Source organism: Ammospiza nelsoni, chromosome 6, assembly GCF_027579445.1.
Source record: "Ammospiza nelsoni isolate bAmmNel1 chromosome 6, bAmmNel1.pri, whole genome shotgun sequence".
Classification (NCBI taxonomy): Eukaryota; Metazoa; Chordata; class Aves; order Passeriformes; family Passerellidae; genus Ammospiza; species Ammospiza nelsoni.
This window is the reverse complement of record NC_080638.1, coordinates 42343561-42415649: the sequence shown is the minus strand read 5'-3', so window position 1 is coordinate 42415649 and position 72089 is coordinate 42343561. Positions and strand designations below refer to the sequence as shown.

Below are 72089 nucleotides of genomic sequence, written 5' to 3'. Positions count from 1 at the left end.
AACTCAGAGGCCTGCAGACACAGTGTTCCGGTGAGGCCTAGAAGAGTTTTGATAAGGTTTAGTAGGAAATACCTGTTTCACTCATTCCTGTCATTATTTTATCACCTTTGTGCTTATCTTAAAGGACTTGCCATGTGCTGCTAATTCCCCACTTCATGTCTGAAAACTTCATGACTGTGCCAAATCAGGCACTTCACTATTGAGCTCACTCTGTCTGGCTCTGTAGACATGGGAGCTCCACAGTGAAGGTGGCCCTTTCATCTCCTGCCACACCGTATTAATTTTGTAAATGTGACAAGCTCAGCTTTGCAAAAATAATGTATTGCCCATGTCTTGTTCTATTTAATATTGTTTTCAAACGGTGCAAGTGCTCAGCAATGTGGGCTGGGGGAATGGCTCTGCAGACTGTTTTGTCACTTGAGTGGCAGCTGGCTTCCAGGAGTAATTATAGCTGTTCTGTGCTGTACATCAAACCTCTTGGGGGTTAGTGAGGCATCAGGTACATAGTGACTGAGAGGCAAGAATAGAGATGGTCCAGTTCCCAAGCCATAAAGGTCATAATCTTTAGAAATCCTGATGTCCACTTAGACTTTGGACTACAGTGAAAAGGAAGCATTGCAGTGACCTTGCAGAGAGCATTCTAATTTTCCATAAGTCCAAACAGAGAAATTTAGACCTTAGGGGTTTGAAAGTGAATTGCATTGCCATCATGTGGATGCACGGAAGCTAACGTCTAGTCAGAAAAATTCTAGAACCCTCATTTAGTAGTTAGAAATAAAACCAAAGTCATGATAGTTATGAAAGTTCTTAAGTCAGAATGCTTATCAAAATGTGGAGTGAGATTATAATAACAATTTAACTATGGTACTGTCCAAATAAACACTGAAGTTAGTTTGACCCAAGTAATATGGGTTATTAGTATGAATTAGAGTCCAACATGTTCATTAATGTCACTACTTAGTGACATTTGAGGCTTACAGAATTAGGTGTTAGAAATATTAAGTAATTAGAAAATGAATATGCAAAATAGCTAAAGTGGTATGGGATCAACATGATTCTTTTATGTGTTTTTCAAGATGGTATTTCCAGACACAGGACTGCATGAAGAGGTGTTAGGGAAAATCCTATCTGCTCTGCTTGAACAATTACAGCTGTTAAAAGTGGTAGATCCTTTCACTTCTACTTAAGTAAATGTGATTTTATGTAGCAATTGCAGCACGAGAAGCAAACCTGCAAAATTAATGAGTGTTTATTAGGCTCTATATAAGCTTAAATTAATCTAAGTCAACAATGGCTACTCAAAATAGGGTAGGTTTGTAAATACTCATGGTGCAAAGATCTAAACAGAAAATGAAAAACTGTAATAGTGTCTGTCTGTGCTCTTTCAGGGCATGTCCACTGCAGGCTGGGTGCCTGCGTGCCTCCAGCTTAGATTTTTGCAGGACACATACCTGTGCTCTTGAGTTTTCTGATTAGGATCTTCTACTACTCTGCCTCTAGCCTCTGATGTTTCCCCACGGGTAAGAACCTAGCATATTGCCTGGCTGTTCCAGAAGAAACCCTTGCTGGTTTCTGTCTTCTGCTTCAAGCTGCCCTGTTCCCAGCTCCTCAAGCGGAGCATGCTCTGTATCTGTCACATGCTTTGCTCCTGACTCGTCACCTCCTGGCTGTGCCCTCAACAACCTGGCCATTGCTTGGCCAGCATCTTTCATAGGTCACTGCTACCTCCCACGACTTGTTCAGAAAGAAGTGTTGTGCTGCAATACAAAAGCAAATCCTGAGTCAGGCACAGAACTGAGACACCTGCTGGATCATTCTCTTCAGTGTATCTTACTAAGGAAACTGAAGACGTGATCTGGCCTTTCATTTCATCTTAAGACTTCATCTGGATCAGGAATCATATAAAGGGTTTGTGTAGAAAACTCTTTGCTAGAATGTTCTTACAGGTGGTTGCATGGTCTTAACATGGTAAAACACAGTTTGCAGTGGTTTAAGCAATTGTCCTCCTTGTCTGTTAAGATTGGGACAAGTGAGAGACTGATCACTGGGACATCAGGTAGGATTTCTGCTATTGCCACTTTTTTCTGTAGTACCTACAATGGCAATAGAGTTATGACATGAATAAAAAGAAATATTTCCTTTTGCAGTTTTCCCCTGGACAGAATTGGGTAGAAAGAAGGAAGAAGAAGAGCCTTTTATTTCTGCAGGACATAGCCAAATGCACAAAAGGTAAAGAGGAATAACCTAAGCAGGAGAATTCAGAAGAATCAACAGGATTTTTAAAGTAGTGAGAAACAGTGGAAAGAGGGCAAGGACACTGGAGCAAAACTAAATTAATTCTTTGTGATAGTCCTTCCCTGTGATTCTAATTTTACTTGATAATACAACCAATTTACCTGATTCAGAGTAAAGTTCAGTGGTCTGTGACTTGTCAGATCATCCCAAATGCCTTTTTTAGAACAACTTACAGCATTTGCTACCCTTCATTACTCCAGTATAACAGATGACTTTAATGAGAGAATTCATGTCTTCAGCAGCTCAACCACTTCCATTCAAAACTCCTACAGATCTCTTGGATGTACATGATGCACTGTGCTGGTGATTTATCTGTTATTTAGCAGCTTGTTCCAACATCTTATCTCCTGACACTTTTGACTCAGAAGGTGTCTCATCTTCATTACTTGGAAAGGGTAATTCTAGGAGAGATGTCTCTCCAGTGGGTCTCTCTTTCTGGTGCAGTCTGGCACAGAGGAGCACCATCTTTTGATGTCTGGGCAAGTACTTGTCTTTAAGGCCTGCTTCTCTTTCTTGTGTGCTGAAGAGACTCAGCCAATTCTTCTCCACAAAAAAAGAGCACTAGGAACCACATGAATGTGGGATCAGGAGACACCCTGTGTCTCACACAAACGTGTATGAGTTGAGCTGCATTTCAGCAGCTGCAATTTTTGCTGCTGGGAAGCAGTCCCAGAATTTCTAACACTCCTCACTCCCTCTTTTTTGGATTCCTTGCTATCAAAACACAGATTTGGGGTAATAGGTTAAATTCTGCTTTTTAGACAAAGAGATGATTAGATATTTGGAAGATTAGATATTAAGAAGAAATTCTTTACTGTGAGGGTGATGAAACATTGGACCAGGTTACTCAGAGAAGCTGTGGCTGCCACATCCCTGGAAGTGTTTATGACCAGGCTAGATGGGACTTTAAAGCAATCTGGTCTGGTAGAAGATGTCCCTGCACATAGCAGAGGGGTTTGAACTAGGTGATCTTCACAGTCCCCTTCCAACTCAAACCATTCTTTGATTCTTTGATCCAACAGAAAATAATATTGTGCCCATGTCTCCCTACTCCCATTAAGAAGTGGAGGCTGGGGACTGTGAAAGGGAGAAGTAACAGAAGAGGGATTGATTATTTATTTATTTAACCTGCTTAGCAGCAGTAGCTGTGAAGCATAAAGTTATCTGCAAAGGATGATTGATTCCTCAGCAAAGTCTGAAGCACAGGGAGGCTGTGGTACTGCCTAATGTTCCCTTTGTGTTATAATTATATATTTTTCTCTCCTGTTGGTTTCAGAGGTACTATGTGTTCCTGACTTGCTGGGTAGCTGGTTACCTGATGAGTGCTCATGGAAGAGATGATTATTTCATTTCTCCATCATGGGTAGGAGGTCATGCAGATTCTTTTGTGGAGGACATCTAGCCAGGTTTGCTCACCTTGTGAAGCATTGTCCCAGTGCAGATTAGTTGCTGTCCCTTAGCATCTACAAGGTGAATTGCAACTATTCATAGACATAGCCCAGACAGTTTCTGTTGAAGTTTCTGTTCTTTGACTTTTCCTAGTCTGACAGATGACCAATTTGTGCCATTGAGGGTGCAGAGCCAGATTCAGTGAAAAGGGCATTTGCTGTGATGACCTGTGTGAGAATTAATGTAACCAGCAGAATATGGGACCTGCTACCAAGGAGGTGACAGCATCAGCACTTAGCATGATGTCACTGACAACTTGGGGGTAGGTTATTTATTCCTTGTATTGGAACAAATAACACATAGCAGGCAGCTGTAGGTAGCATGCTTGTGGAGATACCTTTGCTTGTGAAAATGTCCAGAGGATTGCCAGGAGCAGCTTAGAAACATGCTCTAGGACACACAGCAATCACTAGCTCCAGAATGAGTCATTGTTGCAGACTTTTGTGAATGTGCTCCACGTGAAAGCAATACCCAAAGACAATTGTCAAGCCCAAGTCCAAGCTAATTCAGCCAACACAGTGATTAGGTTTCCCAGAATTTGAGAGGTCCCAGGCATCTTCTATATTAGGTTTTCAGTCACTTTTTACTTATTTACAAGCCCCATTCCCTGGGGAAGAAGAGGTGAGCCAGGGGCCTGCTGTGTGTGTAGAGAGCAGCCATGGAAGGAAAAGGACCCTGCCCAAAATGCTTGCGGTAGGCAATGGATGGCAGAAGGCAGTGCTGAGCTATAATGGCTCAGTGTGCTGGGCAGAGGTCTTAGCCAGCTACAATCTCTCCTACAGAGTTCAGAATACACTCAGGGTATATTCCTCTCACACACTTTTACTCTGCTTGCAGCACAGGCTGGTGGGCTCAGAGGGGATCTGCAAAGTACTGTCACATTTGCTTATCTATCAAATAAAATTCTACATAGTATTTTTATAGTTATAATAACGACATTATAATTCTGGTAAACTCAAAACATTTTATTTGTCTGTCCTTGGAGGTTTTGTTTATCCCTTACTCATTTACAGATGCCAGTACCCAGTCCTAAGGTTGTCCAGGCATTTCCTTTTTCTTTTATAAAGGTGGAGTGGTCTCTTGATTCTAGCAAATTGAGAAACAGAGCCTAATGTATGTCCAGGCAGGCTTTGTTCTTTTTCACTGGTTGTTTCTCTCATGCTTACATTTCTAGGCACATTTAGAAGGTGTCTAGGATTTATTTATGAAAGGTTTTTATTTTCTGTGATCATTTAGTGTGAATTTAATAGTGTTTCTATAATTGTTATAGCTCAGTTTGGATTAATAACTATTTGCAAAGGCAACACAGCATCATGGGAATGCAACTGCTCTAGTTAAAACATGTGGCTGTGTGCTGCTGCATGGCCTCACTGGCTTATACTGGCAGGATTTTGAGGTTCTCGAGTTGTGCAGTGGAGCCTAAGGTGAATGTGGTATTTCTCTGATTTGGCATCGTTTGTCCAATTAACTAGAGCTGCTGCAGCAGCTGCTGTGATCTAATCTGGCTGTGGACATAAGTTTGAGAATGATAGGAAAGGATAACATGACCTAAAGGGCATCAAAGGTGTAATTTTACAAATATCCTCCTGTAGCTCTTCCTTTGGTTTGGAGAATGACGTTTGGGTGACATTACATTTCTTGCAGCTCTGGAAAACCAGGACATCTGAGGAAAACTTCAGCAATGGGGAACAATAAACACTGGGGTGTTAGCTGGGGTGACTCTCTTTCCAAGTGGAGGGTGTCCAGGGCAGTGATGTGGCTGCCAGACACAGTGACTGTGTTTCTGAGGAAGCTGAAACAGTCTGGAGGTCTGAACACCAGAGGTCTGGAGTTCAGTGTGACTGGCTGCCACAGGGGATGCCACTCATGGCCTCCTCATCCACATGTTTCTGGCAGTGTTCCAAAAACAGGACAGGAGGAGAGAGCCAAGAGAAAAAGAGACTGTCTAGTAGTGTAAAAACAAACAAAAAAAATCCAAGCTAGCCAGGGAAACAGGCTGGATCAGAGCAGGGACCTTGTGATGAGAAATCTTAGAGCTGTGATGAAAAGAAGAAATGTGCAAAGGAGTGATTTTGGGTTTTCTGCAGCTAGATAAAGAGAGTCTGAGCTAGAAGAGCTCAAGACAGCAGAAGAGCTGGGTGTAGCACCCCTCAAAGCTGATGTCTGTGCCAATGCTGGAAGCATCATTCCCTTAGGACACTGCTGAATTTTTGTGGTGTAATGACAAAACCAATGGGGGACATAAGTGATTACCGGAGTCTTGGTTACAAGGGTTCATTAGGTCAAAAAATATCTAATGAAACCATAGTTCCTAAGACTGACCCAGAGGACCATTGATTTGTAGTAGCATTAACTACTGACAAAAAACCCCCAAGGGTTTGGTTGATGTGTTTGTTTGAGTTTAATAATGTAAATAGTAATAGAAAATTATTTGCAGCATTGACTGCTTTCAGTGCTGCAATAGAAAAGAATTTGCAATGCTGGAAATGCAGTTATTGAAGGTGATTATAATTTTGGCTTCAGCTAAAGAATTTTCATTCCAAGTACAACACTCTCCACTCCAATGAGATTATTTATAACTTAGGTATTGCATTTGAATTAATTGGCAGATGGTGCAAATTAACCCCTCTCAAAAACATGATTTATGTGCTTTGTTCTAACTGATCTGTTAAATGCAGCTTTGTTTTATGTTGATTCTTGCCAATTTAGACAAAGTGATTTGAGTTTACACTGTCCTGGCTTCTCTTTATCTGATCACTGCCCTGCTTTTTGTAATTTAACAATTGCAGTTATGTCAGGGATATATGATAAGCCTTATTGAAAATATAATGCCAGTTTCTTAAAATCAGAAAAAATGTGTAATAATTTCATTCATCAAAATAATGAACTTGTTTCTGAGCCTTTTTATGGAATGGTAAATGCGCTGATTTTAAGTACTAAAAGAAGTAAGAGGTTGATATTTCTGAATTAAGCAAGCTGGGACTTCTAAACAGAAATCAACTTCTCACTGTGCAATAGGAAGAAATACATTAAAAAATTATTTTGTTCAATATGTCAAGGAATGCCTTAAAATATGCAGGGTTTAAAACAGTAATTTGTATTATAATAAAAGGATTACATCAGAAAGGGTGCCTTATTTTCTCTGTTTTTCAGGTAGATTAAAAAGATTGAGGAAAAGACTGCATCCATATAAAGGAAGGAGGATTCCAACCTGTTATTGTTGTTATTATTAGGAAAATGTGATTTAAATAGGCTAATCTTATTTCTAAGTTACTTTGAAGGCAATTGTGAGCTCCAGTAGTGCTGTGAATGAGAACATAACTAAATAATGCAACAGGTGTATACATTTGTGTGTAGCCAGCTACAGCAAGAGAGGTCTCTGTATGTCTGTGGATCTCAGATAGGGATTAGATTTTTGTACTTGTCTATAAAACATCAAGTGATGGAAGGCAGCCATTTGCCTTTCTCATTGTCACATTTTCTTAACTTAATTGGTGCTGAGTGTACCCAGGGAAGGTATAAGGCTGGCAGCCCATACTTCCTCCCTGAGAAGAAATGACTGTGGGCGAAAACAAGACACCTAGAAGATTGTGAATGGTAAGGAAAATTGAGCAGGATCTTTGATCCTTAAATTGCTGGGAGACTTAATTATACCTCTTTGCCATGTTTTTACATTCTTCTCTGGTCATGTGCTGCTGGCCATGTTAGCAGAGAGGGATGGTGGGATAAATGGGTCTGTGGTCTGAACCAAGCCAGGTGTTCCTGCGTGTGCTGTGTGTGCTGCCAAGAGATGGTTGCAGTGGGCATGTGACTCATTATATTTATGAAGGACTCTGTGAAGCACTGAAGTCTTTAGCAAATTTGTGATATGTCACTGGTTGCTGTTTTCTTTCTTCTGTTTTTCTTGCACAAGATGCTTTGAGCCTCCTGCCAGTTCTGATCTTTCCTGTGACTTCACTTCTACTTATAATTATTTGTATGCTGCTGCTCTCAGCACACTGCTAGGTTAGTCCTCCTGCTCCCCAGGCACAGGTGTTCTGCTTTTCCCATGGTGTCATTTCAAAAATGCTGCAATGGGAGAAAATGTCTTTCTAAAGAGAGCCAGGCACACAGTGTAAGCTGTCCAGCTTTCCATTACCGGCAGTTGAACATTGAAGTTTTCTGTACCTCAACCAAAGCTTGCTTTGATTTCCTGTGTAATACCTTGGCCTGAAAGAGAAAAGTCATCATAGAATGATAGAATGGCCTGTGTTGGAAGGGACAGTTCTCTTGCTAGTTTTCCTTTTGTGTGTAGGCAGCCACAAAAAACTACTGCATTCATGTTTTAACATTTGAAATTTAAGCACATATCCCAGGAGTTAAGCATGCTCTAAATTTTGGTGGGAGAAATGTGTTTAGAGAACTCAACATTGATTAGTAAAGAAACCTGTTTCCCTCTCCAGCTAATCAGAGAAATTAGAGTATTTTCCTGGTATTTCCTGTGAAGCTCATCTGTAAGAGGGTTGGCCTCAGTTTCTCTCAATGCTACATGGGCTTACTATGAAGACAATCCCCTTCTCTTTCTTTCTTTAATTCCAGTGTGAGTGAACACTAGTAAGCAAAACAAGGAAAGCCTCAAACAAACCTGGACAAAGAAGGATGCCCAGGAAGTGCCAGTAAGGCAGCCACAACTTTAAAGTAAGGGACTGAGGAATGCAAACTGCTCTTAAATGGTGTTTGAAGAGTGGTGCTCAAGCTCTTTGTAGTCTGCCAGCTATCCTTACCAATCTCTTGACACCATCTGCTCCAGTGCCAAGGAACTTTTCAGAACCCCAAAAGCCACACATTTACCTCCCTTTGCTATATTTAATCTGAAGTAGGATCCATTTTAAAGTCCTACTGAGGTGGCCAAATCCAAACCTTCTGCGAATGGCTACAACATTGAGAGGACTTATGCACAGAATGTAGGAGGGCTGTGTGTGACTCTGAGCTGCTATGTGAACTTGGAAGGGGATTGTGTTGGTTCCAAGACTGCATCTGTCTCAGCCAGGGTGCTGCTGATGTGGGGCTGGGGGTAGCTGTTTCCAATGTAGAAAAAGCTTCTCACACTTCATGTCCCACTGCAGCTCTGTGCTCATCTTGTTTTTTCATTCAGGCTCATTTTTAGCCCGTGGCCTTTCCCACTGGCCACCACTAATTCAGCCACCACCTCCTCTTCAGAGGGCAGGCTGAGCAGCCTCTTGATTGCCTGGTTTGATGCATCATTAAGACATTAGCAGTGTTGGCTGAGGTGTGTTGGAGGTGCTTAAACAGGATGGGATGGTGTCTGGTACCTGATAGAATCAGAGGTAGAACAAAAACCTGGGGTCCTTGTTTCTCACATCTCTGCCTCAATTAGCAGAGTGCATTTCCTTCTGCTTTCTCAAGCAGCTATGAGCCTTCCCTCTTGTGCTGCCTGACCAGCAGATCAATGTCAATGCCACAACTTTAGCACTTGCATCCACTTCATAAGCACTGGACAGCTGCTGTAATGCTTGCAACACTCATGATGTCACTGCTGGGTTTAAGCCAGTGGTCTATTTTATGATTAGAGGTTTTTCTTCACTGGAACAACTTCAAGATTTTTTCATCTCTAGCTCCTGTTTATCCCTTGCACCACTGAAGTGTAGGACATGGAAAGAAAAGGAGTGAGGGGGAGAAATAAACTGGTCTGTGGCAGAGACTGGCAACAGTGCCTTTCTTACAAGTTCTCAGCCAAGCTCATCTCACAAAAACTCAGAAGCTTGCTGAGAACTTTTTTTATATATGGGAAGACATGAAATGAGCATTTCTAAGTGAGAGGGCTGGGGGTTTCCTGCTCTTCCACAGCAAATACAGACAGATCACACTTTCCCCCCACTGGCCTTTTCTGTGGAGCCATGTGCCTCCTGAGGGACAGAACAGAGCAGCTCCTAACACAATAAACATTACTCTGTCTGCATTAGTTTTTACATTTCTTTGTTTTATTTCTTGTTCTGTTTGAAATGACCTGTACCACAGGAATACAATTTATTTAACAGGTTGTTATTTTTTTAGGAGCAGATAATAGTTAAGTAGATACTGTTTATTTCACTGACTGTCTATGACTACCTGCATTCATTCTCACAGCCTCTGTTTCTCTCTGGCTTCTCCATGTAACCCAGCCACAAGAACAACAGAGCAGCCTTTGGCCATATGATTGATTATAGCTCCAATTGGTAATAAAAGCTCAACATGTTACATTCTAGAGTCTTTCTCAATTACTTGCCCCTCTAATAGCTGCTTACATGTTTCTGGTGAAGCATGTTTTATTTTATATATTTATAATAGTTTAAAAAAAAAAGATGACATAGCTTACAAAGAGAAAAATAATGCCCCCTTAGCATGAGCAATACTGCAAGGTTCTGATTGTTGTGGGGATGTTTCTTGTAGCTTCACAGTTTTGCTGCGAGGTGTAATGCCCAAGTTTCCCTAGAAACCTAAATTCAGAGTGGTAATTTACCTTTTAATTGATCCCCATGAAATTTGTTTTGCATTACAGGTCAGACACTGCTGTTCCCAGAGAAGAATGTGCCCAAAACAGAAGAGCTGGTCACTTGGGAAGAACTGCCTTTTCTAGTAGCTGGCAGGTACATGGTTTCTGTTATCCACACATGCAAATCAGGGGCTGGAGCTGCTTTTACCATAGTTGCTGGTGTGGGTTTATTCACTGTCACTGCTATACTTACCTCTACTGCTTCTCTTTTCTTTAAGTCACAGAGCCCATCTGTGTCCCAAGGCTCAAGCTCCATCATCTTTTGCCCCATGAAGAAGGACAGCTGTATGACACTGACTCTGTGAATCCTATATTACAAATAAGCAGCATAAAGACTACTGACCAAAAACCCATCTCCTAGTTCATGTCTCACCTTCCACATCCCCAGACCTTTTTGTGAGAGACTGTGAGCATTCAAAGACCTAAGCAGCTGCTGAAGCTTCATTTCCTACTTCAAAGTGCGTTGGGGGGACTACACTGTTACCCTCCTCTGCAATCCCAGCCCATTGTGTAGCTGGAAGTGCTCCTCAGCTGTGTCAGTGTGATAGTACTAGTGATGTACAGCAGATCAGAGTAACTGGAAAGAGATTATTGTGATTCCTGCACTTGTTTGAAGGGCTCAAGAGACCTGATCTGCTTCCCAATTTAGGATGGTACAAGCCTTTTAAGGGTTAAATCTAGACAGGTGTTTGTGTCCCATTTCCTGGGAAAGAGTTTGCATTCCTTGGTTAGAGAGTTTAATATATCCTAAGTACTGTCTGCTTCACTTCCCATCCTATTTCAGAAGAAATGCAAACATTTCCCTGCATATTATCTTCAAGCAATGGAGAGTATTTGGATGGGCTCCAACATTATGCAGCTTTAATGGAGAAAGAAGTTCCTGGAAAAAATATATTTGGTATCTTCATATTGCTATGCCAAGGCAGGAGTTGCCTCCATCCCATAGCCCTAATCTAAATAGCCAGCAGTCTCTGTGAGCTAGAAGCTAACTCAGCAGCTCTCCATAATCATGTTTTGTAGATAGTTTCCTGTTATGGAGAGCAGGCCTGAGTGCAAATACAACAAAGCTAGAAGAGCCTTTTGGGGTTGTTTTTGGGTAGTTTTGGGGTTTTTTTGAGGGGGGAGATTGGGTGGGTGTGTTGGCATGTGAGTAGTGACCTTTCTGGCAGGGCCCAACAGAGTAAGAATTGCTTCTTAGGATCTTTTCAGCCCATTTTGGGCCAGCTACCTTTGCACAGCAGGCTGGGACACAATGTGCTGCAGCTCAGTTGGGTGGCACTTGGCAGCATTGCAGCAGTGCTCGAGTCAAACTTACAGGTGATAATGCAACCCAGCACATCTGTGAAAGCAATTCTACCACAGCCAGAAAGAGCTGCCAGAGGGCAGCACATGGCAAGCTGGCTCTGTAATGGTGGCATGCATTTCACTTTGGTCCCTCAGTCACAGATGGGTACAGGGATCATGAGTGCAACCAAAAGCCTCTCATTTTCTCCCCAGCTGCCTTTGGGAGGGAGTGGGAAAGAGAAGCACAGGTATCCTCTTGAAGCACAAGGATACTGTGTAATTGCTACTGCTGTGAGCAAAGAAGGAGTCCCAATTCTAATGTGCCTTCTGCCCCTAAGATCTCTGGTGGTTTACTAATATGCCTGAAGTAAGACAATTCCTTTATCAAGTGAGTACAAAATGAGTCACTGTGTAACATAGGAAGAAGTCAAAAGGAGATGAAAAGGAACTAACTTAAGTTCAAGGTGTGGGCTGGCTATGAGAGCTGAGAGGTCACATGCCAGCCCCTCTGTGTCTGAGCCTGCCAGGGCAGGGGTCTGCAGTATTGACAGCCCTGCTGGGACACATTCTGCTCCAGCAGAAAACAAGCACCCAGTGTTTCTGATCACACACCTCAACCCTGGTTTGGAAGACTTCCTCCTGGAGGGCAATTTACTCCTCTTACACACCACCTTTCTCCTGGGGAAGCTAGGAAGGGGTGGAAGCTTGAGGAGAACAGACACAGTAGAGTTAGTGGTGTCTCAAATGTAGATCAGAGGTTTTTTCTCACCACAAGTGCCATGCTGTTGACCACAAAAAAAGAGAATACACTCAGGTTTTGTCAGCTCAGGATGGCTTAAAACTAAGTGACCTAGAAAATAAAGTTTCAGAGAACAACAACAGTCAGTTTTGTCAGTCACCTACATTCCCCTCTGGCTTCTGGGAATGCAGCAGTTATGGCTTAGGCAGCAGATCTAAACCAGGTCTTGGAGACAGTAGGAACTTGGTTATATAAGAGTAAATAAACACTCCCCCTGTTCTTCTCCCACCACCCCAAGGTCAGGTATTTGCTTTCTGATCAGCAAGAGAACCTCCTACCATCCCCAGGTATAATCTATGCTAGCTCTTTTCCGGCTGTTGAGGATAATGGGATGAGGCAGGGGAAGACAGTAGTTGGAGTATCAGGGGTTTCATGCCATCCTCTAATTTATTTCCCTAGCCTGCCACAATAAAGCAATCTCTCAGGCTCTAGAGCTGCCTCCTCTGAAAAGCAGTGCCCTTGATTCCTAACTAGAATTTGGCAATAAGCCTAGTCTCTGTGGAGCCAAAGAGCTCTAATGAAGTCTAGGAAAGATCTGGTTTGGGGTGTATTTTTACTTGGGCAGTAACCATGCAGACAAAGCCTTGTGTTCTCTGCCACAAGGAACAGGTGGGGAATGGCACTCAGCTGAGCTGAAGAGGCAGGTGTGATACACTATGAGGTGAAAAGTGTGGAAGAATTGTAGTTAGCACCACATAGGACAGGATGCAGAGATTATCAAGTCAACCCAGCCCTGAAGTATAACATCAGGCTCTTCTCTCTTGCCATTTGGGAAAGACTTGCATTTTCTCAGGGATATACATCCTACCTCTTCAGGGGCCTGCGGGGATTGTACACGGGAGGGACTAGCCAGGCGTAATGACACACTGTACAAGGTCGCAGAATATCTTACACAGTTAGGAGCAGCTTTCCCAGTAAGAAGTGGGGGCTGTATGTACAAGTGTTAGAGGAGTCTGGGAGGCAGCCTTTTTGTTCAGGAGAGGTCCAGCAGCATTGTTCTCCAAAGGAGCATCTACTCTATGGTAAGAGGAAGAAAGGTGACAGAAAGAAGGACTGTGGCTGCTTCCCTTTCTAACTGACCCCTCATAACACCAGCAGATAAAGTTTATATTGACTCTATTCTTCCTCTCTTCCTGCTTCTGTCCCCACTCCCCTCCAGAACTGGCAGAGGGTGCTGGGGAGCAGGCAGCCTGGACAGCGCTGAGAGCATCACTGATCAGAGGGGCTGAGCCCCCACGATGCCTCAACAAGTGCAAGAGCATAATCTGGTATTTCCCACAGAGAAAACAACGAAAAAAGAGAAACAGGTGACTGATTAAAAGTTTCCCCCCTCCTGTACACAAGAATCTGCAGTCACGCCGACAGATAGACATTAAATAATTCTTCCATAATAAATGATTGGAGATAAAAGCCGGCGGTGGCTGCTGCCGCTGTTTGGATTGCTCCGTTGTCTGCGTCTTTGTTTCTAGTTTGTTCCCCGGCCACTGTCGGCTGGTGCTGGGGCTGTCAGACCTTTGCCTCTAGCATTTCTAGGAAGAGTTTATGCATGGGAACCTTGCCCTGCAGTTTGATGCTGTAGAAGTGCTGCACAGCTTTAGCAGCCGTCTGCCGCAGGAGGGGCAAGGTCAGGAGCAGCTTGCCTGCTCGCCGGGGCTCCTCGTTGCGCTGACTCAGCTCGTAGTCCTGCAGGGCTTCGTGGAGAAGGTCCTGGAGCTTCTGCACTGCATCCATGTCCTCTATGTGCATGGAGTCTGGGGAGAGGGAGAAAAGACAGCAAACAGACAAGTCAGATGTGAGAAAGGAAATCCTTTATGGTTCTGAAGCTAATGATGTTTTCTTTCCTTCTTATCTGTTCTTGTGGGGATTTTTTAAGTTGTTTCTGTTGCTCCCCCCCAACCTGCCCAGGCAGGGGGTGAGGGGTGTTGTTTGGTTTTTTCTTAAGCAGAAAAAAACAGCTAGCTGGCAGGTGTGGTGCTGCTGCATGAAGTTTGGCAGCAGCCCAGTGTGTTGGCCCTAGCAGTGCAGGGACAGTAGGGTTGCCAGGGGTAGGTGGGTGACACACGTGCCCTGTGTGCTGCCCATTTTGCCAGCCACCCCAACGCAATGCAGGGGTCAGGCAGGGGCCTTGTGATTTGCACTTTCACTTGCCCTCCATGCTCCTTATGGGGAGAGTCACCCTGCAAGGGGCAGCAGCTGCTGTGCTGCCACTTGGGAGCAATCTCATTAAGAATAATTAACGCTGCTACAGCGCTTCATCTGTCTAAACTGCCTAATTGCTGTGCAGCTGCTAAGGGTATCAGCAAGACAGAAAAGCCCCACAGGTCACAACCAGTGTGCCCAGGGGTGTTGCCAGACCCACCTTTGTGCATATGCCCCTGCTTTCAGAGACTGCCAGCAGCTGCTCTGGGAGCTTCCTGCTGAAATAAAGGAATCCCATGCCTCCTGCAAAGCCTCTTCCCTCAGGCTGCCAGTCAGATTTCTATGAGCTGTTGGAGGGGCTACAGGGTTTGCAAGGCTCCTTGGTGTGTCTGTGAAGTGAAGGTAGCTAGCTGGTAAGAACTTAGTCCAGGGCTGAGATAGAGAACCAGGCTGAACACAGACTGCTAAACTTGTGGGTAATTCATGGTGTGAGAGGGCAGCACTGAAGACCAGAGAGGCACAGCATTACCAGAGGTTTTCTCCCTTTGCATCTTGCTGATACGTGCTTCTTACAACCGTGACAGAGCTGGAGACACTGACGCCTCATCTTCATTGTTCAGAGACTTTTAATCAATACTGAACCTATTGATAAAGGTTCCTGCCACAAGGGAACAAATCCAGAAGCAATGGCAAAGAGACAGTGTGGCAAGCACAAATGCACACATGTAATTGCAATGCCTACCATCACTGCCTGGGCTTTGCTTTGTGGCAAAGGAGTCTCAGTGTAGTCTCAGCCTACACACAAACACAAATGTGAGGACATGGGTTCCCCAGAGTGACAGCAGTGAAGAGAAGGAAAGCTGACTGAAGTGCCAAAATCTCTCTAGAAACATGTGTCATCTTTATGGAGAGCACAACGCAAATTAGAGACTGTGAATTTTGTATAATACATTTATGGTAAAGATGCTATTTATGATGCATGATTTATAAAGTATTACAACAGTTGGGAGAATATTATGTCTAGCAAGAAAGCTGTTTAAGAAGCTGTTCAGAAGGAATGCACTAAGTAAGAATATTAAAGGGAAGTATTCCCAAGAAGCCTACTGAAGAACAACTCTTGATACATTTACACTTTTTATCCAAAAGACCAGGCAAAGAAGCTCAGAAGAGGGCTGCTAGGTCATCACAGTGACCTGAGCTAGACACAGAGGTTGATTCTGAAAAGCAGGGAGGAAGAAGCATGTTGCCAAGTCAGTCTGGCAACTTCTCCCAGCCAGGTAGCATCTCTGAAAAATTTCCATACACAATCCAAGAGAAGTGAGTGTGATCTGTTTCCTGCCAAGTCACAGAGGTCATTTTGAAGACTGGAAGTATCAAAAGCTGGAATGTCTTCTATCCTTTCTGTTTAATGTCCTTCTGGCTAGGGGCACAAAGGAGAGAAGTAATCACAGCCTGTCAGAGTTTGCAGTTCCCAGCGGGTGCTAGAATTACCATGCAATGAGTCATGTTTCAGGGTAAAGTGGGTGCTCTGCTTTTGGGTACTGATGCTGCTGTACATTTGACAGAATCCCAAAACTGCCTTTCTGCCATCTGGCTTCTGTAAGGTGACAAGACTTAACAGCAGTAAATAAGTGTATACAGTGAGAGAAACTGGGGAAATAAAGCTCAAAGCCTGCCCCACCACCACCACACTGCTGAAGAAAGCTCAAAATTGGCAGGTGACTGCAAAAAATAAAACAACATTGCAGGATTAATTTCCTTGCAATCCATCAGTGAACTGGTGTCAATGGCATTGATAAACTGTTAATTACGAAATCAATAGCTATGAATTTTTACAGCTATCAGAGCACTGAGGTGGGGGCAGGCTGCCTGACCATGTCCCTGAGGGTCAGCTGGCCTAGAAGCTGGGCCTCATAACAGGAGCCCTTCTCCAGCACTGCTGGCATGGGATGCAGGGCAGGTGTGAGAATGGACGAGGCCCACTGCTTCCTCACCTCTGTTCTTGCAGCTTCTGACAGGAACAGGACCCATTAGTACAGAATTTGCTATGCATCTCTTTGCCAGGTCCAAATATTGCTCACTCCATTTTAGCATTAAAATGCATTGCAGAAAAAAAAAGGGGGGAAGTAAATTTTGGCCGCTCTGGGATGTCCTAAAATGAATGTGTGCTGTATGCTAACCTAGAGGGCTCCTCAGTACATAGGTTGATCTTTTTTTTTTTTTTTCCTAAGGAAAGAGGACCTAGGAATGCTTAAAAATGGACTGCTGACTCTGAAGGGTAACAAATTAGGTCTACATCACCTCTACTCTGTCAAAAAATGGGTGATCATATTGTCTGGGACGTGCCTGCTGCTCTGGGAATTAAGAATTCATCCCTCAGCTCTCTAGAATGCACTTACCAAACAGAGATCCCTTGAATTATCTTTGCCAATCCCAGCAGGTGTGTTGTTGCTGTGTCACACCAAGGACTCAGAGATCAGCCTACTGTCAGCTTCTTCTCTAGTAAAGAGTGAGTGAGCTCCCACTTCTATTTTCATTTGTTTTAATTCCTAGAACCAAAAGGTCAAGTGTACACAGGGCTGCCTAAGTCCCTAGAACTTGGATTGCATGAGCAATTACACCCAGAATTTATCTGTGTGGGAAGGAAGGCAGAAAGTAATTTTAGGCAGCACAGGTGCTAATCTTAAAGATGAATCTGGTGTTCATCTTAAAGCCCTATCTCTGATCCAAGGGAGCTGAAGCCTGGCCCAAACTGCTCTCCTCCCATTTTAGGAATTGGCAGTTTGCATGCAAGCACACACATGCAGGCTCTGTAAGTTTATCCCTGTCAAAAATACACTAAGAAAAATAACTGGCATTAAAAGAATGTGAAGGTTCAATGTTAAGTTACAACAGAAAAATACACTTGCCCTTTTCCAGCTTCCTTACCTGTGTGTCACAAGAAGCTTTAATTACATGAAAAACAAAATCCCATGCTTCACTTTCCCATATTTCAATACAAATAACAAAACAGGACTTTTTTGGATTATGCTTTTACATAGCTACACTTCTAGCTGTACCAGTGAAGTCAGAGTCATTTTTCCATCCAGCTGAGAACATGCTTTGGCCTGTGCCTCCTGACCCTGATCTTGGTTTCTTTACTCCACAGCACTGGAAATGGAACCCCAAAGCATCTGATGAGTGTTGGTTGTTCTGCTTTGTCTTTGCTCATTGTTACTCCACTCCTGTGGAGACTGTCTCATAAGGTTTACTCTGGGCTTAGTCCTGAAAGCACAGTGAGCAGCAGCAGCACAGAGTGCTTCTGTTGCATTGTGAAGAACTTGACAGCAGTGTCCAGAGCACAGGCCAGGTAAATGTCTCAGTGTGGCACTTTTCCTGTCACAACTGCTACCTCAGCACTTGAGCCTCTCTGAGGAGCCCTTCTCCCTGTTTTGTCCTGTGACCCTCCTGGTAGACAGGTTCTTTAACAAGTTGATTATATCACCCATAGCCACCATTGCACAGAGGAGAGAGGCTGGCCTTGGCCATCTGCCCATCCTGGTTCACTGGCAAAGTGAAGGCAGCAATTAAAACTAAAAAAGCACTATATGAAAAATTGAAAAAGGGAACAAAGTTATGAAGTGCAGAAAAACCATAAGGGAAATGAAGGACATAAGAGGAAAAGCAATGTCTAGAAGGGCTAAGGAAAAGCAATGTCTAGAAGGGCTAAGGACAGTAAAGAAGTTTTATAAATATTTAAGAAATAGAAGAAAAATTATCATTTGTAGGGGGACTCTTTTCAACTGGAGATTATTAACCTATTAATAGCAGTGCAGAGTAGATAGAAGTCCTCTGTGAATATTTCTGTCTTATTTGGAAAAGAGAAGCATTATATACCTGTGTTATATGAAGGTAATGAAGACTTCATAATCTGTTGTTTATGCAAGAAGATATTAGAACTATTAGGATAAACTTCACAGGAATCAGCAGAGCTGGATAACTTGGCTTTAAGAGTTTTAAAATTGCTGGCTGGGGGTCATCCAGGGCAGATGATTAGCAAGTCTTGGTATTTTTACAAAATTCAAGATGTCTGGAAGTGTTCTAATGATGCACACATTTTCCTAGGTCTTACCTGATAATTTCTATGCTAGCTTGATGTGAGCCAGGGCAAAAGAAAGGAAAAAAATAAAGGTGACATTCAATTAAGACTAATAAGATGGCATTTATAAGACACATAAATGTGGCACTTAAGGACATAGTTTTGTGTTGGATTTGGCAGTGCTGGGTTAACAGTTGGAAGTGGTGGTCTTAAAGGTTTTTTCCATCATAAATGATTCTGTGATTTTACTGCCAGTCAACATGATACTTGAGAAGAGAGGTCTTGTCAAACAAACTTGATTTCATTCTCTGATGAGATTACAAGTTTGGTTGATAAAGTTAACTGCACAGATATAATAGACTTAGGTTTTTATAAAGCACTTGGCTTAGGACCACAGGACATTCTCATTAAAAAATTAGCACTATGCAATATCAATAAAGAACACTTTCAATTGATTAGTAACTGGATAGATGACAGATCTCACAGTAGCTATCAGTGATGAATCATCCCTGAAGAAGGAGTTTTCTCATAGAAATCCCCAGAGATCAGTAGAAAAATCAGCTGCTGCTCAACATTTTTATCAATGAGCTGTAAGGAAATTTTTTTATTTTATATTGCTATTGCTAAGGAGTGGATGGATGGCAAACAGGGACAGAATGGTGTAAAATGGTGAGGCAGCCTCACAGAATCCTGGACCACATCCTTACACTGGAAATAATATATCTATAGCCAAGAAACATGACTATGAAACAGGAAGTTTATCATGTCAAGCTGTCAGATATAAAAAGACCCAGAGTCATAGGATCCAACTCAACAAAGATCATTCTTTCAAGGCTGAGCTCAAGCAAACAAACATTAGACATGATGCCTTTTGGGTTTTTTTTTTTTTTTAACTGAGAGAATGAGTAATTATTAGAGTCAGCTGCCAAGCAAGATGAAGATTTCCCCTCTTTTAATCCTTCCAGTTTCACACTGGGTGTTTTTCTGTAAAGTGGCTTTAGCCAAACACTGATACTGGTTTCAGGGCTGGCTGCAATGGTGAATTCTGTGACATGCATGATGCAAATTTGGCAAAGGGATCTGATGTGAAACAATGAGACTCAGGGGATGTAGAGGGAGCCCTTGTTACGCAGCAGCTTTAGCAGTTTCCCGTTCAGATGGGACTCCTGAGCAAATCTGTGTCTGGCTGCCTTTGATACTATGCAGCCTTGCTGGATTGAGAGCTGCAATCTACATCCACACTGTCTCCCAGTTAAAGGGGGATTCAGTGTCTCTGGTACCTCAACATCTCCAGGACAGGGTCAGGCAGCCCCAGCCCCACAGCTTTTTGAAATTGGGATGAGAGTTTCCCCGTTTGCTGTATCTCACCAACACTATGGAGGTGGATGCAAGTGTGGCTCCGTTTTCTGAGCCCATGGCACTGGAGTTAGCTTGCTAGTGGAAAAGCCTCCACAGACCCTTTTACTGCCTGAAACCAGCAACCAGTCCATCCCTGTCTGTTCCACTCCCTACTACAGGGTCAGAGCACAGCTGGGGCTCTAGCAGCAGTAAGCCTCATTTCTCCCTGCTTTCCAGCTTAGAGTGGAGCTTTAGGAATATTGCATGACACAGGCAGAAATTCTTAGGTAGTAGGCTCTGGTTTCCTCCCAGGTAAAATAACAGCATGAGCCTGGACTGGCTGGGTGCAAGACTGGCTGGGCCAGGGCTGTACCTGAGTTGGCGAGGGCCAGAGCTTTGAGTGTGACAAACTCCTCCTTTTCCACCTTGAGCTTCTTATAGCGGCGCACCAGCTGCAGGATGGCCAGGTAGAGCTCCAGCAGCCCTGTCAGACGAGAGTGCTCTTCATCCATTATGTAGTCCTCAGCATAGACCAGCTTGTCCTCGTATGGCAGGGAGCGGTACACTATGCCCAGGATGAGAATTTCCATCCAGGCACTCTGCAGAAGGCTCATCTGGTCTCCAAGGGAGAGGTTGGAGAACCCTAACAGGGCAAAAGACAAGCAGGGTCAGATGGGTGTGCAGCAGAGCCTCTAGGAGACTAGGGTCCTCAGTTTCCCTGAGACCCAAACCATGCAGTCTTCCCTACTGACCTGCTGCTTTAAAAATACCCCAAACAACTCACTAAAGTGACTCTGTAGCAATCAGCACACAGGGACCTTACCCTTCTCTTTGCTCCTATGCCCACCCACAGCCTCAAACAGGAATTCTGATGCTCTGATTGCATTTATGGGAGTCCAAGGTTGGGTGACAACCTCTTTTCAATGACCACTGCTTCTTTCATAGCAGCAACTCTTTTGTATCACATTGCCTTTCCTCTCTTCCTCAGTAGGTCTGTATTGCAGTCCATTTAGTCTGTCCCAGCTGAAAAATGAGCAGAGAAGAGCTCCAGATGACAGAAAAGAGGGCTTCTGATGGGATAGGAGGGAATGACACAGGCCTGAATTAGAAGTATACTACAGTCTCATATTTTGGCAAAGATGAGAAAAAGTCCTGCCACAACAAAGCACCAAAATGTGTTCAAAAATTAATATCTTTGTGAACAGAATTCTCCTCTATTCGTCATCCCACTCTGATTTCCATACCAGCAGCTCTGCCTACAACCCTACCCAGAGATAAAAATACCTTTGGGGACACTGAAGTACCTAAATCATAGCCAAACCTGGTAGCAATGCAACAAGCCCCTGTGAACCAAATATTCTTGCCAAATAGAGCCTGACAGCCTGAGCCTGACAGCCCCAGAATCCACTTGAGAGAGTGGAGAGGACAAAAAACAGAGGCAATGTCCACCTCAAGATGGGGGAAAAAAGTGCATGGGAAGGAAACCTGTCTGTTATGCCTTCCATACCTGGTACCCTTGAAGGCCAGACCATGAGAGATCCTGGGAGATGGGCACTCTAACAGTCATTACCAACAGGAATGCCAAGCACAGTGTGCTGGTCCTCTCTAGGCAGCTTTTGCCCACCATGGACAGACAGAAATTGCACTTTTTTTGGCAGCCCCTTGCTTCCAATGGTTCCTAGGGCTGTGAAAGAATGGGACACCCAGGCATGCCTCAGCTGGAAGGGTGAAGCCTCTCCAGGCAGTTTTTCTCCCAGATGCATATGAAGCCTTGGGGATCACCAAGAGACCTGTGAACTCATGAGCCTCTATGCAGAAGCCTCCAGCTCTGCTGGCTGCATGCAAGGCTCAGCTGGACTTCTTCATCCCACACCCCACCCTGCTCACAGCTCTTGGCCCCACATCGGGGCTTATGTAGACAGCCACCATGATGATCATTTGATTTCTCTTGTTATCAAGTTGGCAATTAACAAAAGAGCTGATGATTGCTATATTGACTGACTGTGGGATCTCTTTTTCTATCTGCACTATCTCAGCTGGGGAAGGGAAGGCAGAAGGGTGGGTTAGTGGTATTTTATTTATCTCTACGCCATGTTTTGTGTTTGTGTTGCCAGGGGAAGCAAAGGGTGATAATGGCCTGGCAGCCCTTGGACATCCAATTTCCCTTATCAGGCCACTGAATAGAAAAGAGGCCCCAGGCCACATTAATTAACAGATACCAATCAGCTGTCACGTGCTGTGTGTGCAAGGTCTGAGGGGAGCAGTGGGTGGGAGGGAAGAATCAATAAACCATTGGGGAGGAGTGCCAGAGGGAACAGCTAAAGAGGAGTCCAGGCTACTGGGGAGAAGAGCTGCAAACCCAGCTCCATGACTGTGAGAGTGATTCCTGTACAGCACAGCCTGTGCTCCACATATCTCTGATGAATCCCACCTCTTGCTTGGGCTGGGAGGTGGGTGCCTTGTCCTTTCCCTCACCCTTCTGCCCCTCGTGCCCTGCACTCAGAACTGTGCTGCTCTGGAATGCAGCCCTCCTGACTCAGTCCAAGCCAGGCTGCTGCAGCTCAGGTGCTGGGGATCCTGTCTCCACAGCTCTGTCTGATGCACAGGGGACTGATGAGATTAGCCCTGAGATTAGAGGAAAGTTGCACAGCCACTGTTCCACTCTTTAGAACCTGAGATCTCTCCTTTGGTCATCCCTCTCCTAGCTCTGACCATGGAGATAAGTCCAGCATTTAGGCTGCTGCCTTAAGTCCATTTTCTGGATCAGTCACAAGGCCTTTCTGCATCTTCATCCCCACCTGGATTACAAAGGGCACTAGGCCATTGCCTCACTTCAGTCTGCCAACAACAGTTCTTTAAGATTGAGAAACAGTCACATGGCAGAGTGAGAGGATCCAGGACAGGCATGGCTTGTACTTTTCTGCTACAGAATAAAGTAGAAAAATTGATTTAACTCTAGCAGTAGCCTGTACACACAGCATCTCTACTAATTGCCCTTTCCCAGAGGCTGTTGTGGCAGGTAAGAACAGGAGATACCATCTTTTACCCTTTGCCAAGAAGAACAGAAGAGCCAGCTGGAATTGCCCCACCCACCTGGGAAAGCCCCTGGCCAGAAGCACTCCCAGGTAGCCAACAACTCCAGCTCCAGCAGGCGAGCGGGAAGAGGGAGTGCTGTGGTGTTAAGCCTGGACTTGAAATGTCTGACAGAACTGGGACCCTTTTCCTCCAGTGTTCACACATGTGGAGTGCAAGGGCTAAAGAACTGGCCCTGAATCACTGAAGAAAAGGGGAAATCATATAACTCTCTTCATGCTGTAAGAGTTGAGATCAGGGAAAGTAAATGTTAATTTCACCTGGCCAAAATCACAGGCTTGCTACTTATTATAGAATTATACCACTGGGAAACCTCTAGTTGTGAAATTATCTGTCATCTTACAGCTCCTAGGAATTGCTAAAACACAACTGCTTTGCATTCTTGAGCTGTTGATGGCTCAGCATCCACAAAATGCCCTTCGTGATCCGTTTCATGCTGCTTTTCTCAAGTCTGACCCTGAAAGGTGCCTAATCCACCACTGCCCCAAAAGAGAGCCCCTGGCTCTAGCACAGAGCTGCATGCATGTTTCCCTCCTTCCCAGGTGCCCCTTAAGAAAAGCTGCTTTATTTGCAACAGCTGATGTGACATTCAGGTTGGGGATTCTTTTTAATTTCAATTTTTTTAATTATTATTTCAGTGGTTTGGCAGTGGGAGCTCCCAGAATTTAAAAAAAAAAAAAATCACATAATTTGTGGCAAGTGGAGTTCATAATCTGTTAATTTATTATCATTTCTGTCATCCTGGAGGGCCATTAGCAGAGGTAATAAAAGGAGATGTAATTATAGGAGCTGAGGCCACTCCAGACACAGCTGCTGTCACTCCACTAGCCATATTTCATTCTGTGCTAGTACTAATGTCTTCCTGGTGAGAACAGCACAACAGCTACCCTGGGAGAGCCTTCATCGTTACCCCTCAAGAGAAGTCCTGTCACCCTGCACAAAGCAAGAAGAAAAGGAGGATGTTGTTCCAAGACAATTTCCATGGGGAGAGAGTGAGTAGTGGGGAGGGGGCCTCATACAGAAGGGAACAACCTCACATTGGCTAAGTGTGGCTTTTGAGCTCATAGCTAATAAGGCTATTGACCTAATAACATTTAAACACGATTAAACATGTTCTATTGTTATCATAGGAAAGCGTGTTTAAGTTTTACTGCTTTTATTTGCTAATACTGTGGGATAGAAGTTTGTGTTGACACCTGGGATCCTTCAGGGCTGGTATGACTTTAATGTCACATCTTTCTTTACTAATTCCAGTGTGAATACAACGCAGGAAAGTGTGACTTTTTCTCCTTTCTCCATCCTTCTCTGACGAATAGTTTATGCACAAAGGAAGCAATGTCATGTTTTACTCAAAATTTTTGGAAGGCAGAAATACAGGGCATAGATAATTTAGACACCTGGCAGACTCCTGGCCCTGCCCTGCTCTGCCCCCTTGCTGCATAACTCAGTGTGCTTCATACTTGTTGCAGAACAACAGAGTTTTTGTTCCATTATTATGAACTGTCTTTTATTATCTTTTTTTCTCAGTACTGTTCTCTTACGTAACAATTCTTGAGCTCTCGCCTGTGCACAGTCCTGTTATAAAATACTCCTGCTGGTCTGAACTGTGCCAGGCTGATTATTGTGGCTGTTACTGTGTTGTAGGGCCTTTGATAGGAGAGAAAAATACACAGAGAAATTTGGGATGATGGCTGGTATGTCCTGATTTCAGAAAGGAGAGGAAGAGCCCCTTTCACAGTGCAGGAGCAATCTCTACTATACTCCAGTTCTGGGACAGTATTGCCAGGATGGAAAACTCTAGGAATTTAGCTCTTCCCACAGCCACAAGGTAGGGAACTACAGTAGGGCACACTGTGTGAACAGATATAGCCAAGGTTAGAGGGATGTACAACAGCACCTCACTGGACAGCCACAGCACCTAATTGCATTGCATTAAAACCATTCCCATAACACACCAGGTATTGGGTTAGTAGAGCAATCCAGGCTGAGTTCTCTAATCACCACTGTAACCCCACTTGTGATGAGTCAGCCCCAGATGGATTCCAGCACTAGTATGGTTATAATCCCTTCAGATATGGCAGATCTCATGTAAGAAGGGCATCACCAAGATTAACCTCTTATCAGAAATACTGTCCTGAAAATGTTTCTTCAGACTTCAGAGTCCCATCTCATAACAATCCATATTCCATATAGCCCATAAAACCATTAACTTTTGGGTCCCAGGAGAAACACATTAGAGAAAAACAGAAGCAGCTGCCAAAAAGCCAAATGAGAAGCAACAGAAAGAAACAAAATATATGGGAAAACTAAACTGTCTGATCACATATATTAAGATGCTTCATCAAAAAAAAAAAAAAAAAGAAGAAAGCCAAGAAGTGAAACAAAACAACACAGACCCATGCAGTGGAAGACATAGTCAGCATGCAGTAAATCCTGTGATCCTGTATCAGAGCCTCATATATTCTCCTGACAAAAGGAAGGGGAACAGAAGGCAGGAGATAACTGAAGTGAGCTGTTTATAAACAGCTTTAGTGAGCTGTTCATAGTGAATTTCTGAAGCAATCTTTGGAAAGTGGCCTTGTAAATCCCAAGGATATCCTCTAAGTTCCCTGGCTAGCCTTCTCCACACACAAATCCAACCTGTTTCTGGTGAGGCTGGAGAGAGACTAGAGAGAGGGGAGCATTTTCCCTTCCCAATCCAAATCTGGGAAGAGCCCACAACTCAACACTGAGGACCATATCTGCTCCTTCAGCCTTGGTCCACCCTACCTGCAGGTGTGGGACACTTACTAGGTCACTCAGTCACACAGACACACACTGCATATAGTCAGTGAGCCTTCCAAGGCCAGTCACACTGCCAATAAGTTGTCCTCATTATTTGTCAACAAAGAAGCTTTGAGATTCACTGGCAACAGCACATCGTCCATCGCAATGGGATTTGTTCTGTCATAAATCCATTAGGACAAGATTTCCTGAGACTGGACAAGAATGCCCACTGCTGAGAAGGCGTGTATCTGCCTTGTTATTAGCAGTCACTGCCATAGTATTTATTCAGCTATGAACACAGCAGAGCTAGGTCATGTTGATGTGCAAAACTACTCAAGTCCACCATGCCATCCCTAAGGCTGTCTCCCATGTGCTTCCACTGGGCCACTCAATATGACAGAGAACTTCATTGTATCATTTCAAAGCCTTCTGTGTACACACATGTACAGTGATCAATTTATGCACCTCCATCATAGGCTGCACTGGAGTTTGTTACCAATGAAAGCCCATCACTATAGGAAAAAGTCTTTGTTGAGACCAAAATGGATAGGCACATAGATAAATAATATCTCCCTTTGCTGTTCATGCTTACACCCTTGTAATTCCCCATTTACCTGGGATGTGCTTTGCCCAGCCAATGATCACCACCAATTCCCTGTCTGCCAGGTCACAGAGGGTTGTCAGGGCTTTGATGTCGCTCTCCGGCATGGTTGGATCAGGCATGGCATAAATCTTCTCTGGCTCAGCCACCAGCAAGTGGGAGACGATTTTGGTCACTGCACATTTCAAAGGAGAAGTTGTTGTATCTCTTGTGACATAAGGTGAACCACCTGGGACAAGACGTGACTATAGAGCCCCTAGGACCTCAGTAATGGTTTTGGTCACAACAGAAAACCACACTGCAGCTACGCAAGCTGTAGTGGTCTGCCTATGACAAACCAGCTCTGCACAGGGATGACAAAAGCAGGAAGCTGCTGTAATGTTGTCATTGTCTCAGGCAGGTCCACTGAGGGAAGAAGGAGGTATAAACAAAAAGTCAGTAGGATCTGGAGAAGTTTAAAGAGCTATGGGTAGTATTGAAGAGAGTAATCAGCATGGCACTGGTTTTGTTAACATGGCATGGGTAAAGGAAAAGATCAGAATATCACTAAATGGATTTACATAATCTCCTAGGAAAGGTCTGGTATTTAACCTTAGGTACAATGAATTTAGTACCTGAGCTGTTCCTAAGCCTCTCTAGTTACCTCTACAATACAATCGTAAGAAAAAATTCCCGTACTGTTGACTGATAGAGGAATTGGAAGTGACAATTGCTATACTGTTTTTTTGGGAGACCCGTGAGAAGAAATATATTGGCAGCTCAGAGGACCACAATTCAAGACCAATACATACATGGCTTTTTAGCTGGGGGAGGGATCTGTAAGCTCAGGTAAGTGCTGCTCTCAGAATCCAGTCGCCTTTTGTATTTCTGACGGCCTCCACGGACTCGATCCAGACGAACACCTGCAGGTAAAACCAAAAAGTCCTCATGATTCCTTAGTGCCTTACAGAACCTTGGCATGCAAATACTAGAATTTGCTAAGTAAGATGTTCCCCACACTCCAGGGAGCTTCTCTCTCCCTTGAGGGAAGATCTCAGAGATCTCACTTGAGATCTCAGCTGAACCCATAAATCTCAATACCAGCTAGACTGCCTCCAGCTCTAAGCATGCTGCTCTGAGCTTTACTTTTATTCAAAACATTAATGAACACAGAAATTAACCCATTCAAACTCTTGAATCACTATAAATCTGATGGGAAAATGAAAAGCTTCAGAACTCAACGCCCTCTACATGATCCTGCTTTTAAAAAGAAAGACTTTAAATGTCAATCAAGCCAGCAGTTATAAAAATAAGCTTTTAGATTGTTCTTAAAAATGAGAAGTTAAATGTTCTGTGACCTCTCACTGTTTATATTTGAAAAAAGTGACCTATAGCAAACAGATAATGAACTATGAATTCAACAAAGATGTTTCAGCCTTGATCGAGTAAGGCAACTGTAATAAAAGTAGAATCCAAATAAATAGAAACAACCTTGACTACAATAAAGCAATGATAAAGACGAAGTAAGGAGACACTGAAGAATTTGTTGCAGGTCTTTCAGAGTACAGTGAAAAAACTCCCAGTAACTGGGAAGTACCAGTGATTGTCACCAGGTAAAAAAACCATAGCATCATCAATAGACCAGGAACAACAAGTTGTCACATTAGTACAAAATATGATGCTAAAAACAAACTGTGAAAAAAACCCTACAGATATTGATGCAGTTGTCTGTTTTTTTCTGAGCAGCCATATGGAGTCTGATATTCAGTCTGTGAAATTGGGGTAACTCAGTCTTGCTGGGAGAAACAGCTTTGGAAAAAAAATCTTTCAAGGTAAATGTAGGAACATTTTATTAGAATAAAATTTTGAATTTACACTATACAAGTACTTCCTTAGAAACACACAGGAGTTTACCTAGTCTGATCATGGGAACCAATTATGTGATATACTTACTAATCACATTAAGTCATTAATATTTTGCAATCATACCACTACATAAACATAAACAACTAAAAGCAAACACGCCACATCAGTTTTGAAGTGACACTTTTTGAACAACCAATACACCTGAAAAAATCTGCATTCGGCTGGCAAATATTCTACCCTAGAAGGAGGCATGTCTGTCACACTGCCTTTCAATGCCATGTTTGCTTACTCTGTCAGGGAAAAGATAAAGCTTTTACTGTGGTGCTCACACCAGCCACACCTGCACCACCTGAAACCGCTACTTGCAACAATGTCTAGATCCCGATACTCTTCCTGGCTAAAGCACCAAAACAATTTGACTACCAATTGCCCCCTAAGCAACAAGAATACCAGGCCAACAACACTCAGTCTGGAGCAGGATCTCACACTGAGCAGGAGAAGCAGGAATGAGCAGGTGTGGAGCTCTGCACAGCAAGCGAGCTGCTGCTGTGGGTGGCTGCTATGGGAGGACAGCAGGTGTTGGAGAAGATGGAGAGAAAGGTATGAAGCTGATGTAGGTGAACTCAGGTCACACTGAGTAATTTCTTTCCCCTGTCCCATTTTCTATTTCTTACTCCGTATAGAGAATTTACGGACATCCCCAAGTACCACCTTTCTCTTCCATTACATGGTATTGTTTCTGAAAATTATGCCTATTGCTTCTTTTACTTCCATTTCCTGTGGCAGATAGCCTGTGGGCAGGACTCCTTCCTGGGAGCCCAAAACCACTTCAGAGAGCAATTTCAAAAAGGACAGCCAGGGAATCCCAAACCTGAGGTTATCTAGGTAGATCCCTAAGGAACAGCAGTAATAAAATGCTGAACGAAGCAGGAAATTTTCACTTCCATCCATGATTTCTTTCCCTCTATAAACGTGCCCTGGTTTCTTAAGAAATAAGATTCTATTCCATGCTTTTCTGAATGAATGACAGCTACCTATAAGCCCAGAGACAAGGGAGGGACACAAATTTCTGCAACTGCCAGTAAACCAAACAACCAGGTATGGAAAAGAAAAGAATCAGGAATATACTGTTGGAAGATTATAGAGGAACAGGCTGCCAAGATTCAGGACTGAATCACATCTTCCCAGGACCCTTCCAGGTCAGGATCATAGCTGGGTGCATTCCCTCACACCAGTGGTCAGGGGGAGGGAAAGAGGGAGATGCCATTCTCGGCTGACAGAAACCAACACACAGCTCTCCAGGATGCTTCTGCTGTGCAGTTTGCTAAGCAGCGGGAGGGGGAACGAGGAGAAGCAGGGAGGAAATGGGGTAAGGAGCCTGTTTCCTCCTCCCAAGGAGAATGCCATCCTCCAGTGCTTGGCAGAGGGATGGCTGCACAGGTTGCAGCAGTATTAGGGACCCTCAATCAGATTATAAGGACACAAGGGACTTAAGTGCATTAAAAAAAGATAAGAAAGACGCAGAGAGATTTACCCTCCATCCCTCCTTCCCCCACTGAGCAGATAGAGGTCTGTTTGCCCAAGGACTTCAGCTTGTTAATTTTGAACAACTGTTTGTCCTCCTCTTGTTCCCCTTCCCTTGTGACACTCCTTGAGGCAAACATTTTCAATCAGCACTTGCAGAGCCACAATTCTAGCCTGTCATCATTGCTCCAACCACAGAACTGGTGAACAGGCTGAGCCCCACACAACACAAGCCAGGTCCAGCTGCTGAGTGAAGTGACTACAGGTTCTGTAGTTTACAGTGACAGGTACTACAGTAAACAAAAGCATTTCAACCCTCCAAGTCCCTGACTGTGACACTCCAGACATAAGCATCATGGTAAAATCCTTTATCTAAAGATCTGACAGCCTGATGGGTCATATCTAGATGGAAGGAAAGGGCATGGCCAAAAATCAGTACCTGTGGTATCTAGGTACTCAGGTTAATGCCTGCTGCTCTGCTTGATTTCCTCTGTGGCTGATTTTAACACAGGCAGGCTGGTTACAGTGCAGCTCTGAGAGGGACACTAAAGGACAGACATTAAAATGGAGTGGGGAGGTGTGGTGGGTGAGCTCAGAGAAGCACCATGAAGGAAAACACTAAGCAGAGAAGAAATGGAGGGGAATGTAAGCTGGGATATGAATGGAAGTGAGAGAATGTAAGGAAAAGGAAGATGAAAGAGAGGGCTGGAGCAAAGCTGAGGGGCATGTCCACTGTAATCACAAGGGCAGGTTAAACACCACATGTGCAGCCACCTGAGCCTTAACTGCAAGGTGCAGCAGCCACACATGAAATGCAGCTGTCCATACTGAAGACTTACACAGGATTTGGTACTGCAGCCTCACAACAAGACAGCAGCAAAATAAAGCTCGTGCACAAACCCTATGCTCACATCTATCACAACTGGCCAGTTCAAAGGAGAAAAGGCACATCCTGCAAAAATGTCACTGCCACAGGCACTCCTAGACCCCCCTCTGTGTCAGCAAGGAGTTGAGATCAACAGTATAGGACAAAGTTTGGAAAGCACCACCCTTTGATAACTTACCTTGATGGCAGTTCCTTCAAATTAAGGCTATCTATTCTGGAAACATGCCCTATCCTCCCATTCCCCTGTATGGCAATAAACTGCTGCTGTTCATTCCATTTTGTTACCTTTTGAGAGATGCTGCATAAAAGTTCTCCTCATCTGACCTAGCTATGGAGCTGACCCTGGTGTATGCCCCAGGAGTTGAGTTCCAGCTCCCCCACAGCTTGTTCTCTGCTCCCCTGCCTGCCCAAGCCCCTCTGACCTTGCAGGGAGGAGGGCAGAGCCAGGACTTGTGCAGGACTTCTCAGCTCAGCATCCTGCCAGGGCAGGGATGTCAGTTTTCTAAGTGTCCTGTGGGTGCCACTCGTGTTCCAAGCACTCTGGCAGGGAGGTCTGTGCCAGCACCAAGCCTCTGCAGTGGGAGAGCTGATCTGCTGATCGTTCAGCTCCCTGCACTTCTCTGACATGCCCCTTGGAGAGACGTCTGCCCGACAACTTTGGGATCAGATGTCCCCTTACCGACTTGATAACATCGGGCCTTGGGGTTTTTTTCTTAATGGAAGTAAAATAATTCCATCTTTTTTTAAAAGCTGGACCCAGGCCGAGACTGTCGGAAGTAAAAATAGCCGAGTAGGCAGAGGCGACAGCACACAGAGTCAGGTTTAGTTTCTCTTTTATTTTCTGGGGACTAAAAATACCCCTAAAAGCTCTGTGAAGCTAAGCCCTGGCCAGTGGGAAATGCAGTCAAGGCCCAATATCAGCTGTCGTGTCAAATTACCAGCCTCACCTCACTTTCCATTGAGTCCTATCACATGGCCATGGATTGATAGGAACAGAAAGATCTATCTTGCCAAAAGAGCTAACAGAGGAGTCAAGCTACAGGGTTTGCATGGTACAATATGTGTCTAGACCAAGAAGGACACAACCAAAGGGAACACAGGGCAAGTGCTGGCCAGGAAGCAAAAGGGCACGCTCAGATTTTGCTGAGCTTCCCTGATACACTAGCCAGGTTCTGTGTCCACTGCCCACCTAATCCCTGAGCTGCAGTTTCCACACTGCTCTCCCAGGGTCTGAGCTGGGGTGGTGCTCTGTAGCTAGCAGAGCACTTGTGTCTCCAGGAGCTGCAGTACATTTATAGTACTGGCCAAGGAAGCCATCCTCCAGTGCCTTATAAGCCATTCTTGTGTCCTTATAAGCCAGTATCAGCTAAAAGCAGAGAAGAAAGGAAGGGAGAAGGGTTGTATCCAAAGTGTCTCCTACAAAGTTTCCCACTCCTTTCTGCTCAGAACTTCAGGAGAAACAATAGCAAGTGGTAATGGGATGAGTGAGCCAGGAGGAAGCCTATCAAGGAAACAGAAACCAGAGATGACCATTAAGAGTCAGGTCTGCCAAGATGGAGAAAGAAATAGACTACAGTGAAAAGCATCTCTGCCTAACAGGAATGGAGAGGCTGCAAACTGACTAGGCTCTCTTCTGTTACTCAGACTCCAGCTCGGGAATGAGAAAAGATCCCTTTATACTATTAGGCTCTAACATTGCAGCAAAAAGAGGCCAGCCCCTAGAGAGTCTTTTGGTAGGTGACTGATGTGATTACCCAACTCATCTGAAATACAGAAAAGCACCTTGAGGGTCACAAATCAGCACCACCAGAAGGACCTAGTGACTAGCCTGGTGCAGGTGACCAAACCTGGAAATTACACTTTGAAAGAGAGGGGGAAGAACTATCCTGGGGATGAGGGGAAGTGGAGATGAAAATCCATCTCCTGTGTTTCAAGAGCCTACAGAGAAATTAGATCAGTTCAAGTAGGATGCTGCAGTCTCTTCCACCTTTGATGGTTTCAGAGTTATCTTAGTCAGCTAGGAAAGCTTCTTCACTGTCAGGCTGACTGAAGAGTCCCTGGATGCAGAGAAACAGGTTAGCCCTGTAATACCTGATGATACCTGGTGCCAGAGGCTCCCAGATGCCTTGGAGCAGTGACACAAGGTGTCAGCTCCTCACACACAGGAACACAAGCAGCACGTCCCAAATGGTTGGTCCAAAGCATACAGAGCCAGGTGGAACCCACACAGCTTCAGACCAGTCCTTCTCCTCTGCCAGTGGCAGCTGCATGGCTGCCAGCTCTGCAGGGCTGTCTGCAGCACCAGCCACTGCTGTCTCTCAAATGTACATCTTCCTTCCCCTGCTGAGCCCCTCTCACTTTATTCCCCCCACTTTGCTCCCTCTAGAAACTCAGGAATTAACAAGGGCTTCAAGGGCAAATTTCAGTGGAGCAGATTTTGGAACAGGTACAGGAGCATAAATATGGATCAAGAACAACAATTTTTATAAGTGACAAAATGGAGAAGCCCCCACCACTACATGAAAAGAGGTCTACTTGTGATGGAGATCCACAGAGGACAGGAGTTAGACCCACCTACACAGCATGCTCTGCTTTGTCCGGCCTCTAACAGCAGCTCTGCTTGAGCCTTGAAGCATCTCCTCAAGTCCTCACCTCAGCAGTGGCTTTTCTAATGCTAAGAACTACTGTCCGTTTCTTATTGAATTCTTAAATTGGCACAGTTGTGCCAGGAAGTTCTGAATAAAGTTCCTCTCAGGATACCCTGCAGGTCAAGAGCTGGCACAGCCTTCAAAGGTGAGTCAGGGAAAGGGATTGAGAATCTCAGCAGAGCTGAATCACTGGTGCACACAGGTTATCAGAGGCACATGCCCAAAGTTACTGTAGAACAGTGGGGGCATACATTCAGTCCCATCCCATTCTTGCTTACACTGAAGAATCTTACCTGCTGTGTTGTCAAAACTGCCTAAAAGCTTCTAGGACAATGGCTGGGTTCTAAAAATTCCAGGATGGTTGTTGCAGTTTGTATCTGCTTCCTCTTTTCTGTTCATATTATAAGAGCACTAAGCACAGTTTTGGTGACAGAATACACAAAGTATTTATTATAAACCTATGTAGGGGTGATGCCTCTCTGAACCCACCTAGATGTGTATTGATGGAATCTGGACTTCAATGTTTAAAAGAATGGAGATCTAGTTAGGTGTGGTAAGAACCACAACATTCAAGATTAATGAGAGGAAAGAAATTGAACAGATTCATAATCCATTAGATAAGAGAGAAGGTGTAAGGATGCTCCTGGATGTGCCATTTTTATGTCCAGAAAACAGACACCAAGTGCATTCAGTCCAATGTACAATTTGTGAACAGTCCATCTGCTGGAAGCCTCCTCTTTGGAGAATTACCATCAACCTGCCAAAGGCAGCACATGCTCTCTGTCACAACTCAGCTCCAGCCACATTGCAAATGCTCAATTTATGCCTTGGAAAATAGTTGGGTGTGGAAGATAGAGTCATCAAGATGCCACTCACTGCTCCCAGAGATCCCATTTCAAAGGACAGGGGGTTGCCTGTCTGTTTATAAGCACAAAGATATTTTAGAGAAAGAAAAATAATTTTTTCATTCTCGTTTTTCATTTGGGTACCTCCAATAGTGATATATCTGGCAGTGGCTGGAGGCAGAATACTCTATAAATACAAAGCCACTACATTGCACACAGCAGCAACCTGATCGGGGCTACCTTTTAATTTCCTGACATGAGCTGGCCACTAACCCAATTACCCAGGGTCCCTGGAGGAGCCCCTATCCTTCCCAAGAAGCACAAAGCAGGAGCCCAAGCATATTGCAGGGATGTCAGCTGAGCTTTCACTGAAATCAAATATCTTTTTGAGAACACATGGTCTGAAAGCGGGAATGGGGGCAGGAGGGAGAGGCTGCTGGAAGCACTTTGCTCCATTGAGAGATTCTTTCACTTGAAAACAGAAATTAAACACCCTCCGTTTGGTTACATTGCCGAAAAGGAGTGCTGCTGTTGATTCAGTTATCTGGAGTTTCGTAGAAGATGAAGGCAAAGTTGTAAGTGGAAGCGGTTTGAAGTCGCCAGTGCTTGGAACCCCTTGCTCAGATACGACATGACCGCATCAAATTTACAACATCACACAGCCATGTCTGTCCAGGATGACAGATTTGATTCCTTGTGAAAAAATTATGACATCAGCAGCTGGTAAGGGAAACTGAAGAGTTAGGAATAAATACCAGGGCAATTCCACTGAGTACAGGGTTTCCTAATCAGCCAGAGTCTTGAAGAGGAAATGCATTTAAGAGATAGCTGCTTCTGAAATTTGGAGATTACAGTCTCACCGTCTTGCAAGTGGGGATCACCTCCAGCATTCACAGAGATGCAGCACTAGATAACACAAGGGTTACCAGGTTATTGCAAGTTTCTGGGAGCAGGGTATTCCCAAAGACACCAGGGAGAGGAAGGAAAAGGGAACAGAAAGATGAGCTGAATGAACTTTATGACTCTTTTCTGTACACTTCTCTTGCCCGTTTCACTGCCTGGTGCTGCAGTGTCAGTATCCACACATTCCAGCAAACTTTACATCAGAAATTATATTAGACAGATAGGAGTCCTATCCAAGAGCTTGGGAGATTTGTAGCAAAGCATTTGGGTTCCTTGTTGAATTCAATTTTTGAATGTTCTCTAGCACTTCTTATTGAAATGCATTGGGAGCAAAGGAACAAAACCGGGGCAAGGAATGGTTGTATCTGAGCTTACTACAGCATAACAGTTTTGGGAGGAAAGAGAGCCATGCAGATGAGATAAATCACATGTCTTTACTGGATAATTGCCTAACTTCTCCCTTGCTGTTAAAAAGCCTCCCTTTTGTGCATCCAGATCAAGATTACATATCCTCTATCTTCCTTCCTTTTATTTGTAGACTTCACCCTCACCACACAAGGGTGATTCTTGAGAGCCAGGAGGCAAGGCCTGAGGACAACTTACCTTCAAAGACATTCAGAGTGGGGTAAAACACCTCATACAGGGCAGGTTTCCTATCTGAGGAACCCCACTCCTGCTTTTAGCACGTGCAGTGCATGTACTCCTGCAAACTCCTATCTTCTACTTTCTGAAATAAGGTATACCTGGTCTATCACTGGACACATCCCCAGGGCCCTTTCAGTCTTTGCTCTCTTTCTTGGAAGCCAGTCAGTGATGTCTGCAAGAAACTGGGCAGAAGCCACTCATACATCCCAGGAAGTTGCACTTAGTCATGAGCAGGACTCTGAGGAGACAAGTCTCAGCACTGGCAGGGAGCAGAGGACAACTTCAGCAACATAACATACATTACTTCATTAAAAAGGAAAATAAGACTCAAAGGCTGGGGGAATAATCAATGGCATTTCAATGCCTGGATGAGATTTTTTTACAGACATTTTCTTTGCTGTGGGGTTTTCTGCTGTGATGGGACACAATTCCATGTGCATGCACTTCATGAAAAGCATTTCATGACCCAGCTTTGCTTTCTTTTCAGAACTGTTTATGCTCTCTTTGAGTCTCTGCAGATGTGCCAGGACAGAACAGGGAACAACACAGCTTTAGAAACAATACAATCCTGTGAAGAAAACGTTCTGCAGAACTTCGACAAGAGAAAGGGCCAAACAGCCAGACAACAGCCAGTCTATTCTCTTTGGTGTGGCATGGTTTGATATGTCTGATCCTCATTTCCAGCCAAAGATGAGTTCTATAATGAGAGGCCTTGATTCATTGCAATTCACCTGTTATTCCCATCCCTCTTCTGATGATCTCAGATAATTTCCCTTTCATGGGCAGTACTGCATTTATGTGAAGAGGTTTTTGCAGCAGGAGACTGCAGGGGTGGTTTCTGTGAGAAGACATCAGAAACTGCCCCTATGTTCACTCCAGACAGCTCCAAAATGGGCCCACCACTGCCCAAAGCTCAGCAATGCTGGTGGTGCCTCCGTGATAACAAATTCAACAAGGGGTAGAAGCTGAGACAGAGGCACGAGAAAATACAGAAGAAACAGGCCCACAGATACCAAGGTCAGAGAAGAGGAGTCGCCACAGATTCTGGAGGACCTGGGGTGCCCCAGGTTCAGAGAGGCAGCAGAGGTGTGGAGGGCAAAGTTGTGAGGTCATGTTTAACCAGCCAATCAATGCCCAAAATGAAACCTCTAAGCCCACATACACAAGCATTGTGCCATCTGAAATTACATCTGCCTCTTGAAGACAAAGAAATTGCTGTACAACAGAAACGTTATGGGTGGCTACAGCATGAATGGCAAGGGTATATTCATCCTAAAACTGACAAGTTATACTGAGTTTTTAAAAGAGTTTTGAGCAGCCAAACTGCTGAAATTTCTCAGTCTATTATTCCAGAAATTCAGGAAGGTCTAGATCTACTCTGTAGGGCCCACAGTTAAAGAACTACACTTAGTCATTGGAGGCCCAAGAGAGACAGCAACGGGAGCAAAGAGAGGCCATGGGCTGGACAAAGCCCAGGATTCCCAGCTCTGCACAATGCCTCTCCACTGCAAGTTGCAGGGCACACTTTCCCTGCACTGGCCATCCCCCCACACCAGACATAATCTTCCCCATTTGGGGTGAGCAGTATCACTGGTTTCCCTGATTTTTGCAGAGCAGAGGGACATGCAATTCTACTGGACAAAGCTGTGAAGATGCCCATCTCCACTGCCTGCAGGCTGGTGGTGCAGCAAGGCAAAGAGCAGCAGAGCACAGATTTTCTGGGGACAGTGCACACCTACATGAACACCGGGACTGGAATCTGCTGGAATGCTGGACTTGAGATTCAGCAGGTTCCTATAGAGCCTGCAAGGCTAATTAATGCTCCCTGGGGCACACTCCAGATGGAAGAGGAAAGTGAGAGACAGACAGCCAGACAGGCCAACACTTCAGACATTTGAGCCAGCTGGGCTCCGTGGGCAGAGCTTTCTGCTTGCCACTTTCCCCAGTGAGTCTTGCCTGCTCTGCAGCACCACACCAGGAGAACCTGAGACAGCAAAGCTCTGGTGTCCGTACAGTTCCCTTGTTGCAGTACATTGATCAGAGCTCTCTTAAAGAAAGTGGCCTGGATATCTGAGACACCTATTGATTGCTCCATTGGCTCTCTTCCTGCCCTGATCCTCATTCACTCGGCATTGCCTGAATAACCTGCACGTCTATGTCAGGGCCAGTCTCCCTGGATCTTAAAGGGCTGCATTCACAGCTTTCTGCCCAGCTGCAGCCTACGCAGGGAGAAGAGATGTCTGGTGACCCTTATATGCAGTCTCCAAGAGGAGGATTCAAGTCTCCTGCAGCATCAAGGTGAGCATTTCAAGTGCAAAGCAGACCTTGAAGTCATGGTTATTTGTTTTTTGCCATTTTTGAGTACTGTTGCCTTCTGCTTCTAGAACAAGGTAACGCCACATGCCCAGCAGGCAGGAGATGGCATCATGTATGGCAACAATAATCAGGAAAATGAGGAGAAATCATGAAGCCCTTAACTAATTACTAATGGAATATCACATTCTTCTTGAGCAAAAGCATAGTTTCTTTACCCAGAAACATCCCCACTGAGTTACAAGCCCAGTGGCTTGCCCAAGGACATCAAAGGGAAAACTGAAGAGAAGAACTGATTTCTAGATCTTGCCTTTAACCAAAAGACTGCTTTCCTCCAAACTTTTGATAATCAAGCAGGACAGAGAACCATCAAGAGACATCTTGTCCTAATGAGAGTTTGGAGACTGCAGAATAGGCTCTCTGGAGAAACCAAAACATCAGGGATTCTTAAAAACAGTTAAACAACTAGAATGGTACAGTTGGGAACACTCGTGCCTTGGCAGAGAAAAGGGATGGATGAGCTAACAGGATGACAGATTAGAGATGGAAAAGACCATTGAACCTTTTCTAATATGAAATCCCTTGTCAATTCTGCATTTTGAGCAATTCAAACAATTATGGATTTGTTCTTTCTAGAAACTCTTGGCTCTGTGGAGACCAAATTGTGTGACACCATTTTTCTCCCTTCTTGGATTTGGCTTTTAAAGATGTGTATTGATTGAATTCTGTATACTAATACTTTGTGCTTCCACCAAGCTTCACATAAAATTAACTAATTGGTCCTCACAATTATTTTGCAAAGCAAAGCAGTATGACCCTTATTTCTCAGCTTGGGATACTGAGCAAAAGAAAGAAAAAAAGATGCCTGCCCAACATCACTTGACCACTCTCTGTTAGGACACAGGACCCCTATTTGCAGATTGCTAGGGTAGTCTCCTCTGCTCTTCTTGACATTATCATGTGCTCCTCTGCTCTTCTTGATATTATCATGTGCTCTTGTATCCCATTGCTATCAATAAATCTTTATGATGTATTTTCCACAGCTCTAAATATTATGGGCAGGATCATAGATACACTAACATCAATAGCAAACCACCCTTCCCCAGTGACTTTAATGATGCCTGATCAATCCCTATATGAATAACTAAATACACTTCAGCACAAAAGCAGCCATAGAGTCAAATTTCAGTTTGCCACGGGTAGTATCCCACAGGGTTTGGGAGTTCAGGCACAGCACAGTGTGAGTGAATTTACACTGCTTTCCAGACTAACTCTGGGCTGGAAGGAGTTAACTGTTTTCACAAAACTTGGAGGCCAAGACATAAACCCTCCACAGGACCTTGCTCTGAACAGTGCTGAACTCCCAGAAGTGGAAGCAGAGATGCCCTGAGCACACAGCCAGCACACCAGCACTGCCTCCTGTGACTGCTCCCCCAGCTGCCAGCTCCAAGAGGCTCAACTGCTCAGAAGCAGGACAGCACAGACACTGGCAGCCAGCAAGCCTGAACCTGTGCAGCTACTCTGCAGAATGCCTGGAGCCACTATAGGTGTTTAAGGTTGTTTTGTGGGATTCATACGAATAGGCTACAGTGCAATAACAACCTGCACTGCCACTAAAGCCAGTGTCACCAGTGTATATTGGCTTTAGTGGATAGTGGGATACATCCCCTCCCTGAACTACCACATGAAGAGAAGCAGGTTTCCAGTGGTCTTTAACTACAAAGTAGGTGCCTCCCTCCCAGTAGGAGATCAAGATGCTCTGAGTCTACCACCTCTACACCTAGGTCAGGAAGGGCTGAACTGCAGAAGCTTGCATCTCCTCCTGTGGTAACTGGTATGCTCTAGAAGAAAGATATTTAACCACAGAAACTACATATCCATCAAAGAACAAAATGGGTTTAATGTCTAATCCACATTCTTAACAACACTGGCTGCCATCAACCTGCCTCTCAAAAAATGAGAGAGCTCTAGTGAGAAGCAATACACACTCAACTGACATTGTACAATTTACTACCAGCTGCTGTGATGTTATGACCTGGAAGAAAGCTGTATGCTGGCATCTTGGCTCCAGCATACAGGACTCATGCATAACCACAGCCAGCAGCTGTTTCTTGTAGTTAAGCTGAGGGGATCTCGCTCTGCTGGCAGAGTGATGCAGAGGGCTATGTGCAGTGCTTCTCCTTCCTTCCCCTCCTCCCCTCACTGCCTTTCCCAGAGGGACCCAAGGGAAACAAACCTTTAAAGTCAATCCATAAGAATGTGTTTAATTGCCACTGAATTCCCTGTGGTTCCTCTTGAATGGACAAGGATTGAAAAGGGGGGTGTGGGAGGAAAAACAGCACAGGAGAGAAGCTGAACACTGCTCAAAGAGTGCTGAACAGATCAATAGGCTGAGCAAAACACAGACTGAGTATGCAGGGCAGAGGACCCACAGCTCCCAGACAAACCTGTGCTACCAACCATCTTCAGAAAGTCTCCTGAGTGGTAATGCAGGCAGACTTTCATTGCACACTGTGCCACAGCTATGCATTAACTCCATCCTTCCCTTATGAAGAGCTGCCAACCTCAATGAGAGCAATGAGAGCCTCTCCTCCTCAACACCAAAAAAATTACTAGAGTGCAAGAAGAGAAACATCCTCCAGCCCAGGGTTCCTTTGGGAAAGGAAAGGGTCTGGCACCACCAGTTTCCAGTTGTTTAATAACAGAGCATGAGAGCACTGACTAGAACCACTGTCCTCTCGGGACTGCCTTCTTGGTCACTGCCCATCCTGACTCTCTAACAAAGCCTGTAGAAAGATACATTCAGAAACACAAAGAGGCCAAGCATGTAGTTAGCCTGGGAGATTCTGTAATGTCTGGAATCCCAGGCACTGTCGAGACAGAGAAAAATTTTCATTCTGTCTCTGTCTTACCTTCTTTTAGCATCCCCACTTTGAGGCATTTCATGAAGCGACAGGCCTGACAGGACTTGCGCCTCCGTTTCGTGATCTCACACTCATTGGTGGCCGGGCAGCTGTACTCAATATTCCCTGAAAGCAAACACAGACATGGTCACCCAGGAATCATGTTCTCCCCATGGATGCAGGGACAGTCTGCAGTGCCCAGATATTTCCACCACCATCAGTCTGTAAATGTTGCATGTTTGCTCATTCACTTACACACACATCCTCTGGGACTCTACCCTGCTGACCCAGCCAAGGGGATGACTGCAGTGCTGGCTTTCAGGCACGTGTCCTCCAGGCACGTTGTCATCTCATGCTGCACCCCTTGAAACCTGCGCTGTTCCCTGAAGTCCAGAGAAGAGACTGGGAGCAGTTCAGACATTACTAGAATTTCCCTTGCTGCCAGTCTTGCTCCATGACTGTGGGACAGATGTCACCTGCGCTTTCTTGTCCTGCTTGGGCAACCAGGGAGCTCAGGGACAGCATTTTCTCCTTTGTTTCCTCCTGCCAGCTGGCATACTACAGGTAGCAGGGAAGCAATAGGTCTGCATTGAGAAAGGTGGGTAACATGTCCTGCAAAATGAACATGAGTTCTCTGTGCAATCTTTACATTTTTACTTTATTAGTCCTTGTGCGCCTGCTCTCATCCTCTGCATAGGATTCTTTCCCTCTTCCCACTTTGCTCATTCCCTTTTATTTATGATCACCCTTCAACACTGCCTATAAGACAAAAAGAGAAAGAAGCATCCCAAATTTATTTCTAATCACATCGCATTTTATTATAAGCCAAAATATAACCAAAATATGGATGCAAGGATCTGATAAAAGGGTGTAAGTGGAATTATGCTGGATCACAGTGTAAGGCAACAATTATTTAGTACTAGAAGACAACAAACAGAATCCTGCCATTCACTTTGAGCTGATGTTTCTGAAGAGGGCTGGGCAATATTTGCTGTGGAGCTGGACTGGAAATCTAAACTTGGCACTGATGCATTGACAATGACAATACATTTAAGGCAGTCTAGTTACTGGTAAATCAGGCAGGACTGAAAAAGGTATCTAAGCTCTACATGAGTGGAACAATAGAAAAGCTGGTTTAATGATTTAGAGTAGGAAACTGAGGTTTGAGAGTTCAATCAGACGTGTAGGGAGAAGTGTAGGTAAGAGCTGAGAGAACACACAATATGGACTTTCTATAGCATCAGATTAGAAGTACACTTTACAGTTTAGTAATACTGGGACAAGACTTGATTTCTATTCCTACTTTTGTAATGGATTTTTGTATTTTGGGCAAGACCATTCCCTCCTCTAAATAAAGATCAACAATATGAAACATATCAATCTCTGGAGGTGGTAAACAGACCTTGGGGTTCACTAAGCTATTGGAAAGCCCCCTAGATTCCTGAGAAAAAACAGAGCACGGAATCAAAATAAAGAAAGCACCATTTGATTCATCTCATTATTCTTGGCCCATGCTGAGTGAAACTCCAGGAGCACACAACCACCAAAGCCTAAAGGTGGTCAGCCTACTAGCTATAAAGATTCTTCCTCTCACTTCTTGTTTGGTCATAAGACTTGCAACTTCCCCCTAAGCTTCAGCCCAGCCACCCCATTCCTCTCACCACTGCTCATCTGCCCCCAAATGCAGTTTGTCAGCAAGAACAGAGTGTGCTGCACAAGTTGCTTCCACTCAGGCTGTATTTCGTCATTGTGCAGCATCTGAATTTAAATAGCCAGCCACGTATCAACATTCTCAGCTGGAAATTGAGATTCAAGCTAGATCTCAAGGTAATAAACCAATTCTTGTTCTAGACACAGAGCTCCAGCACATTACAGACCCATGAGTAGGGTGGCCTTGATCTCATGATCAGATGCTTGCTGTGCCCCACACAGGAAGGAACAGAGCAGGAGCAAACCTGGGAAAAATCTCAGACACAGTCTCACTTTTTTTTGGCCTTTGTTTGAATGCCAACCTTTCTCACCAAAGACGTGATCAGAGCTCTGGAGAGATGCTAGATTTCATGTTTTGTGGTCCAAAAGCCAAAAATTTGCCCCCCTAACACACTGACACTACAGTAGGGACACTGAGCCTTTATAGCAGTGGGAGACAGTGACAGCTCTCATCTGGAAGCTCAAGGTCCCTCCATAGCGTCAAGCAGATCCCCAGGCTTCTCCATGCCTCTGTTCCCTGGATCCTTTGGCAAGCACAGACTGGAAGAGTCTACAAATCCTACACCACAACTAAATGGGAGTGTGTGAGAGATGTGTAGGTACTGGTTACCATGTACACACTCCCTGTGCAGCTCGAACAAGCAGCTCCCAAACACACGTCTGTGCTGGGATCGTGATTGCTAAAGAAGCCTCAGAGGAGCCTAAGCACTGGGAGCTTTATATCAGGCCCCAAAAGAGGCTGTGCACTGCAGAGATTGAGAGCCACAGCTGGGGGCAATGCCTGCCATTACTGCAGAAAGCAGGGGCATCACTAGGGAAGGCGCAATCAGCATTACCCAAGCAGAACTCGATCAGAAAAAACCCTCTCATTTCCAAAGTTTACCAGAGTTCTCGGATTTTTATTTTTTTTTTTGTGTCTCAATTTCTTTTATGGGTCCTGGGGCTAGCTGCCAGCACAGTGAGTTGCTCACAGCTCCCTGTAATTTCTGTAAGTGCCCTGTGATAAAGTGATGAGATTAACTCATCGAAATTCCAACAGCCTCCCAGTGGCTGGCAGTCACATCACCAGCCCAGCTGCCAGCACAGGGGCCTCAGAGAGAGTCTCCCTTCACTGCAGCAGCTGGGGATGCTGCAAAGTCCTGCAGAAGAGTGTCAGCACACAAAGGTGCACACAGACATGGACAACTCTGTATGCAACTGCAAAACGTGAGTCAAGTCTCTGTGTGTCATGAACTGTAGATTATGTGCCCCAGAAGAAAGGGGGGGAGGGAAAGGGGATAATTCAATAGACAAGGCCTTGCTTTGAGCTGTTGCTTATTAGAGAGATTTCCTTTACTTAGAAAATATTTACATTTGATCTTAAAAAATGGTAGAACCTCAGCAAAGCCATGGCACAAGATTTACCTTGAAAATGGCTTCAAAAATCAAGTGGTAGGTGAACAGATCAGAGTTTGGATTTCTTCTAAGCCCTCACATATCACCTTGTAGGTCAAATCACTTCCTCACCATGTCCTAGTTGACTCATCTGCAAAATGAAATGAACACCAAACCTACCTTCTGGAGAGATTGTGAGTCTTTATTCAATAAGGTGTAACTGTTTAAAGCCCTTAGATGAGAGATGCTACAAAACAGCAAAGGACTATTAAAGTGATAGATCATGCTTCTTCATGCTGGAGAACTGCAAAACTACCCTATTGTCTGCAAAATTAGACCTCTGACTGTTAAACAATTTGGAACATATTTTCTAGTGCACATATAATTAGTAGCACTCGAAAACTGTACACCAAAACTTCAAGAGACCCTATATTCACCCTACCTCTCTGGAACAGGATGGACTGGGAAGACAAGAATGCCTCCCTGAGCTTGGGGAGCACAGAAAAATCCCACCCATCTCCTGCTTAAATTAGGGATAGGGTTCTCAGGAGAGCAGAGCTTGAAATCAGTACAGCACTGGGGACACAAGCTACTCCCTGCTTACTGGTTCTACCTTTCTAGAAAGCCTTTCTGCAAGGAAACTCAGGAAAGACTGGATAAAAATAGCCAATAAAGTCCTTAAATAATTTTCAGCTTCTGATTGCTGAAAAAAGCCCATCTTGCTTTTTCTTGCTTCTTCTTCATTGCTTTTCACTTCAATTAGTTCTTCTAGCTGAGGCATCACAGCTCAAGCCTTGGTGTGAGGAGAGGTACTTTGTGAAAATCAGAGGAATATCTCTCAGTGATATGCATGAGGTAAGAAGGGTTATTTTTTAAGCCTCAGCTTTCAAAGAAAAGGATTCAAATGATGCTACAAGGAAAACAGGATACATATAGGTGTAACACCAGCACTGTTTGCCTCCTCAGGGTGGCACATCTGCCTCCTGCTCACAAAGAAGGCTTAGACATTTCACAAAAACTCACTCAAATCAGCCTCCTGCTTGCATAAGCATGCAGGATGGGGGTTCTGGGGCTCCCTATCAGCAGCAAATTTGTCTATAGGGTTTCAGGCACAGAAATATTTTACAGAACTTCCACAGAAAAGATCCTTCTGCACAGAGCTCGCTGTGCAGATGTACTGAAGCAAACAGAAAACACTAGGTTAATGGTACTAAGGTTGCACTGAAGATGGTTTTTTAAATTCAACTGAGCTGTGAACAGTAAGCAGCAGTCATGTGCCAGATCATGAAATACTGCACTTTCCCTGGGTAAGCTTTAGAAGTTTTTGGAAAGCTGTGAACTCCCACCTGAAAAGTAGCAGGCACATTTCTGAGAAGGACAGATGGACAGGACAGTTCCCAGCTGATGTGGCTGCTACTGTAGGGACACAAAACCTCCTTTGTGAGTGTGGATTGTAACACTCTCCTGCTCAGGAAAACTTCTGTCAACCACACCTGTTCTTAGGAGCCACTCCAAGCACCACAACAAGAACCAGAAAGCCCTACAAGACTTTATCGCAAGCCTGTTATAAATCCCCACAAGTCTTCTGAGCTGCATTATCCACCTTTTAAGCCCCTTATTGGTGTAAGGGAATCCCAACACAGCAGTTCTGTTGCTATACTCAGCTTGAAGCTGCAAGACTCAAGCTGCAAATTCTCAAATGCAGGCACTTTGCCTAACACTATTTTCCTATCCAGAAGTTGATGGTAAATATGTCTCTTTGAATCTCCAATGTTTTGCTGAGCTTTAAGTTTTTATTTTATAATAATGAGTCATTTTAGAAATAGCCTTTATTTTCACAATTTGAAGATGAAAAATAGATGCTAGGTACTCATAGTCATGAGTATATTGAATAATAAAGGACTCATATCATAACACAGCACTATTATTAGATAATATTCAAAGTAGGCAAAACTACCTACTAGTTGTAACAGTTTATGAACAAAAGAGAATGACAATATATTTGACTGATACATAATGCTCTCCTTACTGAGCAAACTATTAAGAGAAGGAATAGACTTTGATTGAGAATTTCTATCCTGTAAAAAATCCAGTATTTGCCTTTGTCTAAATTTGGATGAAAGGATTTGTTAGGATTTCCATGAAACAGAAATTAAAAAAGCTTTTATTTATAAACATCCAAAACTATGTTTTATGTAACAAACCCATTCCTTTACATTCAACTAGTATGAAATCTTTCGTTTCAAATCAGACTTCTGTTGAGCACCAATGGCAGCACACTTAAATGTGTCTGAAATCAGATTCTCTCCTATCTGCACTAGATTGCACATCCCACAACATTCACAGTCAGGTGAGGTAAATGCAAACTGCTACTAGAATATAATTCTGTGAAACAGTACAATGATAGAGAAACAGGATTAAAATTTTGTCAGCCTAGCTGAGACTGAAAATGCTTCAGGTCAGTTTAGGATTTCTGACTGCTTCAAAGCACGGGAATTACAATCCTGGGGTTCAAAATATCATGTTCAGAGAGAAAGACCTGCAGCCCAGGGATGTGTTCTCTCATCTCACCTCAGGTTTTCATTTTTCTGTCTCAAGCATTGCCAACACTGCAAAGTGGAAATGCCACACCGGTTTCCAGGCCTTGATCCTTGGGCAATGTAACACAACACAAGAAAGGACAGAGGTGGGATAGGTTAAGGGTATGTTGGGTGATCCTGTCTTCCTGTCCTAGCTCAGGAAAACCAAACACTCCATTTCAGCTAGAAGGTAATCAATGGTTTGGATTCTCCTGCCTTCTTTTTTTCCTCCTATCATCAAAATTTTTCTTGAGGAAATCTGACTTGATAAAAATTCCGCTTTTCTTTGGAAAAATCCTACTGACAGAAAACTCCCACACAGCAATGTTAGTGACCTCAGAGATATTCAGCCATGTCCGTGCTGGCTCTCACTCTATCTTCTCCCCATCATTTGAAAAGCAGCAGCCCTTGTGCTGTCCATGACAACCTGGCCTCACCTGGCCAAGTGAAAGTCAGCTGCAAAAAAGCCATCATGCTTAAAGAAGGTCCGCAGCTTGGATGTCACTTCTCCCTGCTGCTGCTAGAGCAGCAGAGGGAGTCAAAAGGCTGTTGCAAGATACTCTTGCCTCAAGATATGCAGGTTTTATGTGAGTTAATGCGGCTTAAAAAACTGTAATAGGCATGGGGTAACTTGTAGTGGGGGGAGAGGGCAGTGGGACTTGATGTGAAGCTCTGCTTCATGATCAGGGGTATCTAGATAGGGCAGCAGTAGTTTAGTAATTCAGCACAGATTTAGACCCATTTTATGGCAGCATGCACATGTAAGGCCAGCAGAGTAAGTACTGTCATAGTATTCATTAGTTTTTCACCTGTCAATACTCAAGCACCGAGAAGTGAAGTGGCTTGTCCAAGACCACAAAAGCCTGATGATGAATTTACCTATTCCATCTCTTGAGCATCTGGGAAGTCCTGGGGTCATTGCTCCACCTCAGTGCTCAAACCATTGAGTTAATGCCACTCCCATATACTGAATCATGGCAAGATTTTGGTACTAGGATACTGGGAAAGCAGTTATACAACATACACATCTGCATCCTTTCTGCAAAGCCTACATCAGTGCTGGATGAAGATGTTTCACTTTGTCTGTTAGATGCTTCAAACAGCTACTGAATACAATAAAGTTGCAGGATAAACACCTTTTGGAAATGCTCTTGCCACTTGCCTCCTCTTTCCTTTGATCCTTAAATCCTTTCCTCTGCACACCCAGGGCTATACTTGGATATCACTCCCACAGCAGCAGAGCCCTGGGAACAGTGCATTTTCTTGACTCTACCAAACTCTGCAGACCTGTTTGCTGCCCACTTCCCTGGGCTCAGCCTTCAGCTCCATAGCTGAAATTGCTTACCCTCAGGCACAGCACACTTGAATCTCTCTGAGGAATAAAAGCATTTTGGTACCTCAGTTGCCAGCCCAGGCTGATGACAGGGTGAGAGAAGTTTCCACTTACTCCTTTATCCCCCCGTCTGCTACATGTTAACAGGCAATCAATTAGGGAACCACAGGGAGAAAGAATATGGCTCTGCTAGGGAAAGGAAGATGGAGGGAAGCACTCTCCCCTGTTGGGATTCAGTCAGCTGGCATATCACCTGGCTGATACAGGCTCCATGCGCTGCTACCATGCATTATTTACTTTTGAAGAGTTTTCAGAAAGTTCCTATGTCTTTTTCTTCTTCTCAAGATCTCTTCTGCTCTGCCACAGAGGTCCTCCAGTATCACTTCCATGAAGGGTTAATTATCTGGTCTTTCCCTGCATTAGAAGACACCAGGACTTTGCTTCAGAGTGCTACCCTGTCCCTGCTTGAGCACCTGAATGTGCCTAAAAGAAACACTAGGAAGGGTCCAAGGGCTGGAGAAGGGATGGAGTCAGTGCTGACAGAAATGCAAGTAAAAGTTCACATCCAATCACAGAGATTCAGCAATGACAAATCACAGAAACCCTTCCAGGGAACAGGCCAATGCCCTAGACATGGCCATGGTGTAATAAAGAAGGAAGTATGAGTGAGGCAGAGTAATTATTTCCACAGCTAGATTTCCACATTAAGGAGAGATATCTGAAATCTATGAAAACAAGATAGATACAGTGACTTTTGCAGAGACCTGGGATAAAATGCACCTTGTACTGCTCTAGAGCTGAACATCCCCAGCAACATAGTGTAATCAGTTCCATTCAATTAACAAAGTGAATGGTCTCTCCACATGCGCATTTCTTTCATTTCACAGAGGGCAAGGAAGTATTGATGTGGTGGACTAACCCCAGCCAGCAGCCAAGTACATGCACAGCTGCCTGCTAACTGTAGAGCTGCCTTCAGTCAGCATTCCATATTTGGGCAAACCCAATACACTTCCCACTGGCAGGTGAATGATCCTGTCCTTTTTCCAGTTAGTGGAGGAAATAAAGGAGGAAATCTGTACATCCAGGCATGTTTGCTCACATGGGCCATGTGTATATAAGTATACCCAAGCATCCACGTATATTGGAAGATGTTTGGATGCACTCCTGCTTTTGATTATATTGTAGCTGCACACGTGCACATCTGCAAGCACACTTTTGGCAGTCAGGACACAGCCATGCTCCTCATATGTGAATTATACATGAAGGAGCAACTAACTGCAATTCATCTACACATGCGTGCATTGAGGTTTTCAAAATCACCTGAGGAATTGCTCATCCTAAGTGAGGCTGACAAAAACTTCATCTTCTTCAGTGCCTAGTTTTTTTAATCTTCAAAGAATATGCATCTTAATGAAAAAGGTTGGTGAAACTGGAAAAGGAGAAAAAGACTGACAATCACAAAAGTTCTCTGTCCAGATTTGTGCTGAGGTTTGTACGGAGTTCATTGCTACATATCAGGACTAGTAGGACAGTAGAATTTCTCTACTTTTGTAATGCTGGAGCTTTCACCTCAAGGTACAGATATGACTACATAAATTCCATCTCTTGGCAGAAGCATCTACTCTTCAAATGGGCCTTAAAACACCACTAGAAGGCAAAGCTCTTCCTGTCCAGGCCTTACTCCACTAGCTGCCACATTCTCATAGTATCAGTGCTACTAGCAGAGGCAGGAAGATCCTCTAGTCCAGATACCCAGATCTGGTAGCCAGTCAGGCATGGAATTTAGCAAAGGTTCCTACCATCACATAGTCTAACTCCATGTCCATGTTGATTTGGAAGAACCAGAACTGAGCAGGAGGTGAGAGGAAGCATACAAAAGGATGGAAAGTTAGGTGCATTACATTCATTCTCCCTTTCCCCCTTTTATATGACACTGCAGTCTCAGCAAGGTCTGGGGCCATGTCCCTTTATTTCTATGGAGTGAATGCCTCAGTTCCCACCATACCTTGAATAGTCCTCTTGAAGAAGGCTTTACACGCCTCGCAGGAAGCCACGCCGTAGTGGTACCCCGAGGCGATGTCCCCGCACACCAGGCACAGCCGCTTGGGGATGGCGTTGAGCATGTACTCGCACTTGGTGGGCGAGTCCTCCATGATGGCGCTGGCGCAGTCGTCGTAGCGCTTGCGGCAGGACGCGCCGCCGATGCCCGTGCCATTGAACATGGGTGGCGAGTCCAGGCCATTGGGGTGGCCCCCCATGGCCATCCCGTAGCCACCGCTGGCGTCGGAGGAGCCGCTTGGGCTGTGGTGGCTGATGGCGTCAATGCCGGAAGATGGGCTTGAGGGCTCGGTCTTGATGAAGGACCCACAGCTGGAGGAGAGGTGCCGCTCCTCCGTGGCCATTCTGCCGAGCAGCCTGCGGGGAGAGAGCAAAGCACTCAGCAACCACCTGGCCAAACCCCATTCCAGGTTTACTCAAAAGAGAGCCCTCCTTTTGCCACCTCAGTCCAACTCCAGTTGGCTCGGGCAGTTCAACCCCATGTAGGCTCTTCTTGAGGAATATCAGTACAACTGACTAAGACCAGCCCACCTGCTCCCCACAGACTCACACTACAGTAAAGACAAAGCTCTTTGTGTAGATCATAATTTCAGGCTCTTCACAGGCTGCAGTGCTGGGAAGGAGCATGAGTGCTGATGAAGCACAGTCTACCCAGAGCACCATCTACCCTGAGACAGCAGAAAGACACAAGCTTCCCTGTGGCAGAGCAGCTGAAAAAGGTGTTTGGTAGAGAAAGCGCTGTCCTAGCTTTATGCAAAAGGTTCAGTAGCATGCTCTGCAGAAAGGACCTGCTCAGACTGGATTTTCATTTTTTCATTTGTAGTACAGATGTCTTTGATTATTTTCAAGTTTGACTCCTTCTCTCACCATATCTCACCCTTTACCCTGCCCTGCTGCACTATCATCCCTAAAAGAGGAGCTTCAAAACAGAAGAAAAAATCATCTGCTCAAAAAATCATCAGCTTTATCTTAAATCTTAATCTTTCTTCTATTTACTAGTATTGAGCTTTTGCATGGCCACACAAATTCCCACTTTTTAAAGAGGGGTTATACTCTAAAATTTATGGAAAGAACATCACCATTTCAGTTCAGGAAACAACTTTTCAAGCATTTTGTATTTATTTTAGTCACAGATAGTCTTATTCCTTTTAGAAGTGTTCAGTCTTTTTTTGGAAGACTGCTAAATGTTATGATATTTACAACAATGAGTTTCAGGGATTACTTGTGTGGTGTATGAACAAATCCCAGTTTTATTTACCTATAATATATTCACAGTCTGTCAGGATCCCTGAACATCTCCTGACTCTCCTTCTCAGGAAATGTAGTTTTGCCATGTTCTCCTCATTCAGATCTTCATTATCTATATGATTGCTCTCCATGCAGAAGATTTGGCAGATCTCTTATCTGCTTCATCATCCATCTCTGAGCTTCCTCTAGTCTAGCTATTTCTGTTCAGTCCAGAACAGAGTTCAATGAGCCAGCTCCTCAGCAGCATGGAACTGGCACTGCTCCATCACTTCTCCAGCTGAAGGTCTGGACAGTAGTCAAGGCAAAGGCACGCCATTACCTAGTGACATTACAATATTTTCAAAGTTATTTTCAATCTACATATTATGTAACTCCTTGCACTGTTTGATTTTTTCCCCTCTTTAAATGAAAACCTGAATTGTTACCATTTCTTCAACAAACAGTATTAGGAAGTTACTTAGTACAACACTCCATCTTATTCCTGAGTTGCTGCAGTTAATTTAGAATCCATTAAGATGAATGAAAAAATCAAATTAACCCTTCTGGTGTGCAATGTTTTGCAGTAGTCAACAGTGTATTTCATGTGCTACTATGCTGTGCAGGCCACACACCCAGCTTTATTAGGATCCTCTGGAGTTCTTTACTCTTCCTTGGTAATTTGATTTCATCTGCAGTCTCATTGTTCACCCACTTCCCAGATCATTAACACATGGATCAAACACCACAATACTGATCTTTGTGGGTAATGCATGTTAACCTTTATCATGCTGAAAATTGACTTCTCTTTCTTTTCTGAGTAGGGTCTTTGACACCTTTTAATTGATAATAGTATTAACCTGAGAGGTTAAATTTTCCCTTCAGCAAGACAATTTGTCAAAGGCTTTAAGAAAAACTAAACATGCATTTTCCTGATGACATGGCAAAGAATTCTGACTGACCTGAGATGCCTGACTTTGCTTCTTGGAACCTCTGCTTGTTTAAAGTTTCCACACCATGGTCATGTGGGTAATTTCTATTTCAGCCCATCTACCTGGTATTTGTGGCAACTCCTTCTGCCAAGGATTCAAATCCATCAGGGGACAGGACAAAACATTCTGTGAATCAGCAAAGCTGGAGTGCACACTTTTATGTATCACATCTGTGAGTCTGATGATAGGAGTATAGATGTTTGATATGCAGTAAATTCACAGTCCTGCATCCTTATGATCTCATTTGACCTAAGTATCTCCTAATTTTCCCTTCTCTGTTTCATCCTCAAAGTTTGACCTCATCTCCTATCTCTGGGATCGATCAGCCAAGTTTGTTTTTTGGCAAGACTGTTGACCTTGAGAATATGGGCAGGCATCTCACGTTCCTCAGCTGCTTTGCCTGGTGTTACTTGAGAGGAATCCAGGGTTTGGGCCCTCTCAGAGACTGTGTGATGAGTTGATAAATGCCCATGCTTTGCCCAGAGGGCCACAATGAACTAGAGGTCATGGAGCAGTTACAGAAATCACTGCAGGTGCATCCATCTCTATTCCCACAGGGCACCTAGACATATTGCAGATTTGGTCCAACGACAGCTGACCATGTGAAGGAAGATGAAACTTTGCTAGCTGAGATCTTAGCATCTCACAGCAAAGCTGAAACCTGTTGTGCGGGCTCTGGAACCTCTCCCTACCTGAGAAGTGCATCTGTGGTAAAGAAATGAAGATCACTGGACACAGCAACATGAGACAAAGGTTAAAATGGAAGGCAAAATAACCATAAAAGACTGTTCTGCACTGTGGAACTCCACAGTAAGAGGAGCTGGAGTTGTAATTTTCAAGACAGACAGAGGAAAGCACTATGAAACAGGAATGATAGGGAGATGAGCTGTACTGGCAGATTCCATCAGTGGAGCCCAAATCCCAACTTCTGTTACTTAAATAGCCCAACATTCACAGATGACCTCAAGAGCGCTTACCAAAGTACTTTCCTTCAGTGGAGAGAAAACAAAAATAAAAACAAAACAAAATGAAATGATATAAATTTTAGAAAAAGAAGAAGAAGAAAAAGAAAAAGGAGAAGAAGAAAAAGAAAAAAAGAAAAAGAAAAAAAGAACTTGGGGAAACAAGGAGCCTTCTTCCCCCAAGGCATGCGAACAGTGAGTGTTTGAGGGTGAATCAAGAAACAAGCCCCTACATCCTTTCAACTGAGGACCCTCCTGTTCCCTTCCAGCAGGCAGCAGTACATAGCAAGTTCTGGTTGGATGTGAATGCACGCTTGAGAGCTAAAGCCCTTAACACGAAGATAGATCAAAGATTACAGCTAAGGTGACTCCAGCCATTCCAGAGCATGTACTTTTCTTTTCTGGCTTCTGACTTTCTGCAAGTCTCATGGAGATCCCGTGCTGATTTTTAAACAGTCAGTGTCCCCTGGCAATGAGACACAACATCTTGAACTTCAAGAAGAACAGCTAAATGTTTTTTGCAAAGAGTTCAAAGTGATGAACAGCCATTTTGCTTGGCTCCAGTTACCTTAATAGGAATGTAAAAGGAGAGAGACTTGATCCAACTCTCCTCCGTGCTGGCACAGGAAACTCCGTTACTATTTCTGTGCCCATGTAACAGGCTTAGAGGTTCTAAACATTTCGTTCTTTTCACCTTTCCTCATCATAGGTCATTCCTTCTAATCCCTTTAGCATCTTTGTGGTCCTCCTCTGGATTTGTTCCAACTTCCCTGGGTCTCTGTTGCAGCAAGGTGCCCTGAACTGCACAGTGCAATGCTGCAGCACTACAGGGGAGAGTCACTCTGGAAAGCACACAGCCAGGAAGACATATGGACCAACGGAGCAGTAGCTTTGCCAGACATCAGGATGCACATCAGCTCACACAATTTGATAGCCTGTCTCACTGGGACCTCTCTGAACACAACCTGCTTTGGCCACCGTGCTTTGCACAACATGAAATTTGGAGATTCTCCTTGTTCCAAAGCAGACCCAGTACCATCTTTGAATTACACAGTGCTAATTATCACTTGTTTTAACAAAGCCCGTTCACAATGATCATTTTTCAGCCTAGCTCTTATTTTTTCCTACACTGCTTTTTTTAGTATTTTTTGGTTCTGTTATCTGCAAATTTGAGAGTGATCACTTTTACGTTCCTTCCAGGTCACCAATGAGTATTTACAGTCAAAGCATTGTCCTTTAGAACATCATCTTTGCAGAAGGATAAAGAATATCTCCAACCCTTCTGTTTATACTCTGTCATTTAATCCATTATTCATTTCACAGGATTTGTATAAAAACCAATTTGATCTAATTTCCCTAATAAGATTTTGCACAGCTTTGTGTCAAAAGCCCATGCATGGTCCAGAGTCAGTCCATTCACTGCATTCCTTTTGCCCACTAATTATCTAATTGCATCAAGACAGGTTATTGTCTGCTGTACTCCTGTTTCATAAACCCACTGCTGTTTATCACTAACAGTGTTCTTAGCCTTTATGTGCTCATAACTGCCCTCAGAGGAGTGTGCTCTGACCTCAGTGATTCCGGATGTAAACACACAAGTTTAGACCAAGACAAGACTGTGCTTTAGGTTTTTATCCATCAGCATTCTCTCCTTTGGGCAGCAATGTTGGTTAATATTACAAGTTTCCTCAATTCTTCTCCAGCCTTTCATCCTTTGCTATTTCTCTGCAATGGTTGGTATTTAGCCATTAAAGGCTTATGAGTTTAATGATCTTTTGGGAACAACAGCAATAATAAGAGAGGGAAAGATTACTAGATAGGGAGGAACAGAAAGGGACAGAAGACTGGAGTTACAAAATTAAGGCAGTTGTACCCCTGATTCTCATTCTTTTCAACATCAAGGATTACAAGTTTGGGATTGATGCAGGTAAGGCTATTTTATTGCACATCCTTCTGGGTTATTTTTGCCTGAAACAGTAATTTGTACCTACATTCAGCTCTTTACCCCACTTATGGATTTGTGGGGTACTACAATAATTCAGTAGTCTTTATGTATAAGTGAGAAAAAAAATGTCCATCACTCACACCTGCTTAGCAGGACAGCCAGAACACCCAGCTTTGTAACAGAAGGTAACTTCTCCCTCCAGGGGAAATTTTTATCAGCTAAAGGTATAGACAATTCAGTAACTTAATACCATCTGAGCACTGAAGTTCTCATGCAAACATAAGTATTTGACCTTCTACATTCTCCAAGTACCACTTGCTATTCCAAAACTGGATCAAAAAAAGTTTAGTGACAACACTGCTAAGCTTCCTTAGTGCCTGAAACCTCATCTTCAATAGGAAATGCAAGGATAGATCAGTTCTATACTCCAGTTTCCTGAAGAAAGTAAGGAATGGGCATACGTTCTGCCATGTAGTCCAGCCCCTACACCAGTATTTTCTGGATTAGTCATAAAGTCACCAACTCAGCATGTTGGAGATTTTCCACAAAAAGACTGAAATTATTATTAAAATGGGTACTGAAATACAGCTGTAGAACTAGTATCAGCTTATGGAGGGGAGAAATAGAAAACACTCAGGCCCTCCTTAGGAAAAATCTTCCCTATTCTGGGCACAGTGAGAAACGTAAAAGGTCAGAAATGAACTTTTTTTTGGATGGCTCTCACACTGGATATGGATTCCATACAGAATGAAATCTTGGTTTTCTAAAGTTCCTAAAACTTTCCTTTTCTAAATTTTCCTAAACTGGAAAACCCTGCAGAAAAGATGCCTGTAGAGCTTGTGTCTTCCAGGAGCCATATGGTTGTACTTGTGGAACTGTACTTCAGTCCTGAAATCCTCACAATAGATTTAAGTTATACTTAAATAACAAAATTATTGAACTGACAAAACCTGAGAAATCTGCCAGTAAAAGCTGCTCAGTTCAGGCACCAGCTTGTGACAAAAGCACACTTTGGATTGCACAGACATTTTTAAACCAATCATGGAAGATGAAAGTAGCTTTAATCTGTAGAAACACCAATGATAAGAGAGATAAAACATCCATTGTCTTCTCTGGTACAGACCAATTTCTGCTCTCAGTATTTGTCAGTTCAGATGACACAAACCTGCATTACATGCAATGCAATTAATGCAATGCACTGCATGTAAATGGGATGTGCACACCATGAGCAACATAGATTCTGTGTCTTTTGTGAGCCACATGAGAGAGCTTTGCAATCCACAGTGGAGTGACAAACAATGTAGGTCAGCTCTCAAACACTGGCTGCAACTCCAACAAGCCAAATTTTGTCAGGTGTTTTTTTTAGATACAGAAGACAGAAATAAATAACGTTTTCCAAGTGTCAGGCTAGATGTGACAGCTGCAATAACAGCCAGTGTAATTTTAGGCCACTTATGCAAAGAGTTAATGTCACAGAGCTCAGCCACACCTGTTGGTCAACCTGCTTTTACCATGGACAGCTCACAGACACACTCCCACCCTTGCCTCACTGAGAACACCCACCGAAATGCTAGGGAGGAAAGGGATCAGTGCCCACACTTTCTCATGCTCTTCTACTCCGTGTGGACTTCAAATAATAGAGCCACCATGTAGAGACTATCTATATTGACAGCTTTTCTCCATTCAACAGTCCAAGATTAATGGGATCTGCCAATGTGCCACTCTACTCCTGTAGAGTGGATAACTGTGGGTAACTGAGTCATATCAGGAATCTTTTCTGGGCTTATTCTATCACACAGGAACATATTTTGTTCCCAGGACAAACTTAATTTCTCTCTGAGCACAGGCAAGAGCTTGGGTAGTACCAGCATGATGGGCATGATCATAAACATAAATACACCAGTGCATGTGCTTTAGAGATTTTTTGTTTCAGTCACAGTATTTTGCATTTCTATAAAGGACAAGAACTCAGTTCAATTTAACTATTTTTCTCTGGAGTACAGATCTGATTTTTAAGAGTTCTGCCATGTTTCCTCATGATGGCCCCCTTTGGTTTGCATGGGTTATGCTCCTATTCTGTTGTGGCAAACCCCAGACAGCCATTTTCAAGGCATTTGTCCATAATATGCCTCCCCACTCTCCTAATACTATATACTTGTCTTTGGACAAGCTAGTGCTCACATTCTGGCTATTACACAAATAGTACTTGCTTGTCTAATGCTCAGAAGATATTTTATCCCTTTGACCCATTGCATAACCAGAGCCCAGTTACATATCAGTAGATCTTCTCTAGCCCAAGATAGCTCATGCTGAAAAAAGCTGTCGCAGCAACATGTCTGGAGGCTGCTTAATAAATAAAAAAGGCTCTCATGGGCAGAAGACATTATGGATTTCCCACTAGCCTTCATCCCTCTCCTCATTACTGTAATTTCTCTTCACCTTTACGACAACAGTCTTGTTAGTAAACGGTAAAAAGTATTACACAGATGAAGTGACAATTACTCTGGAGGTGTGACACATATTATCAGTTCACTCTCTTATTAACGCACTGCCTTTTGAAGGTATCTTGCCCTCTGGTGTACTAAACGGCACTTCCTCCAGAAGCACTTTAGCACATGAGCTAATGCCTCTTGCTTATACTTACTACTGATACCACAGCAAAACAAGGACAGGGTTGACTTGCGGTTCACTATTTATCCAAGTTCTACCACCACCCTTTCCCCTCAACGTTATCATTCTGTGCTTCACATTTCCCCTTACCCCACTATTCCTACATTCACAGCAGTTCATCAATTTTGCCTGCACACAGCAAAGCTGCAACTCAATCCCTGTTGAAATGCTCAGCTAGACCTTCATTTCTTCTTGAGTGTCTTTCTTTGTACTCTGCCTATCTAGAGCACTTATAATCTGTATCTCTCTAAGCACCTTCAGGGTCCTTCAGACACTTGTGAATGAGATCCATACACAGGAGGCTCAGTAGAGCACATTTCAAACACTTATACATCAGAATTTTGCTTCCACCTTCTCAGATGAGCAAGGAAAGGAGAACTTCTAGCACTGCCATTCATATCACACTTACTTTTGCACTGCAGCCTGATCCAACATCTCATCTCTCAAAGACCTTTGACTCAGTATCCTCTCAGCATTTCTGAGAGAAATCTGCCACCAGTACAAATTCATCAGCCTGCACTTCCTCACATTTCAAGATGTTCATTGAAGACGTCCCTCTTCAACCTTGCCTACAATTCATGGTGAACAGTGGCATGAAAAAAGAGAGACCCAGAAGAATTGCTTAATTTTTCTAAGTGTTTGAGGAAGGAGTTAGGATGGGAGTTACATATCAAAGACATTACCCTAGAAACAAATGTGCAAAGAGACTTAGTAATTGACATTTCTTTAGGAAAAGTAGCTTACTGAAAAGGAGAACTTGGGGTTTATCAAGACGAAATATGAGCTTGAATGTTATTCAACCTGGATGCATTTAGAAATTCTCTGGGTTTAAGCAGGTAATAATTGTTAGGAAGGTTTCTCTTTTTATGCTTAAACTACACACTTGTAGTGTTGTAGAGGGATTCTGCCTCCTTCTCCCACCCTGGCCAAGACAATACAGATAGATTAGATGGGCTTTGCCTAGACTCCACCTGTAGCTCTGAGAGAAATCCATTAGTAAGTGCCTCATCATTAGAACATTGCTCAAAACCTGTCAGATCTTGAAAAACTAACTGAAATTAGTTCCACATAAATTAAAGCATAGGAAATAACAAAGGGAAATTAGTGCTTTATAATGTTTTTTTTTTTTTTAATCCTGACTATTCAGAAAGTATTTCTAAGATGATACAGTGGCAAAGCAAGGTGACTGTGAGTAACTGTAGAGCAGGCTTCTTTTCTGCTAATGAATACCAGAGGTGCAAGGAGAATAGGTTACACAGAAACAGTGGTTTCTTCCTGCACACCTTACACTGCTCTAACATACAGGATTATCCTTAGCTACCTATTTAGAATAACCTCATGGTTCAGTTTTGCTGAGTCTCTAAACTCTCACCTTTGGTAAGTATTTAGATCTCTTAGCATACACTGCATATATTAAGTAGGCAGATGTATCTGACCCAAATTCCAGCTTCTGACCCCCATAACTTATTATTGTAAATCCATTTCATTCATCCATCTCACAGACTGTCCCCATTTCCTCTGACTGACAAAGCAGCTTCCCATCCACTCAAGCCTGATCCTACCTGAGGCCCCACATTCTTACTTGCCTGAGCCAAGAGATGAGGTCAACAAACTGCTCACTAGACAGCAAATGTATAGCAGATTAACACATCGTTTTCCCCAATACTCCACAAAACTGGCATGTTCCTTTTCCTAGATTAAAAAAAAATCAACCAAACAAAAACCCTCTAATAATCTCAGTTCAGCCAAAACAAATTCTGAAGCAAAATACTTTTAATTACTTAGATTTTCCCCACAAATTGGAATCACTGTAGGAAAATTTAACTAAATGTGATTACAAAAACCCCACAAAAATAATCCTTTTGTCATCATCCATAGATTGTTTTCTCATCCCATTAAGTTTTCACTTTTCTCTGTTACTGTTTCTGGATATGAAAGAATGGAACACAAGCTTGCAAGCTCATTAACCTTGGTTAAGGTCTCTTCCTCTTCCATTCTTTAGCATCCCTGCTAATGGTTAAGCAGAAGTTAACACACAGACAATAGCAAAGCAGACAGATAGGCAGTCAAACATCAGCAAAGAAGCTATACAGCTGCTTCTACACTTTCATATAGTACCTTTCTGAGATAGCTTGAAATGTTACATAGCTTCATTCTGGAGGGTATCTGTGTATGCATACATTTATTATGCAAATACACACAATTCCCTTCTCCCACATCTCTCCTTTCCTCATCATGTGCATGCACCTAGGTATCATTCCAGTGGCTTTGCTATAGGAGCCAAACTATGACTTCATACTTCCTGATCATCACTGTGAGTGGTCAGACCTTTATAGCAAACATAATGCAGTAAAGCAAAAACAAACAATCAAAATCTACTGCCTAACTAAGCCATATGATCTGCAGTCTGCACCTTGAGACACACTCCTCTGTCTATCAGAGCATGGGAGGAAGAAGACCTCACATAGTTTTACGCATCTGCAATCTGTCCTAGCCCATATTTAAACTTGTTCTCTCTCCAGAGGTCAGGAAACCTTTGCTGATGCAACTAGGAGGGAGCCCACCTTCTTCCAAGTAGGGACTCAAAAAGAAGCAAATTTCAGCAAGTGACGGCCTGGTGTGACCCAAGTGAAACCAGCCCACCCTGACGGCATGTCCTCCCCGCTGCGCTTGTTCCCTTTGCCCTTGGAATGCTATCACTTGTTATCACGCTGACTTCTCCAGATGGGGCATTTTGGCTATTGATCTGATAAATAAACAGCCTGCTCGCTCGATCAAAATGTTATTTTGCATTTCAATTACTGTTCGCTAATGCAACCTTCATCCCGCCAAGAGTGCTGCTGGCAATGACACTCGACCTGGCACAGGCGGTTGCAAGCAAATTCGGCAGCACCCGCTGCAAGCACCTAACGGGATTACCAACCTCCATTAGATGCACAGAGAGAGAGGATGATGAACAGACAGGAGTGGGCTGAAGGGGAACAGACACACAGAACAGAAGGTGTGAGCAACCTGGCCAAGGGGTAGAGAGAGGCAGCAAGACAGCTTTACCAGATATTTTGACAGTGAGAGATCTTGAAAGCTAAAGACTTTCCCTCCAGTGAACAACCCCAGCAGCTCATAGAGACAGACTGAGCTCTCTGTGTGTGAGCCATGCAAGAGTTCAGAGCAATGGGAAATAGAAATCAATGTCTGCTGACCAGCCAGCAGTAAGTACTGCAACCCATCGGGGCAAACAGGGTCAATTCTAAAGTAAGTTCTGAAGCCTATCTCTACCAGGGTTCAGTAGGCCCTAGAGATACACTCAGCATTCTGTATCTAAATTTGCAGGGGGAAAACCCTCTTAATCCTTGCTGGATTCTTCTGGGAAATATAACTGCCTCTGGAGAATCTGGTGGTGATACAGGAAGAAAGGAGCATCCAGACATGTTGCTAAAATCTCTGGTACATGTTGATCTCTATTAATTCAGCACTCTGCGTCAGGGAATCCTGTGCCAAATTCACAGACTGGTTTCACTCAACAAGAAACACAACACAAATACTAAGTCAGTGAGCAGCCATCAGCAGTGAGATCAGGCATGACCATGTGGTTATGAGACAGTCCCCAACTTCTAGTCCCCAACTCTTCTGGTCATCTGACACTCTTCACCGGGTGGCTGGTTTTGCACCAGACTCCTGCATGATGCAGAATGTACCTTGCCCCTCTTTCTTTTTACTATCTAAACTCCTAAAGGAAATGCAACAAAGTGACACAATCATTTATCATTGCAAACAAATAGTGGTCAGGGCTTTCACCACCCCATGCACAGATTACCTGTCTGGATTTTGCTCCCAGCTGACAAAATAATATAAGTCAAGTAAATGCATTTCTCCCTATTTCCAGAAAGCTTTTGTCAAAGATCTCTTGCCAGGTTTGGAAAAATTTCTCCCATTCATAAACAGACAGGATTCAGACTGAAACTGCCAGTCATCCAGGAGTTAAAAATAAACAAACCCCTGTAACACCCTGAGATTATATAAACAAAATGCTAAGTATAACACACTGAATGAGATCAATGTGATGCATAAAGACAGGATCTATAACTCCACACACTCACACTTCATCTGCTCTGTGTGCCCAGCCTTCCAGTTCCCTCTGCCCTTGGCAAACTAAGCCAGTGTCCCACACCCATCTCTGTCTACCCAGTCTATACTGTAGACCTTGCCCTCCCAGACCTGCCTCTGTGCCCAACCTTTCTCTGTGCCCACTCTTAGGAGCAGAGTTTTGGGACTCATTCCACATGTCAATCACCACTAGGCAGCCATGCCCCAAACACAGCCCCAAGGACCCACACACAACTTGTGACTCCTAGTCACTGGCTCTGTGCTACAACCTGGGGCAGTTAAGTACAGAGTACTCAGCCCTTAAAATGCAGCCAAAATGTCTCAAAGTCCAATTCCAGCCTCAATGCTGATATTCTTACAGACTTCAGCAAATCATTGCAGCTCTCCAGGACACTGCTTCCCCCAGCTGACATGGTCCTGAAGGACCTACCTCTCAGGAACAACTTGAGAGTCAAACAGCAACTATGATTGAAAGAATGGAGCGTGCAGATGAGTGTCATAACCAGAACAACAGACAGATAAATTTTATGCTCACACGATGTCCCCTGCTCCAGGCTATCAGCAGAATTTGAACCTCTCTGCAGCACCACAGCTCTCCAGTTTGCCTGTGTGAGGCAGTGTGAGTAGCCAGTGTTTTCCTGCATGCAAGCCAGCCAGAGGAAGAAAACACTGGCTTTGCAAATCTGTTTATTTAATACACACCAATTCTGACCTCCTTCTACACCTCACCATACTTTAAGCCCAGACCCCTGTGACCTAGACTACACAATAACCTAATCTCTAATACTGCCTAATCCTATCTCCATCTCCCCACATGCTATTTCACACACCAGCTGCCTCCTGATCACACCTCAATCCAACCCATTTTTCTCTTCTCCTTTGCAATTATACTTCATGTTTTTCATCAAAATCCATTTTTGTTTAAAAATGCTTCTCTGTTTCATTACAGAACTAAGTCAATTTCGGCAATGTTTTTACTGTAGAACTTTCAAAATAACTGTAAAAAATTAGATGTTTAACTTTGTTTTGCTCCTAGCACTTTGTTGAGCCTGTCACGTGTTTTCTTCTGCTGTCTGATGAACTAATCAAACAGTTTCAGGAACATAATGAAACAAAATATTGGAACTTTCTTCAAAATAAATTTAATTGGAATTTCTACTTTGCCTAGAAGTTTAGGTCGCAGTCAGATTTGTGATGAAATAACATTATCAAACAACAAATATTCTTGAACCAAGGTTCTAATGTCCATGCAGTTCCCCTCCCTGTGTTTTCCACACAGCTCTGCTTGTGCTTCACTCAGTAAGTCTCTTTTCTCTACTTAAATGCATTCAGAAATATCTATGTTTTAATGTACACAGAAATGTTTTGACACTTCATGCTATCTTCTTTAGCTAGGCAACATAGAGAGATTGAGACCGGGAAACAAACTGCATTTAAATAATATGAAAAGGTGGAATTCTACATAAAAGTTCTGGAAATTCAAGAGTACCACAAAATCTGTGCCATCAACTCATATAAAATGGTTATCCTGTATTACTCAGAGATTACCCATGTGTCAAGGAGCATCCTGCAGCCAAAAATCAATCCCTCTGATTTGAAAGCTGAGTGCTGTTGGAGAAACACAGTTCCACTTTTCCATCTGGTGCCATTTAAGCTTTACCCCAACCCTTCTGCATCACAATGAAATCACTGCTGGCATGTGATCAGAAGCTCTGAAACCCTGGCTGCCTATCAGTTTACAAAAATTGACCTGGACATTCTATCCACTTTGATGAGAGCCTGAATGAAACTTCTTTCTCATTCACTCCTGGTAAGGAGTGCTACTTCTTAGTATCTCTGTGTATCACAAAAAATGCTTTCTTTTACGGCTCGCTGAGGAAAAAGTGTTGGAATTGAGTATAAGTACCTTGCCTGGCACCTAAACCTTACCCAGAATTTTCTAGCTACAGGGCAAATAATTCAGAACTCGTTGTTACAGTATCCTGGCTCTTCATTTAAGCCTTGATACAACTCCTATTGAAATCAAATTGTAATTCCTATTGATCTGAACACAAACCAGTCCTCAGGATCTGAAAAGCCATCTGAATGTCCAACACTGCAGCTATCCCATGACCTTTACTGCAGTTCTGGAGACTGCTTTCTAGTGTCTAACCACTCCTTCTCCAAACACGCTTTTATTTCAAATGTTCCTGGAAAGGAAATAAGGGCAAACTTTTCCCAATAGAGGACTTCCTCTGAAATTCCCACTTACACTAACAAACACTCTTCTCCTGCCAGTCACACCACACAGATTGATGGCCCTACCCACACATTGCAAATCACAGGGTACAGTGCACCCATTCATACATCTCCATCTCCAGGTGGCATTCATTGGCCTGAGCATCTCTTGGACATCATGTGCTGCCAGTTCTAACAGGCTTCTCCACTCTGATCAGTTCACTTCAGAGAGGAAATTCAACAATAACAGGCTTCTTAAAAACATCTAATATGGATTAGTTTATTTTCTTGGATTCATCCTAAGCAGATAAATCAAAACTCTAAATGACTCTGACAACTTTCCTGTTTGCAAAGAGGAGGCAAATTCTGTTCATGTTAAAGCAATCTTCTCACTTCCCACTTTTCCAGCCTGGAAATAACATTATTCTCAAACCAGAATGAATTTAAGGAACCCAAGATGCAAATCAAAACAGCTACAAGTAGCTAAATTGTCTCCCATGCTGTACCAACCACCTTCACAGAGAGAATGCCAGTCCACAGGGTCAATAGCAGTTGTAGGAAAATCACTGCTCCTCCTAGCTACACCTGAGCTGCCTGTTCTGACTTTCTGAGGCACTGGCTGCAGTGCTCTTCACCCCTTGGCATTGACAGCATATGGTACAAAACAGGCTGAATCAGCAAGGGAGCTACTGGATTGCAGTGCTAGGAGAGGTTGTTCCTGACTGTGCACTAAGCTGGTGAAAACATGAACTTCAATGTTAGTCTTCCTATTTTTTGTGCATAATTTAGCTGAGGTGTTTAAGTTCTTGACAAATCTGCAAACACTTTAAAGTTCCTCTGTCCCTGCAGAACTGCTGGATAGGGTTTCAGGCCACGAGTTGGTGAGAGTGCCTTGTAATATGCTCCTTCCAAAAAAAAAAAAAAAAAAACTGTCAAATTTGGTACAGCAAAAACCTCACTCAACTACGGGGTGAGATCTGTCCAAAGAGACTTACGGCCTGAAACCCTCCTGTTGGATAAGGGACCAGATCATAAGTAGGAAGCACATTTCCTGCAACCTATTGTCTTTGATCAGTTTGGAAGACTAAAACAAAAACAGGAGTTGTTTTGTCCAGCTTCAACAGTGAACAGGGGAAAAGATCAGTTTAGCAAAACCACTGGCTTGCAAACCAGAGCCATTATTAAGGGCCTGTAGTCTTCCACCAATCCAGACAAATGAATTTTGGTCACACTTAGTTAAAAAACAGCAAGAAGGCACATTTTAAAATGCCACTTTGCATTACAATCCCCTGATTCACATTGTGCCTGGAGAAGCCTGAGCTAAAGTATCAGTAAAAAAGGAAGAGGAGTTATGGATTCTGGTGTATCCCATCAGAGCAGTGTTTATTCTAATCAATCAACTGAAAAAATAGTAGCTGAGAGTAATTATTAATAATCAAGTAAAATTGGATTATTTCTCTGCACTGCAGTGTCATCTGGGTGGGAAGGCTGCTGTAAAAGTAAAGTTCATCAGTGTAAGCTGCTGAAATAAAATTGCTGACCCCAGCAGTTCATCAAAGGAGGCGGAAAAAGGAATCTCAACTATGCATATGGTAGACGATCTGTAGAGCACAAAGACTAGCTACAATAATTACTTGAAGGTGGCTCAAAGGCTGAGCTCAGGCATTGAATCAATCCAGTTGTATATCCAAATAAGAGCAGCAAGACCTATTGCCAAAGTCTTCCATTTCTGAGGTATCTGGTTTTGTGATTCCTCATTCCTGAAAGCACAGTCAGCTCCCTCTCCAAAAATGCACTTCTTGAGAGGAAAGGTCTCAAACTGTCTCTGGATACGTTGTGTCCTCTGTGTAGCTGTGGTTGAGGCTGATTTTATTCTCAAGGAATGCAACTGAAGCATGTATCATAAAGGACCTCTCTACTGAACATTTTGCAACATTCTGAAGTCAGGAGATCTGGTGTTACTCTGCCTAACCAACGCAACATGCCATTGCACAGAGAGGGTCACAAACACAAATACTGAATTGTAACTACAAAACATGCACTTTTACTGCAAAACCAATGGCTCAGTCAACTTCACTCACAAACACATAGGTGCAATTGTATTAGCCATTTGTGTCCAGGAGTCCCTTGCCTGTGCAATCAAATGGACATCTTGTAAAGACTTTGCAAACACAAATTAAGAGCCCCCACTGAAAATAAGAGGCAGACATGATAACAATGGCCAGACTGAGAATAACTCAGTAAAGCTTCCTTGCAAAAAGGAGAATTGTACCAGTTAAAAAATTCAAGGCAGCAACTCCTAGAACACTATACTTCTTGCAAGAAGAAGTAATACCCAGCTGCAGGGGGAATATAATACTGCTACTGGAGGAGGCAGTAAACTTGGAGTCTTCTGACATCAGTGTGTGCAAGACTTCAGCCATAAAACCAACTAAACGCAGCAAACATTTTGTGTTCAACAGCTTACTAATTACATTTTAAGATTAAATATTTCCTCCTATCTTGAGAATTTCTAAGCACCCAACAGAATCTGAGTTGCTCCTCCATTTATCGCAACAATTTCTTAAATTAAAATAATTGTTTATTTTAAAAGGGTCGTGGAGAACCTGGAGAGTTTCTTCCCCTCCCTATCCTCCCCCCCCCACCAGTTGGCTGCTTTACAACCCCCACTACGCATCATACAGGAATATGGGATCTGAAGAATGAAGTCTAACAGCCCCCAGGGCTGGCTTTTACATATCACCCGGAGTAGAGAGCTGCCTTCACTGTGCCACTGCAGAGACCAGCTGTGCTGATCTATTTCTTTCTTTCTAACTTTTCTCCCCCCTATTTCAGGAAGGAGGAAGGAAGGAGATAAACATGGCTTAATATTTTACCTCAAGTTAGACCAGTCCTGAAAAGTTTTGATAGTGTGGATCGTTTGCCAGAGCAAAAGCATACTATTACTTCTGCAATGTTAGTGTCTGCTTTGAGCAGGTTAGTGTCTGCTCAGCAGCTCACAGAGCAGGATGAAGGAATGAGAAGACAATTCTACATAAAAAACATGTCAAGTTCTGTTTGCATGGGAAGAAGGGGCTAAGCCTGCTGAGGTTCACTTTGTTCTCCATGGTTTGTGCAAGGCCATCGATCGATCAATCAATCAATCAATCAATCAGTCTTCTCTCTTTCCTCCTTTTTTTTTTTTTCCTGGGACCCACTGCAGGAATATCATGCCCAGGATCTTGTTTAAATCCACGACTCCTCTCTGTCAAGCCAATTCTTCCAATCCTCCCCCCAAGGCCCCCCTCAAGACACCCCCTCCTTCTCTCCCCGAAAAGGGGCCTTCTGAGCTCGTTTTGCTAATGTATTCTCAAACCAAATTAGGGGCTCTGACTCTCGGTGAAGTTCGTGAGTTAGTTGCGGCGATGCACTGAATTAAAGATACCATCTCGGACTCAAATCAGATTAGAGCCCACACACACACATGCAAAAGCCCACTTTCTAATCAATTTTATAAAGGGCCTTCAGCAGAGATACACTAATGGTATTGAGCTAAGATCTTTAAACTAAGTCTGCAAGAAGTCTGCGGAGATAAAACACACACTGTATTAAAGAGAAAGCTCTCCACTGTGCCCTTCCCACCCAGAACCCTGTGCACACTGGAAGAGCACCTCAAAATACAAAACAGCTCTCCCAAACCTGACATGTTCCCTCACATCCTTCTCTTCCTGCTTCAGATCTTTAAATCCCTTTCATTCAAGTGAATGAATCTTTCATTCAGTTCCTGTCAAATGGCAGCAGAAAGTCCCTGCACAGAGGGCAGAGGAGGCAGGGGGGCTACACAGCCATGCTACATGTGAAGAATTAGACATAATGAGAACACATGAACCCTTTTAGGCCTGTCACACAGATCTGTAAGAAGTGGGCAAGGTGAAAAATCAGCTGACCAGCTTCAAGGAGAGCTCCTACTTCAACACAGGTACCCTGCAGTTACACTCAAGGTGTTAGGCACTGACCTGGTGCCGGGCACATACAACTGAGATGCCACAACAGCACATCCCAAGTAAGATGTGACTAAGTGTGTGCTAAAGGATCCCTCCAGAGAGCAGCTGCTCTATATGCCCAGCATCTTTGCATCCTGTCCTCATCTCTCTGTTTAGCAGTGGAAGTTCTCATCTATGGCAGCAGGCTTCCTTCTCTGAAACCAATATTCTGACATGAAAAATAATGTTGCCTAAGGTGGCCCACAGAAGGTGATGAAAGGGAGATAGAAGGGTTTATTAAAGAAGCTGCAACTAAATATTTAATAGACCAGCTATTGCTCAGTCACCACTAACCAGAGAATAAGGCCATCTCTGAATACTCTGGTTATGCCAGGTTCTCTGCATCAGATCATGGAATAATCTTCTGCTTTGTTTTAATATTTTCAGTAAAAACATCTCAAAACACTTCAAACAAATTAGAAAGCCAAATCTCAGACCCCAACATTACACTTCACTCGCTTTCTACGATGACATTTCTAACAAAAGGGCAAGAGGATGCTTCCTAAGGTAACAGAAAGTCTGCATTTCAAAAAAAAATTATCACTGCAAAAATTGAAATTCACCAACTTTCTCTAAGCAAAGTAAAGGGACCTTAGCAAAAGAAATGTGATAGATAGGGGTCTGAATGCTCGGCACAGAAGCCTTGCTGAGAAAATTTTCTCAGGGCTCAAAGGGGCTTCCTTGAGACAGCTTCAGGACTCACACCACTGTGGAGTTCTACAATGATCATGTGCTGAGGATGACGCCAGTTTTCAATGCAATTAACCTTTCCAGCCTAATGAAATGGGTCTATTGGCTGCAGAGGCAGCAAGGAGCCCCTTGACTCTGGCAGGCTCCTCAGGACAGGTTATCGAGGTTGCAGAGTGTTACTGCTCCCCTTCTATTTGCAGGCTGCAGCTAATTGATGCCAGACCTGAAAGGAGTAGGCAATGCCAACCTCAGTGTTGTACTCCAACATCATATTGATCCTTGGGAGCGGGGACTTGGGTCTGTGCCCACTGATGTGCTGTGTCACAGGCAGCGTTCTTCCAGGAACATACCCTGGGCGGCAGAAGCACACAGCTGGGAGAAGGAGGAAAGTTCCTCAGATGGGAAAGCAAATGGACCACTCTAGGGCTGATACTACCCTGTGACTTAGAGAGAGCCAGATCTGGGATGGAGCCTCAAGCTTTTGTGCTGGCTTTTTCTCCAGCTGGGAAAAGAAAGGAATAACAGCCCTCCCAAGGGTGGGGGACAACTGCTGTACTCTAAGGGCTGATATGTATGAGTCCCTTCTTTCCTTTCTAGCTGTTGAACTTTGACAAGTGGTGAGGGAAGAAAAGGGGTGGGATGTAAATCTGATATTATGGGATATGACCACAAACACACACTGCATATGGAGGGAAGGAGGGAAGGAGGGAAGGAGGGAAGGAGGGAAGGAGGGAGGGAGGGAGGGAGGGAGGGAGGGAGGGAGGGAGGGAGGGAGGGAGGGAGGGAGGGAGGGAGGGAGGGAGGGAGGGAGGGAGGGAGGGAGGGAGGGAGGGAGGGAGGGAGGGAGGGAGGGAGGGAGGGAGGGAGGGAGGGAGGGAGGGAGGGAGGGATGGGTACCTTTGAGTCCTACAACAAGCCATCCTGCCAACACAGCCCATAGACATTTTAGTCTTGGAGTTCCAGAGAACTACAAATCAGACCCACATTTACATGTGACTTTAAGAGTGGCTATTGAGATTTACCCTGCAGTGCTCAGTCCACCATACTTCATTAATTTCCAACCAGCCACAGGGATGTCACCAAACTTAAGCACCCAAAATATTAGAATCCAAATTATACTCTTAAAATAATTAAAATGGCATTAAAAGCAAAAAAGAATGCACATTTAAAAAGTAATTTTTGTCTTCTGTGTTTGTTTCATGCTCTTAAACTGTGATACCAAACTTCCTTCTAATGCTGAGGGAAAAATTTGCATTAAGAAACAAAACAATAATTATTTCCTCACACCTTCCTCACTGTCTTTTACAAACTGTTGCTGTATTTTTTTCAAATACCCAGTGTATATTTTCATTGTTCCAGTGTGAAAAGTATATAGCAAGGATATATTCAGCACTTGGTTTCATGTCCTACATGAAACTCTAGTTCTGTTTTGTACACTCACTCACTGGAAAATAAAGAAAGGAAAGAAGAGCTGCCAGCCAGCTGGCTGAGGAGCTTTGAGATGCATTGTCCATGTGCACCTTACATGGGGAGTCTTCCCTGCTTTGTGTGCAGACCTCATGAAACATCACAAACCTCCCACAGTACCTCAATATTCAAAGGCAGAAGAAACAGCGCAGGAGACAGAACACGCATATGGAAATACATTTTGAAAAAAATTAATTATTGTTAACATCTTTAACAATGTAGGGCTATCACACATTCTGTGTGATATCCAGTAATATCTGCTTCACCTGGAGGTCAGTCTGGAGCCTACTGTTACACAAGATGACAATCTTTGGATAGGAATCATTGATTTCCTTGGAACTTTAGACTACAGGAAAGACAAACTGAGGAAACCTAGACTTCTCCACAAGAAGGGACAACAAGAATTCTCACATCTGAGAAGTTCAGTGATGTCTCAGTCCTTAAAGAGCAATCTCCTCTCCTGTCATTACAGAAACAGTTTGTCACATTTTAGCTCCAGTGAATATTTCAGGACAGCTAGAACTGAATCCAACATGTGGAAAAGGATCTCCTACAATCCCAAACAAGCATCATGCTCTCACTGCACTTCAGGGTCAGTGATGTGTGGTCCCATTTTCCCGGGAAATTGAGGGTAGGCTGCTGAATAGCACCCTGTCACAAAAAGGTAAGTGCTGCCAAGGCAGCAGTCTCCAGACAGGTGAAGATGCAATGTTAGTGTTTAAATCACAGCCATTAGGTGGGGAAGGAAGGAACTAGGAAGTAACATTTCTGTTGTGGAGACCATTATATGTTGCTTGGGTCTGAACAGAGCCATATGATTGCAGGGCACATCAGGCAAACAGATGGTGAACTTGTTGAAGCCTCACAGTACAGAGACTTCCAGTGCCAGCCATCCACAGGCTGCCTCCTCTGGTGTTGGTACCAAGGAGAGTCTCCTCATTAGAACTTCCTGTTAAAAGAGCCATTGGCCAGAGGGGAGCTAAATTTGACAAGTAAAGGGTGACCCAGAACTGCCCAGGAGATAAGCCTAAGTAGTAGTTTTACCCTTCTTACTGACCTGGGAAATAATTAAACCATCAATATTGGCTTCTTCAGGTTACAAAGTTTCCCAGAATAGCAGAGTATATAGCAGAATATATAATTCACACTAGTGGAATTCAAACATTTTAACTCATCCAGTCTGGGGCAAGGCAACACTGCAGATGAGGGGGAGGCCTGGCTGAGGTGGGAGGAAAATGAACCTTGAGTGGCTCTAACAGGCATGTGATGCAGTCTTGGGAAGCCTATTTAACTAGTGAGACACAGACAATGTGAGGAAGATGGGAATCATGGGGAGTGAAATGGATGTAGAAGAGAAATTAACTCTGAAAACTCTAAAATCTGTCAGAAACAGAAAAATAAGTTCCAATAACTTTAAGTAAAAGGCAGTCTGGATCAGATTGAAGCAGATAGACTTCAAAAGGAGAAAGCCAACAGGTTAGCAGGAGAAGCAAGAAAAACATTTTGTAATTTATGACTTTGGCACAGAGTATGAATAGACACAGGACACAGACAGTGTGATACAGATGCTGCCAAGATTAAAAGGTCTCTGAAATGAGTGCTTACGCACACACAGAGATCTCCTCACCAAGGAGGATGTTTTGCAGAAATAAGAAATGTGCTTACTTTGTGGGCTTCCAAGAGTGATGTATGTATATATATATTCATTTAATGGTAGGGACAGAATACCTCAGGAAAAAATAACCTCTTTTTAACAATAACAACAAAAAATACCAAAAAAAAATCTGCAAAAACTTTTTGATTTTCTCCAAAACTTCCATTATAAATACATTAGAACAGTTTTCAGGATTTGTTTT

The 72089-nt window shown here is 43.7% G+C and overlaps 1 protein-coding gene across 3 annotated transcripts; it reads right to left on the bottom strand.

The window, feature by feature from the left end:
* Window positions 1–13865: 13865 nt before the first annotated feature.
* Window positions 13866–50297, bottom strand: ESRRB (estrogen related receptor beta). Of its 3 annotated transcripts, none has more exons than XM_059474100.1 (6): window positions 49888–50297; window positions 40896–41012; window positions 27166–27276; window positions 26388–26549; window positions 20288–20557; window positions 13866–14110 (listed from the first exon to the last, which is right to left on the bottom strand). In XM_059474100.1, exons 1-6 carry the CDS (start codon window positions 50282–50284, stop codon window positions 13866–13868), a joined length of 1302 nt encoding a protein of 433 aa, XP_059330083.1. In that variant the 5' UTR covers window positions 50285–50297. The 3 variants fall into 3 exon arrangements, with proteins under 3 accessions (XP_059330083.1, XP_059330084.1, XP_059330085.1); XM_059474101.1 differs by having other exon boundaries at window positions 26388–26581; window positions 27162–27276; window positions 49888–50151; XM_059474102.1 differs by having other exon boundaries at window positions 26388–26603; window positions 27199–27276; window positions 49888–50151.
* Window positions 50298–72089: the final 21792 nt, after the last annotated feature.

What these genes read in the sequence shown, in the direction of transcription:
- ESRRB (XM_059474100.1), bottom strand. Translation starts at nt 50,284, where the DNA reads ATGGCCACGGAGGAGCGGCACCTCTCCTCCAGCTGTGGGTCCTTCATC. An exon ending in AGTGGGGATGCTAAAAGAAG is followed by an intron (nt 27,277 to 40,895) that starts GTAAGACAGAGA and finishes TTTTACCTGCAG; the next exon opens with GTGTTCGTCTGGATCGAGTC. An exon ending in TCTGGCCCTCGCCAACTCAG is followed by an intron (nt 14,111 to 20,287) that starts GTACAGCCCTGG and finishes CCCTCTCCCCAG; the next exon opens with ACTCCATGCACATAGAGGAC.